The sequence below is a fragment of the Platichthys flesus genome, chromosome 5, assembly GCF_949316205.1.
Source record: "Platichthys flesus chromosome 5, fPlaFle2.1, whole genome shotgun sequence".
Classification (NCBI taxonomy): domain Eukaryota; kingdom Metazoa; phylum Chordata; class Actinopteri; order Pleuronectiformes; family Pleuronectidae; genus Platichthys; species Platichthys flesus.
Genome location: NC_084949.1, coordinates 20826229 through 20898317, shown reverse-complemented (window position 1 = coordinate 20898317; position 72089 = coordinate 20826229). Strand labels below are relative to the sequence as shown.

At 42.4% G+C, this 72089-nt stretch overlaps 1 protein-coding gene across 1 annotated transcript; it reads right to left on the bottom strand.

Annotated features, from left to right (window-relative positions):
* Window positions 1-32067: 32067 nt before the first annotated feature.
* Window positions 32068-63497, bottom strand: hhip (hedgehog interacting protein). Its single transcript, XM_062387536.1, has 13 exons — window positions 62667-63497; window positions 58527-58719; window positions 53496-53640; window positions 51985-52186; window positions 46240-46391; window positions 44750-44923; window positions 44481-44624; window positions 44198-44316; window positions 42962-43085; window positions 42524-42669; window positions 41320-41401; window positions 34819-34967; window positions 32068-34606 (listed from the first exon to the last, which is right to left on the bottom strand). Exons 1-13 carry the CDS (start codon window positions 62952-62954, stop codon window positions 34410-34412), a joined length of 2115 nt encoding a protein of 704 aa, XP_062243520.1. The 5' UTR covers window positions 62955-63497; the 3' UTR covers window positions 32068-34409.
* Between the last annotated feature and the right edge of the window lie 8592 nt (window positions 63498-72089).

Below are 72089 nucleotides of genomic sequence, written 5' to 3'. Positions count from 1 at the left end.
GTTCAAGGACAGAAAGTAGAAACTGCTGGATTTAGCCAACATGTGAGTGTATGTCTGTGTGTGTGTGTGTCTGTGTGTGTATGTGTGTGAGGTATAAATACACTGTAACACAGACGATTGAATGCTACAGACAGGATTAGACTCAGTTGTGGTGTTGAATATTGTGGCTTCTTTCTTCCTATTGTTCAATACAATTTAAGTCTAAATAAATCAGCGTGCTATTTCTGTCTGGACCACAACAGCCCTATAAACGTAAACGTCCGTTGCTGACTGACTGACTGAGACACACCATTGGTCCCTGTGGCCGAGAGATGGAGTTTGCCCATATAGTGTGGCACTTTCAAAATTAATTGAAGAAAAAAATACATATTAAGTCATCGGGGGGGTTGCAGGCAGTGTAACCATCTTAGTGTTCTTGTAGCTGATTAATAGGATGTTTAAAATTCAACAATTTTAAAAAACACATATCAACACAACTTTTTTTGGACCCTGCCAGGTCCCTTCAAAAATACATGTCAGGAGAAAGTCAGAGTGTGCAAGTCAGCAAGAAAATGTGAGTGAGAATGTGTGATGATGAGATTTCTAACACACAGCAGATGCACAACCAGACTAATAAGAATATCTCGGGATGAAAAAGAAGTGCCATACACATGGAAGATGTCAACGATGATATCAACTTGGAAAAGACAAAGAGATTCAAGAGCTTGCTCCTCCTGCTTTGAAAGGCAAACTCCCCAAAACGTCCAGACCCAGGGGTTCATGCGTGCGTCATCAATGGACTGCACACGGATCAGCCACATACAAGGTTCTGACCTAATCTTACTCCTTTACTCATTGAAATCATCGCACAAAAAAAATACCACAGCATGTGTTCAGGGTCTTTGTGGCATTTGAGGAGTTTTAGGAATGTGTTGCTTTGTGTCTGTGAATCTCTGTGATTCCCCCTGAACTTTCTACAGCATCGTCACTACGGCAAACTGCAAGGTCAAGAATGAACCCTGTTACAGTCTAACAGGGGTTTCATTTTAGCGTGTAGATGTCGAATATTGAGGGATATAACGCAAAGGAGTAGGAGTTGTAATATTTCAAGTAGTATGTTGGTGCATCCTATTACCAAAACATTTCCATGCTGTCGGGAACAAAGCCTTTAAAATATTTCCATCAACTGAGGAGCATAACTGAACGCACTAAATTACAAAAGGATACACAAACCTTTCACTTGTCTCATTGTTTCTGAACTCTTAAATCACAAATATATCTCCCCTCATATCACACAATGCCCGTCTCTCTGGTGTAATGTCTTGCATCAGATCAAACCTGCATCCTGCTAACCAGATCATCAAGCAGATGTTCCCTCTGCACGCCCGGGCTGAGGTCATACCTCAGGAGAGGGGGGTGGGGTTGGGGGGGGGGGGGGGGGGGGGTTGGCTGAGGCATTGTAAGTGATAGCCATCATGACATCACCTCTTCCTGGTTTGGCCTCCAGAGACAGATCTGCAGGGGCGAAAAATAGACGGCTCCTCAAACAAAGCCGATGACTGATTGTTAGCGGGGAAATAAAAGAAATTATTACGCCAGCGGAGAAACCTTACGGACGGTCGAGGTCAAATGTCAGAGAGTAAAAAGAAACGAGCTGTGAACGGACGATTATACATGAAAGCCTGAGTGATGCCACAAAGAAAACGTTCCTCTCTATGTCTATTCCAAGTAAAGCTTTATTTATCTTTATCGCTTTTTCAGCCACACCAGTGTCGTGGCTTGAGGGATGCTAATGTTGGTCTGAGGTTGGTCCACTCTGGTCCAGTGTGAGATCTCTCTCTGTGGACGACCATAAAGCCTCGCACTGACGTTCATGGGCCCCGAAGGATGAATCCTAATGATCCCTTGCCTTTTTTCTCTTGCACCATGATGAGGTTGACATTTGAGTGAAATGCCTCAACAGTTACAATTGGATTACCATTAAATTTAGTATAAATACCAATGTCCCCCCCTTCGGATTGACTTTAACTTTGTTTACCTTCAATATTCCTGCAAAACGAATGACAATCTAGCTTCCCAGTCTTGTGCCAAGATAGATAGTGTTTGAATGGGTGAATGGCAATAACCTGTTCTGCAAAGTCATCAAGAAAACCCCTATATAAATATAGAGCTTTTATCATTTTACCATGGTTAAAGCTTGCAAAGCTTGAATGTTCACATCAGCACCTTAACTTGAAAGATTAATCCTTTAAAGCATCTGTATACTTCAGGACTGTCTCATAGAACTGCATGTGTTGCTGTAGAACCTTGTTTTACAGAAACTGAGTGTTGTTCTACTGTGTCTTGCTTGGAGGGTTTGATTGTATTTTTTTTACACGATCATTTGAACATTCACTTAATAAAAAACATATTTGAAAAGGTAAATAAACATATTGTACTGGTCATTTATAGAAAAAGCAAATAGTGAAAATGTTTTTGGGACGGCAACCGGACACTAAGGCTGACATGATACCAAAGGTATGTTGCTACCATGCAACATACGTGGCTATAAAATATGTTTTGTGAGCTGGTTTTTATTTGAGACCAGGAACAGCAGCGAGTCACAGAGCAGAACATGAAGTAAAGCACACACACGATCGACCTGGGAATTCCCTCCCAACATGCACCTGGGGACAGAAACCGTACCCAGCCACTTTGATGATGTCACCAATCATTAATTGATCCCTGTGGTTACAGCACTCATGTGACAAGGTCAGACGTGTGTGTGTGTGTGTGTGTGTGTGTGTGTGTGTGTGTGTGTGTGTGTGTTATGTGTGTGTGTGTGGAGGTTTAATAGGGACTTGAACAGGATCACACTTTTACAGAACATCTGCTGCCTTCGAGACAATGTCACCTCTCAACCATTTCGCTCATGTGTGAGTTGTTTTCTCCATCTCCTGACTCCTCCTCCTCCTCCTCCGTCCTCAGTTTAAAGACTTGGTCCCTGGAGGACATCACCCATCGATTCTTCACTCCTGCTCTTTCCAGTCAGCTGACACACCTTCTTCAACACTGTGAGGATTTGTGGATTAGACATTGTTCGACTAAACACATTTCTATGGCTATATTTTTAGATTGATATAGTCAAACAGTCTTTGGAATTACATTAATATTTGGGCGATTTACTTTAATATTCATATGGAAATACAACAGGACTAAATTGAACATTTTTATCAATCATTTTTAATTTGGTTTAAGTGTGAAAGTTGGATTGTAAATGACCCTGCAGAGAAATAACAATTCATTTTTTTGTGTTATTGTGCAATAACCAAACAACTTCTGAACATTTTGAACAACAACCAAGCGACTTTGGAAAAACAACCGACATGAAGACAAACAAAAACAATTAGAAATCAACAAATACATTAATAAGGAAAGCAACAAATCCAAATAAGGATTACAGTGAGTTTGCTCATAGTAAAACCTGCGGATTGGTAAAGGTAATGTGGTATTTGTGTGCGCTGAGGGAAGTTTTTGTGTGTATTTTGGAGGGGGATACAAGATGTATATTTTATAACATTGTACTAATATATACAAACAGTATCAAAAATAATCGCATGAACCAGAGATACATTTAATACACTTATTGATAATATACAAATAAAAGTGTTTAAAAAAATGAAATAGTCACAATTTAAATTCGCATGACATAATGATTAAATGCAACTCATTCTTTACCATTATTCATTTGTGTCTTTCACAAATCAAACAATGATTATGTGAACAGATGGAACTGAACCCTGATACATACGAGGATGTAAAAGTAGATTCTGAGCATCACCTTGTGATCAAGTCTGGTCATTACAATATTTTGTCTCCAGGCGTCAAGCTTCTCAGAATCCCATGAATCAAGCTTAAATGGTAGATGAAGGAATTTACCCAAATATTCTCCCTTGTCAAGCGGAGGTATCAAATATGCAACTTATATTCTATTGATAATTAAATGAACTCCAAAAATACTGAAAGGAAAAAATGTAAACTATATTTTCTTACAAACTCTGTATACTCTCCTCAGTGGTGTTTATTTTCTCATTATTTAAAATGTCATCATTGTCAAAAATAGTAACCATTTTGCAGAACATGTGAAGAACCTGTAGTTTCCCTCTGTGTTCAACTCCATGCTGCTTCTGTCAGCTCCATCCTCCCCCAGGTCTGAATCATCTCCTCACCCTCAACCAACTTCGTTTTCCTCTGAGGGTGTAAACGGTTATTGTGCACTCTTTTGTTACCTCCTTCTGCTACACACACTCCCCAAAAAATTGGGGACTAAATTGTTAACTTTAGATCCATGTAAATTATTTATTTATATTCATTATTTATAATGTTCAATGTAATGGTCACTTTTAATGAAATGTCTTCTACCATGTTGAATGTGACCCTAGTGTGAATAAATCAAATCACATGAACTAGTTCAAAGTTTAGTTCATAAAAGTAAACATGAATAGTTGACGTTCATAGTTCACCATTTAAATTCTGAACTAGTTCATAGTTCAGTTCATTTCATAGTTTTAAGGTGGAAAGTGAGAATGAAAGACTTAACCTGTTAAAGAAAACCTTATCCATCACTACCCCTTGCCTTTATATATATAATTACACACAGTGTTCTTTCCTCTGTGTGAGCCTTTATATATATATATATATATATATATATATTATATTATATATATATATATATATATGTACAGCTTTACTTAAAAGTTACTTTTATATTTTTGGCTTTTAGATACTGGATGATTTAACATACTCTAAAAACCTATTGTTAGAGAATAACCCAGTTCGGGCGCCTTACAAGAATTACAGTCTGCTGTGATGTCCTGAGGCTGCCCCCTGCTGGCTGCTGGGTTCCTCTGCTGCTCTGGCTTGGTTTGTGCAGCTTGTGATTAACTAAAGTTGTTCATAAAAGAAAATCTTTAATATCCTTCAAGGGCAATTTGATGTACAACCAGCAAACAGTGCACAACAAAAGCAAACCAATATATACCTCTGAATAGAACACAATATAAAAACCCTATAGACTAAGTAGCAGGGGGAAATTTGCATTTAATAAATGAATTGATAAGTCGACCAACAGAAAATTACCTGTCAACTATCTAGATATTCTCTAAACATTTCATTCTACTTTTAATTTGTGTTAATCTGTTGTCTTTCTAATAATTATTAATGTTGCTGACATTTCCTTGATAAACGGGTGGAAGTTTTATTACCTCTGCTAAGGAGGTTATGTATTCATCTCTGATTTTTCAGTCAACAGGTTAATGTAATAAACTACTGGACCAATAACCACACAACTTGGTAGAAGGGAGCTGCATGGATCAGAGATGAACCTATACGGCTCTGTTGAGCTCTACTGAGTGCCAGTCTAGTGAATGAATCTGGAATCCTCTCTCAAAAAACATTCCCCCCCATAGGGTTTGTAGTGTTAAGCTAATGAGGTGTTTTATAAAGATGTGATCGAAAACGTCAGACCAAGTGAATCCACTTTATTTCAGCATGAACAGTAAAAAAAGAAAGGAGTTTCATGTCACTCCACAACAGTTCCTCATAGCAGCATCTTGAATCAAAAAAGATTAAATTATTAGATGCACAATTAAAAAAGCAACGCAAAGTAGAGGAGGAAAAGAAAGAACAATTAAAGATAAAACCCCCCCGATTGTGGACCTCATTTATATTTATTTGTGTCGACATGACATGATATGCTATCAGTACAGGACTCTTTTGATATTTTTTATTATATATTTTTATTGTTTTTTATAGCTTACAAATTTGTCTTCCTGTGTGTGCATCTGTTTACAATCAAAAGGTTCTTGGGGAGGCATGACAGTTTACGTCTGTATGTTGGGGGGGGCGCCAATTTGAAATCTAAAGTGACATCTAGTGGTGGATATGCGTATTGCAGCTGAATACCCCTCACCTCCCCCTCCCCTTACAAACATTGGAGATAACCTGTGGTAACCTTAAGTTGTCATAAAAACTCAAAAGCTATTTTGTCCAGTTTGGGCTCCTGTAAAACACACAACTTAGAGAGGACCCGCTCCTAAAGTACATATAAAGTATTTAAATATAAAAGGCCCATTCTAGGGTAATGAAAACAGGAATTTGTACAACTAAAGGAAACACACTCATTAACATTACTAGGATCATTTTATATACATTTTCTGCCATTATCTCCATTTGTCCTAAATCTTACACACAGTAAACTGTGTTTGTTCAGATTTTCATGAAGCTGCAGAGCGTCAATACTCTGCTCTAGAGCCATAACAGACCAGAGGAAGACACAGGAAGAAGGTTTTTTTTTTATATATTAGAATATTTAATGCCAGAATGAACAAAATATACAGTAAAGTCAGTGGTGAGGGTGCAAATATGCATGAGAGAGGTGTTGGATGTATAAACACACACACACACATTCGCTGCAGAGCTGTTTTGGTTCTGGCCAGAAAAGGTAATTTCTTATAGGATAATAACACCAGTTCCAGGTGCGTCATCAACAAGACTCTGTCCTCAGAATACCTGCTGCATGATGGGAAGAAAAACATAAAAAATGAGCTTCTTATTAACAAAACACATAAAGATGCAACAAGGGACATGTCACACATGGTTTACTATAAAAACAAACTTTATTTTGGATCCTTTAAACGCTCCACTTTTCACACAATCCCATTCCAGACATTTGTTAAGGTTAGATGTATTTTCCTGCAGTTTGAACCTTTGGATTTTTGTATGCACATGTGCCAGTTGTCCATAAGATGTCAGTGTTGCACTGCGGACAGTTCCCATGCTCCAGGCGGCCGTGTCAGAGGCTCCTTGAGGAGTCTCTTGGCAGCACGTGAGTCGAAGCTAAACATTGGTTCTTTTGGATGGAAAATCAAACTCTTCCTTCACGAAACATTCCACATCAAACTATTTAAACTTTTCCGTCAAAATAGACAAACTTATTTTTTTAAACTGAAACATTTTGCCAGTAATTCACGGAGCTAACGTGGATGACAGTGTTGATCTCTGTGGAGCCAAAGTAGACAGAGTGAAGCCTAAAGTAAAACAATATCTTCACCGATGGTTCATAATGTCTCCGCAATGGGACCCAGTGCCAGCAGTGGTTGCAGTGCGGTCGGGTTGAGGTGAGGTTTTGAGGTTGTCGGTTCCTCCTCAAGTTTAGCTTAAGTGGAAACTGAGGTTCGGTTTGGCCCGGCTCGTAAGGCTTTCAGAAATGCATCAGGAAATGGGGAAGTTTCAGTGAGCAACACTTTGTCTCCTTTGCTTTGGCACAAGATCAACATGAGCAATTAACACAGCATCAAATTATGTCTACGTCAAAATCCTGGAAACACATGAATCATGTTGTGCTCCGCTCCTGTTCCTGTCACAACTGTTACATTGGCCTTCAGATCAAGTGCATCAAAACGAACATGCAAACTGAGCGCCTCTGCGGTAATAAAACAAATTCCATCCACTGATGTTTTTAGAAGAACACACAGTTTTTAATTTCTCAATTCCACTGTGAGAACTTAGAGTGAGTCCCTACAGGGGACAGGGTGTGGTGGCGGCGCGGCAGACTGATGGGAAGGTATTACACAGCGGGACTACAGTCGCTCTCTGTGTCGAGGTCTATGTTCCCCGGACGACTGCCCTTGTGAGATCACCGGCCACTGACAGGGAATTGGCCGCACTCTGCTCTCGCTGAGTGATTCCCCTGCGGGACGACCTGCCAAGTGACGCGCCTGCCAGCAAGCCTCTCATACATTCCTCAACATGGTCCCCGCTGCCAGCTCGGCCAGTCTGGGTAGATGCCACCCAGTGCTTCTTCCTTCGCTTGCCCCAGACACCTGAACTAGCACAGGAGTGGAGGAGAAAGAGAGAGAAGTAGCTGGACGGGTGCACGGTGGGAGTGAGATCTCTGTTGGGCAGCCGGCAAACAGCCACTGCAGCTGTTGTGGCCTTTTCCACAACGATTCCACTGTTCCAGCTTCCAGAGGAGCGGTGATTAAGACTGTGCCCACCTCTCCTCCAGCCAGAACCTTCCCTTAAACACTCACATATACGCACACATGCATCTATAGGTATCTATATGCATCCCAGCCTTCCCACCGCAGCAGCTGAGTTGAATTAATTTACATTTGCTGGCTCTGCTGATTGTTTGGGGGCAGGAAAACAGGCTGTAAACACAACGATGATATATTATCATCATCTGATGTTGATGTGACTAATTTAGAAGACAATGGCTAACATTAGAATTCATTTGAAGTCTCCACTGTATTCACCGCCTATAGTCGCTAACTTTGATCAGGTTTAGTATGGAGGTTTCATCAGATCTTTCCTCAGCTGCCTGTGTCTGATCTCAAAGCTGTGAGAGCTGTGATCAAAACAAACCTGCAGGCGATAGAACCAAAACAATGAGCTGAAAGAAGCTAAATGGATCTGTAGAGTCGTAGGGAAGAGCTGTGGGTTCATCACATGACGACACATCCCCACCTCCTCTTACCATCCAGAAATGAAGCTTTTCAGGAAACAAACCCAGAAGGTACCATCTAGACACACACTCGACCAATCACAAGTCAGTCTCAGCTGTCAATCAAGACCTTTCACACACTTGATTTTAGTTCTCATCAGTGGAATGAAAGCTACAATGATAGAAACCGTCCGTTGAGAAAAATATTTGACGTGTACTTACACTTTTCAATTTGGTCCAGGTCCCATCGACTAACATTTGGGAGGCAGGATTTATGACCAGCCACCAGGTGGTGATCTTGACCCTTTGGCATTTCACGTTTAGGGAGGTGACCTGTCGTCCATCTTTATATACATGTCCATGGATCACATAAGCATTTTTATTGTTGTTTAATTTATTAATTCAATCAATTGGTTTGTGTAGAATTTCAGAAAAGTGATGAATGCCCATCAAATCTTCCCCGACATTGGCGAAAAAACTAGCTGTAGCCAGAATGCTTGGCAATTATTGACTGACTGATAGCTAACACAGTTTGTAATTTTTGATCAATTACAAATCAATGAATCGACTTTGTGTTGCACAGAATCAGAAAGAAAACTCCTCTCTCTGCACCTTTGAGGACGCAAACGATGTGAAAAAAACAGAAACATATTGCCTTCCTCAGCGGTTGGGCTCTAATTGCGGCACAAAAGAATAATGAAGTGTGTTGGCCTCTTTGGTCCCAGCTCCCCACTTCCCCTCACCTTCTCCGGAGTGGGCATTCCTGTATAGATTAGCTGGAAATCTTTCCTGTCCTATCGAGGATAATCCCCCCCGAACAAGGCGCCCGGCTCTCATATTAAGAATGATTTAGGCACAGTGGATTCCGGTCGGGTCAAGTCTCCACTTTCATGTTACGACGTGGCTGTTCCAGTTGTTATATGGACCTTGTGGGGAGAATATGAGCAGACAGAAGAGAGGAGAGGAAAATTAGGGCAGCATTTTTTTTTTACTGTTCAAACAGAGTTCAAAGTCATCACGTGGACTTGAAACATGAATTAAGGTCAGTGATACACTGACGCTCAGTCCGTCTGAAAGAAAGAGGAAGTGTGTGTGTGTGTGTCTGGGAGTTCCATTTTTAAGACCTTTGAGGTCTTACGGATATTTCCACATCAGGTTGTTTTCCTTCAGCCTTTGACACACACACAAACACACACACAGACACACACACGCACACACACACACGCACAGGCCCACACACGCACACACATGGTGTTTCCATGACCCCAGAAGACATAACATTGACTTGAATGGATTTTCTGGAGACTTACCTTAACCATGGTGATTACTTGCTCTAACCCTAACCTAAACCTAAACCTTACCTGAAACTAACCTTAACTTGACCTTAACCTAAAATTAAACATAAAAACATGTCTTCACCTTAAAATGTAATGATTACATAATATCATTGGGACCCCATACGAAAGAAATGACCCGATAATGTGACTCTATGAACATATTTAGCTCCCCACAACATGATAATATCTGGAACACATAAACACGCACACACACACACAAACACACACATAAACACACAAAAATCAGGATTTTTATCAGGACTACATAGAGAAATACAAGAAAAAACCCGGGTGCACATGAAGCCTTTCCCCTCCTGGGGTCACGCAGGAGAGCGTGACTCAAATGCATTACTCCACGTAATGTGATTTAAAAGTGACTGAGAGGACACGGCTGCCTTCAAGATAACAGGAAGCTTGAATTATCCCCATGGTTGTAGGTTGGTTAAGCTGCTGTGGTGAGAAACTGAAACAAATGCGCTTCGTTTACTTCCTTTATTTTGCTTTTATTTTTGGATGAGATTCACAAATACAGGGAATGATGTGGCAAAGGAGCCAATCAGCTCAGATTTATTTAGTTGGGCTCATTTTAGCAACATCCAGTCGTGTGTATAAAAAGGAATCTGAGGAGGTTGCTGGAGGCAGCGAGCCGTCACACTCTCTACTCCGCTATCCAGGTTTTGTAGGCAAAGGCAAGCGAGGGAAAATGGCTTCCTAGCAAGATTTATAATCACCCCTGAGTGGGAGTGGTCAGCATTTCTAATTTCAATTCATTCATGGAAACACTGCACTGTTTTCTCCCTTACAGGAGCATAACAAGAGAATTTGCTGTGGAAAAGACTTCTCCGACGGAGCACAGGGGAAACAAGGACTGGCTTATTTCAAGCTAAAGTGAAAAGGACAGTATGGGCAGGACAGGGGTTTTGGTGGTTTTTACAGTTCAGCGGTGGCGTTCTGAAAGCGCGCTCTTTCAGCAACGTGGGTGGCACGGTTGTTCCTAGCATCTCTGCTATTGTGTTGCCATTGGCTCTGTGCACTTGTCAGCATCATTGCTCACTTTCTCAGGATAAATGTTGATTTTGCTTTATGCGGGGAGAGCCGAGGCAGCAGCGCTTTGATTCGTGAAATTGCCGTGGCCTCGGTGCGAGGGCTCGTGTCACTGCAGACGTCCAAATTCCTCTGACATGTTTACTGTTTTCTTTTATGTTGCAGAGGCTATTCTGCGCCAGCGCCACCGCTCCTGTTGCAGCGCCTCCATGTGAAACCCTGTGTGTCGTGTAAACAGAGGGACCAGAAAATAACAAGCACAAGAAAAGGGAAAATGTTCACCCCGGAGTCGTCTTCTTTTTTTTCCCCTCCCTCGATCCCTTCAGTGTGCCCACCACTTGTTGTCCTTTATTTGTAGCGCTAAGTGCTTTGGCATTAAATCTTATTATTTTTTGGTAAATAAACCAGTTTCTGGTCGGATTTACACACAACTTGGTGTGAGGTCCTTTTCAGAAAGGGGCCTGGATCCTTTTATCCAAAATGTTTTCTATTTCTGCTTTTGTAAGACACTTTTGACTGCTTTGAAAAGGGAGAAACCAGGTTTTTCTTGCATTTCTGGGGGTGAGGTCGGGGATTTTTCTCAGCATTGTGGTGAGATTTATTCGAAGAGGCTGCATTTTTGTCTGATTTCCCTCTTTGTTCTCTGTAAGTAGTTCCAGGTCCCCCCTAATGTGCGCTGGGCTCGGTGATTTTGCACATGGGCGTGTGTGTGTGTGCGCGAGCGGGGAGCACAAGTGTGAGTGTGCGTGCGCGAGGCCGAGGCGGGGACTTGGTGTGACACCTGCTGTTGGGATGAATAGGGTCAGTGGCAGGGCCCTTCAGCAGGCAGCAGCTGCTTGTTCTCACTGCAAAGCTCGACTCTCACGGCGCTCTAAAGCCTGCACGACGACCACTGAGGCCCTGACTCTGCGACACATAGTGCCCTCCTTCCACCATCTCCCATCATTACAGTTATTATCTTCAAGTATTGCCATTCCGCCTCTCCCGGGGTCACGATCCTAAGCGTTCGGAAGGAAATGTGAAATTGACCTGGGGAAAAAACATCAAAAACAAACTTCAATTTCCAGGCTTGCCCTCTCTGAACACAGGAAGAGGTTTCCAGACAGCTGCTGACAGACACAGATACTTGGTATTTGGTTGGTCTGACCTGTCTGCGCTCTCTCGCTGTGTGGTAGTGACTTAGTGGGTCTGAAAACATTCCCTGTGGCACAACAGAGGAAGAGGGCAGAGGATCAACAGTGAGGTATGAAAACATCAGTCTGTGTGCTAGCAGCGTTGAACACACGCCTGCAAAAGCTTTCGATACATCTTTTTGTTTTATTCAATTGTTCAAATTCTTTATTTCAAAATCACAGTAAGTGTCTTTTCACCCAAATTCCTAAGGTTAGAGACATGGTTCCTTATCTAGCCACCAGAGGTCAGCCTTTTATTGACAAATTCGAATGCGCTGCGTTTTAACCCTGAAGAAAACTCACACTTTCTGGAATATTAAATAAATTACTAATGATGCACGTGCAGTGTTTGCAGGTTGTTGCAGGCTACAACGTTCGTCCCACCGGCAATGACAGGGTTGAAGTTTCTGTGACAACCGGTGATGCCAGTGTAAAGACCCCTCTGTCATCACAGTGCATTTGGTTCGGGGCTCACAAGCAAAGTACAGAGTACGTCCCTGTTGTTGTGCGTTTGTTAAATGATCGGTTTCTTCAACAGGAGACAAACAGGCAACAAAACGTAGCCTTGCTGAACAGGGAGAGAGATAACAGGTTTACAGGCCCAAATATTCCCAGTTGTCTCATTTTTCAACATCACTTGACCAAAAAGGATTAGCCGGTATGTTCTGAAATTCCTCAACGTTGCGTAAATGGTTTTTAAATGATTCTCTTGAGTTAAATGTCCCTTTGGTCTGAGCCATGGGAGGTTCGAGCGGTGGCTCTAGGACGAAGGAGGTCTTGTCTTCGTCCTTCTGGAGAGTTTGTAGTTGAAGTACATGAGAGCCTTGGACTGCGGGGCTCTCCTGGGCCAGCAGGTGCGTCCGTTGCCAAAGTAGTCCCCCAAACACTGACAGGTGTAGGAACCATCTGTGTTGACACACTGAGCGTGGCGGCTGCACCGGTGAGACCCGGTTAAACATTCGTCCTTATCTGTGCAGGGGAAGAGAGGGAGATAAGAAATGTGAATAGGTGACTAGTGCTTGTGAGATATTTTATCATCCTGTTTATTTGTTTTCGCAGCATGAATTTAAGCCAAAGCTGCTTCATAGTAAAGTCACATTAGATCAGTGTGCTGGAGGGAAAGGGTTTTTTTTCCAGAACCGTCTGTTTCAAACCTGCTGGAGAGATAATGTTGCAACGCTCATCACATGGATGAAAACAGAAAACAGCTCGTGTGTGAGCCCACAGCTGAGTGGGTGAGCTGCGAGCGCTCATCAAATAAACATGGTTTGTGGATCCTCCGCTGCCAAAGCACATCTTCACTTGATCCCCCCTCTCTGCCAATTAACGCAGATGAGGAGAACATGTGGAGCCGTGCTCTGATCCATCCAATCGTTTGCATGGGCTGACATGGAATCGGTCTGAATGTGGCTTTGAAAAATATCTTGCTCATGGGCGTCCCTGTGAGCGAGTCCGGGGTTCGGATAGCACATCATCTTAACATGCGTGGTCGGAGAGCTTCCCCTCAAGTTCAGTGTTTATTGACGCAAATTATGTCAAAATGAAAAAAAACATACATCTTATATTCAAGCACGTCCTCACAGTGTAGATGAGAAACCATCTGCAACAACAAACAGAGGGGGGGGTACTTTTACCTCGACATCGCAGCGAGCCCTTGAGCGTCCCCGTCACAAAACCGTCCTGGCAGACACACGTGTAGCTGCCAAACGTGTTCCTGCATCTCTGCCGCGGTGGACACGCGTCAGTCTCCCGCTGACACTCATCCACATCTGCAACAAAACACAAACACGTGTTCGACACCAGAGACTTGGTTTGTTTGATTTCATTGTGAAGAGGAACTGTACAAACTTTCTGTCCTGGTAAACACACATGACTTTGCATTGACTCACATTTAGTGAACAGCTTAACCAAGATATCCTCTCTAACCTTAACCATGACTAGTTCATGTCTTAACCCAACCACAGCTCTCATCTTACCCCAAACCTTAACCAGGACCTCAGAAATTACATCCTGCCCCATTATGACAGGGCTTTGGTCGCCATGAGGTCTACTGGTCCTGACAAGGTTGCTGTTTATCCTCGAAAAGGTCATACAAATGCGTAGACACACAATCACACACACACACACACACACACACACACACACACACACACACACACACACACACACCTAACCTCTCAAGGACAAGGTGCCCAAATGTTTCTTGTCTCTGCTCAAAACAATAATTACCTTCAAAAAGACTCGAGGGGCACAAATTAGTACTCTGACCCTGCAACCACCTCTTTGTTCTGGAGCTTTGAAAGACACACTGCTGTTCAGAAAACGGGGAGGGACCCAAATGCACAAATGTTTTTCTTGAGGTGTCGTGTCCCTCAGGACCTACACACTGTACATGTATTAGTAATGAACAGAAACAGCTCTCGAAATAATCTCACACCAGTTTTCTGAAATCTGTTTAACCACCACCTATGTGAATTATCCTTATTTATTATTATTTGAACAGAATAGTCTCTGATAGATGAGGGCATCTTGTTTTCGAGACAAAGACAAAAGTGTAGATAACTGCATGAGTGTCCCCACTGTGTGAGAATGTCTCTTTAACAGCCGTGAGAGAGGCTGAGGAAGGATCAGTTCATTACAGGACAGGAGGCGCCGGCTGCTGCCGAGGTATCGAGAGGGACTTCTGTCATAAAGGAGAGAGTACAGGGTCCTGTTGTTTGTACATCAGGTAATTAAAGGCTTTTTGTTTTGTAGGTGGACAGTCCCACTGCGGTTGTGCCATCAGAGAGTCAGCTGCAGGTAGAGGACATGTGTATGCAAATGAAGACATCTAGAAAACACATCCCAAAAGAGGAGGTGGGAATACAACCTGGAAGAATCCGCTTCCAAGGCTAAGAAATGTGAGAAGTTACACATCTAAACACGTGAGGCGTCTATCTACAGTAGCTGTGAGTGGTTCTCCGTGCTAATGAGCTGAGGGGCTGTTTTCAGAAGAGGCTCTACCTTCACAGGTCTTGTTGTCAGCGGCCAGGTGGAGGCCGGGGGGACACAGGCAGCGCGGCTCTCCCCCCCTCTCCATCTGGAAAGCAAACTGGCAGCGTGGAGAGGAACATGCGGCCGCTCCTGGAAGACAAACAGGGAAACACTGGCTGAGGATCCAACCGAGAAACGGGCCACTGGATCTCACACACACAACATACACACACACGCACACACACACACACACACACACACACACACATACACACACAAACACAGACACAAACACAGACACACACACAAACACAAGTACAGGCTCTGCAGCAGTGGGAGCGGTTATGAAGCCGTGAACAAAAATGGTGACCAAAAATCTGTATCTTACATAAGACACATATTACAATGCTGCACTTGAAATACCATCTCACCACAAAGCTATGTTATGATATCCCTTTCTATAATATAAACTGTGAATATCTAAACATTTACATGAGCTAAGCAAGGTGTGGAAACTCGGTGCCAAGTCCTCCGATACTTTAATCTCCAATTATGGTATAAAGATGGCGGATGGGCTTTCGTGGAGAAAATTATGCAACGTCAGAAAAATCATCCGTCAGCTCAGAGATGTCCTTCATGTGGGTTTTTTAAATACCGGCCTGTTAGTTTTAAATGTTCTGTTTAAAGAGGAAATGACTCACTGGTGCAGGTGGATCCATCTGGGCCGAGCGTGAATCCGGGTTCGCAGTAACAGCGGTAGCTACCGTGTGTGTTCATGCAGCGCTGGGAACACGGCCTCTCCGGCAAACCGCATTCGTTCACATCTGGAGTCAATAGGAAACATTGTTCAAGCAGCGTATAGAAGTCCTGGTGCTAAATGGTGCAGCGCAACACAGGTAATGGTGGAGAAATTAAAACCATAGGTCCGATAATGGTTTTACTCTACCTTCATCACACAGGGGGCCTTTGTAGCCGCTGGAGCACAAACACTTGTCTGGTCCCACACATTCTCCATGTATGCACGACTTCTCGCACAAAGCTGTGGATGACAACGGACAAATATAAACACCCAAAATATTGATAATAGATGTCAGAATTAAAGGGCCACATATGTTGGCCAACAGTTGCCTTTTTAAATGCTGATGAATAGAGGGTTCTCCAGCTAAAAATACCCTGGTGTGCCGCCATCTTGCACTTTTTACATCATTAAACAAGATTTAAATATTTGATTAAAAACAAACATACAGGAAAAACAAACATATACATATCATCGCTCTGATTAGCATCAACTAAAATGATTTCAGATGTATTTTAACTTGGTTCCATGTCTCATCTACCAACATAGAGGTGGCATGGATTATGACCTATACTGTAGCCAGCCACTAGGAGGCGATCATGATAATTATGCTTTACTTTTGGGGAACTGTTATGTCGTCCATCTTTATTATGGAAAAAAAAACTAAAAAAGCTTAAATATGTTAAAAACACTCTGTGGAGCTTTGAGGGGGGGGGGCAGCTGACATCGTTCTCATTACATTTAGTTACTTGATGCTTTGGCAATATAACAAAATTGTAGATGTAATAAATTAAGTATTGCATTTAAAAATCTACTGGGCAAGGAAACAGCAGAATTGACTTGTGAATTGAATTGTTTTAGTGTCTCACATTAAAATGTTTATAGATTATTAGTGATGCAAATGTAACATGCAGTTTTTAATGTACTTGTTTGCTGTAGAAGTAAAAAGACCCTGATACTATACTTAAGTGTAGTTTTTAGGTACATTTACTTAGTTTTCTCCGCTGATACTGATAAAGAGGAAAAAGTGCATGGACATGAGGGTAAAAAAACATATATGAAGGAACTTGCCAAGAACTGTGTGCTTTACATTCATTTCCTTTGTTGTTTTGCTGAGATGCTGCCCTGATAACCTGTGAACTCTGGGTCTGTGTCATTGTAGCCGTCACTAATCGGCAGAGCGACTTACGCTGACAAATGCCGTTAACATTCCTCCATCCCACACAACAGGAAGTAGTTTGACCATAGCTGCAGAGTCCCGGACGGGCGCGACCCCCGCTGTGCTCCAGCACATCCTCCACTGACCTGTGGACACTGGGACAGAAGGTTATCAGATCATTAAGCATCGTCTCGCCCTCAGGGGTTCACATTCCCAACTCAGACTCTTGGACAAAGACTTTATATTTCATTCCCAATCGTCTGAAGACACTTTTTGGTCTTTACAGTTTCTCCTGGAAGCAGTTGTGTAAGTCTGAAAAAGGAAAAGCGATAAATCAAAAGCAAATTGTACAATGGATCAATATGGTGGATGCACACATACTGTAAGATAGCTGTCAGATTACTTACTCTGACCTCATTAGTGGGGTTTCATTGAAGGCATAATATAATGTGCATACATTTTACACTCACTGTGCAAAATAACACAAAAACATGATAGTTCACTTAAATCGTTTGTATTTGTTTCTAGCAATTTAGTGCAAATTAAATATATTTCTTAGTTTTGGGGTATTTCTGCTTTATTCCTCTGAGACAGTCGACAGTAAAAGGTTCACCTCCTGTAGGACATTTGCACTTATATCCAGACTTTTGTTATCTTTCTTAACTATTGAAATATTTAACTTCTCCCTGATCGAAACCTTGAAATCTTCTTCTTCTTCAAAAACCTTTTTGGACATTTTTCATCCTTTATTGACAAACATAAAAATGTTGATTTCCTTTTGTTGGGGGAAGACACTCAGCTAAAGTCCGGGTGGGCATTGAACCTTCGACCGCTGCAGGAGGATTCAAGCATCTGTATGTGGAGCGCTTGAACATTTACTCATTCTAACTTTTCTCACTGCTTAAAGTCAAACTTCTTCTTGTGCTGCCATTTCAACTGCAATCTCAATTATGTTGATGTTGAATAGATCAGATTTCCAATTTTTTTCAGAGGTTTTGTTTATTCCAGTCTTTCACATCTTTGATTACACATATTCTAACCACGTATAACAGGATGTTGGCAGATCTGCACACTGGAAACCACTGTTATGAAACACCTTCCTCACTCCCTTATTGAATTTCTCCGAAAACAGAAAGAAATTCTGAGCAGTAATAATTCCTGCATCATTAAAATCTGCTGTCATAAACAAAAGTGCAATAAACTACATGGCATTCAAAAGCACTGAACAAGCTTCACTCATAGCTGCTGTTAAATCTCCTCACACCCACACGGCTATAAGAGCCTATTAAATGATTCGACCCAGGCCAAGTAGGTTTATTTCACACGTGTGTGTCCGAGAGAGAAATCCACAAACCGACATCATCCTCACGCAATATATATCTCCTGGAAAACTAAAGGAGTCCATATTGTTTGAATAACTTTAAAAAACTGTTAAAAGTAAAAAATTCTTCTTTCTTACCTTGCCACAGAGATGCTGATGAAATGCACCATCACCACAAAGACCGGCCGGCTTATCTCAACCATCTTCTTCCACCACGTTTTAACCTTTTAAGGACATAATCGCTTCCTCTTTGCTCCGACACCTTCGCTCTGTCTCAGAGCCGCTCGGTTCGTGATGTGCGTGTGTGTTTAAAAGGTAATTTTGGACGGGTTTGTGTCGGTGTGAGTGTTTGAGGTGTGTGTGTTCCGGGGGGGGGGGGGGGGGTCACATGGTGTAATTGTAAGGTGCTGAGAGAAGGAGGAGTGACAGCTCACCTGTGTGCAAAACAAAGGGGGGACAAAGGGGGGGGGGCACAAAATGAGAAGGACTTCAGAGGAATATGTGTTGGAGAATGCAAAGAAAACACCAGTTAAATAACTGGGTGGTGAAACAGTGATCCGCTCAAGGTCCACTTCTGCGTCACCAACAGGAACCAACAAATAGTTACTGTCATGTCTTCTGCTGTTAATGGACACCTGGATGCAGAGAAACAGGAGATGATAAAACTTTACTGAATAGTCAGAGAACATGGAAACACGAACTAAGCTGCTTTTAGACCTGCAGGTCCGGGACATTTTGCGGAGAGGCTGTATGTGAGAACATAAATCGGAGCAGAAGACACCGATAAAGATGCCAACTTGTAAAGACAAAGAGATTTGACAGCTTTTGGTAATAAAGACATACATGCTGTCGTCTGCTTGCTCCACCCAGGTGCCCTCGCCTCAATGTTGTGAATTCATCTGACCCGGAGAATCTCCTGGTATGATCCTCATATGTGAAAAGCAAAGGCATCCACATTTTTGGGACATTTTTCCAAAGTTCAATCTGGCAATCAATCACTCTTCCTTTTGTTTGCTGCTTATTACATGAAAATAAGTTTTATTAAAACAATAAAGGAATACTTAGAGTCCAAGACGGTCACAGAGGATGACTAAGTGTTTTATAAAGACTGGGGCCGAGATCTCAGGGTCGGAAATAAGCGCTGGCAGCCTCAGAGGTCGGGCCTTTGAAGCCGTAACCATTACCAGCTCTGATCAGAGTGCAATCAGTTGTATTAAGCTCAAAGGCGCAGTCCTTGTCTGGACGCCTGGTGGTCCACTCACCACACACACACACACACATACACACACACACACACACACACACACACAGACAGGGCCATGTTGCGTCTGTGTAATGAATGAACATCAGCTGTTAAGAACTTGATGTCATGCTTTCGCTTCCCTGCAGCTCCACTGAAGGATCTGATTAGACCTCTACACACCAGGGCCAATGTTATTTTGCCTGTTTAACCAGTTTACAGCAAAACCAGACTCTTCTGCTCTCAATTGACGCCGAAAATTGTGCGACCTCAAAACAACAAGTGGCAGATCTCTGGCAGCTTCTCCCAAAAGCCACTCAGCTAATTATGAGATTACTTTTTGGGGGTAGGTGGCCCCGGGGTGCCTCTCCGCTGCAGGGGAGACCACAGCTGAGAGGCGCTCACAAATTTTAGATTCAACCGATCAAAACGTGACTGCATGAGGTGATGGACGACAAGAGCTGGTGTCTGTTAAAGGTGATGTGTGTGTGTGTGTGTGTGTGTGTGTGTGTGTGTGTGTGTAAAACTTGTGTGTCTCAGTTCAGTTTCAACTCTGTTTCTCTCCGACACCACACGCACACAGACACACACTCTGGTCCTCCGCCCAAACCTCTGTCTTGACTGTTTTTTGTCAAATGTGTCACCACCACACATCAGTAAGCGAGGTGGAAAGAAACCATAAAATAGCTCTGCATGCTCTGCCTTGAATTAGAGCCAAACCTCACTCCATATCTGTCATAAACGATACAATTAAACTTAATCCCGCCTGCCAAAGGGGAAAGGAGCGAGGGAAACGGAGTGGCAAGTGCAGGGGCTGCTGATCTGAGAGCTGCGCTGTGGGCTCTCCACCGTCTGCCAGCATGGACGTGGTGGGAGAGGACTGAGATTTCAAATGTGTGTCCGTGCCAAATCTGCAGATCTCCCTTGCGACCACATTAGAGGTGTAACGCACTGGTGGTCTTTGATTCCTCAAATTGAAAAGGGATGCCCCACAAAGAGATCCGATGTCGTTTCAAGGGGCCTTCCCCCCACCCACCCCCACCTGCTCAAAGAATATTACATATCGTTCATAAATGATGAGGTTGGAGTGAATCCCCCCCCCCCGCCTCCCACACACACAATGTGAATATACGATTCCTGGAACAGTGTTGGTGGTCAGTCACACACGGCACATATAGGCAGCCCCCTTCTGCTCTTATTAAATTGTACTTGTTCCTATGGGATGCTGGCAGGCGGCTGCACTACGTTCAGAGAATTCAGATGCATTTGCAAATTTTGCTTGAGGTAACCGAGCAGTAAAAGAAAAATACCCACCGGCGCACTGGAAAGTCAAATTAAATTTAATGTTATAACTGCTCACCGTCGTCTCAGAGTTAAACACTGACACTAATGACTTTATTTGGACTTGAAATGTCAAGAGGCCGCTAAATGTTAAAATGGCAGTAACTCTTTGCCCCCTTTCCCTTTAATGCTTTATATGTTGTAGTCACTGAAATATGGACACTTTCCAAGGAAGATACAAGTTTAAATCCACCTGGGCAGTTCCAGGTTAGGTCTGTCTGAAACGGTGAAAGTGACCTGCAGTGATTGGGTCAAGCCAAATAAAGATCAGCTGCATTTACCCAGTTCAGAAAACAAAGAGCTTTTCACCTGTTCATTCAGAGTTCAGGGGAACAACGCAGAACCAGGAACTGGAGACTCAATCATCGTAAACGTGTTGTTGTCGTGATCATCGACTTCTCTTGCGCTGAGAAGTCCCAGCTGCTGCTGCTGCTGAGCGTGTGGCGGAAATACAACAAATCTGGCACTGAGCTTCCTCAGGCCCTGAACCTGATGAGAGGAACAGTTCCACATACAGACAGAAGGACAAACAGACCTTTATGGAGATGGTAGGTAGAGGTGAAACATTATAAACTTAAAATGTATTAATTTATAAGTAAATGGGAATGCAGTGTATCCTTATAGAATTGCATTGACAAGTTTGAGATTTACCACCACTTCATATAAAACAGTCGGTAGGTTCTCTATTCCCACTGGAGCCGGACTGGCAGAGACCTGAGATAAACAAGGACACTGGTAGAAAAGGCTTTTTGCTTTTTGACTTTTCATATCCCTCTCACATGACAAACAAACTGCAGATAATGTAAACTACTTCCTTGTCTTTATCCATGTATGCACTTGTAAGCGATGTCCACACATGGAAAAGTGCAGAAGTACATCTGGTTTTAATACACATTCATGAATGTACATTATGAATGTGCAGCATGTAAGAATGAATATGTAAAGGTCATACTGGTGTGTGGGTGTTTCCTTTCACTCCTTTTTTTGTGAAATGCACGAAACAGATATTACTCAACATATTTTTTAACATTAAGAGGTGTGGTGTACATTATGGTAATGAATAAATGAATAACCATGATCTCTGGTGTATGTCCTTTTGGGGATATGAGTCCTGTAACATTCCTATCAGAGCCCATCTAAGGAGAGTTTGTCCTCTTTCCTATTAATGGCTGAAATTCAGCTGGAGGAAGGTAGTTCTAAATGAACTGGAGAGAATGGAGCTAAATAACTAGTCATATACACATTCTTCTTGGTTAAAAGCCACACATCAGTCACATCATAATGTAAATGAGGATGAGGAGGATGATGAATTAAGACAAATGGAAATCAGGGTTATGTAGCAGCTGCTAATGGGTCATGCACTCTGGCGTTAATGACCATATTCCACGTGCACGTTAAAAACAGGCTCGTTAAGTTTCATGTGGTGCATGATGTCACAGAACGGTATAGAATGGATTGAAAAAGCACAAATCTAATCTAAATGAACTAGATCTGTTGTTTCTATTATACCGAAAACATAAAGACCAATTTGTTTTAGGGCTGTAGCTCCATAGGCCCCCATTCATTCTGGACCACCCAGAGAGCGCCCCCTACACAACCTGGAAGTCGTGAGAGTGGAATATCTTTGTACTTAGAGAAAGAGAAATTCTCTGGCCGTGGCGATCGTGGGTGGATGGTGTTTCTCAGATTTGGGTGTAGCTGTGTAGAGACTTTCATCATCACCGAGCAACTATCGTTTTTTTTGCTTAATGTTTTTCACAGGTGACCACAGAATGATGGACAGTCTGGGGTCAGAGTTCTGAGGGGGTCTGCAGAAGGGGGTCGTCCAGGTGTGAGGGGTGAGCTGCTGGAGGTCAGGTGTGAGGGGTGAGAGGGTGGAGGTCGTGGGGTGAGGTCAGTGGACGGGACACCTGCGAGGGCCTGATGAGGACAGCAGTGATGCGGAACGAGGACGATGTAACAGATTTGAGGGCAGAAAATCGGGTGGACACCTCACGCCATCCATCACCATGTTGCTGATCACCTGCATGGCTGCAGATGGACCATCTGAAATCATCTGCTTCAGTCTGATCCAGGCGGTGAGGGTTCATGTAAAACCACAAGTCGACTCCTTATTGGATTAACAGGAGAAGCCATAATATTACATTCATTTACATTCCCTCATTGAAATGAACAAAACTCATCTGTGACTGCAGTCTCTGCAAAGTAGCTCTGTGAGTAGTTCAGGGTTATTGAACACAACTGGGGGCAAGTTTCTACATTTTCCTTTTCAATGGTTCAATGTACTGGGAAGAAAAAACTACATTTGTTCATTTCATGGACATTAATGTGACAAAATGTCTTCATGTTATTTATATGCTCCAACAGGTCATTATAATAATAACCAACACAGCTCTGAGTGACTAATTAAGAGCAAAATGAATAATTAAGAGCAAGATTCACTGGTTTGGATTTAGGACATTTTGAACATTTGAAGAATTAAGGTCAAACACTTATGCTAAACTTTTAATTTAACCTGGACAAAGGTGCGGTATTGCAGGGGGCGGCGCCATCAGCACACCTGGGACCAGGGGGAGAGAGCATCCTTGGGAAGGAGGGATCACTTCCTGTTTCCTGCCACAGGAAAAAGGCTCAGTTACCCTAACCCCTGACTTAGATAGATAGATAGATGGATACTTTATTAATCCCGAGGGAAATTCAGATCATCCAGTAGCTTGTACACTTAACACATCCCTGACATATAAACATAAAGCACATACATCACATACATCACATATATCACATACGGAGAGCATATACACAGATACAGGTATGGAATGCAATGATGTGATTGTTTCAGTGTCCAGTATTTAAAGTGATTTTGTGCTGGAGTGGATAGAACAACAAAATATAAACTGTATCTATATTATAAAAACAGCAGAAATATATATATATATATATATATATATATATATATATATAGGAATATCAATCAATCAATCAATCAATCAATCAATCAATCAATCAACTAAAATTTACCTGTATAGCCCATAATCACAAGTTACAATTCTTCTCATGGGCTATAACAGGGCGTTATAGGGCGTTACTTCAACCCCAACTTCAAGCCTAACGTCAACCCTAACCCTGAGAGTTCACACTGATTGTTATTTGAAGACTAAATCCAATAAATAATTATCATAGTTGCATCATTAAAAAAAGGTAAACCCCTTTTACAACACAATTCATTCAACACAAGACTGGATTTAACTCTTGAAATTGATTGACAGCTCTTTTTATAATAGAGACTACACAACAATGCCTGAGTAATTCACAACAGTCACAGCAGTAACATTAACCACCACACATGTATAACAGAGAATGTTTGTCTTACACGATGAGATATTATGGTTATGAACTGTATGATTATATCATTTCTGTAATCACAAAATTCCCTCCTTCCTTCCTTCCTTCCTTCCATCCCTCCTTCCCAGTTTGTTTGCGTAACAACCTCTTCCTGTCACCACTTTGTCATGCCTGTTAGGTTATAGCTAAACTGGGAGTACACAGAGTACGGAGAGGCAGTGCAGCCATTAGACACAGAGCTTTGCAGAGATTAAGATGCAAACCAACCACCACAGGCTGTGTCGGTACCAAACCGAGGATTAGGTCTTTGTGAAGCGGCGAAGGCAGCAGCACCAAACAACGCTTCACCGTGCAAAGGCACCCGAGCATCGTCCAGGAACATTACACGCCATATGTGTTTGTACCTACTGATGAGTGGCCAATATTTACACAGAAGGAATGAGCAATATTTCTAATTCAGTTCAATATTTCACTGAGGGGGGAAAAAAACTAACTTTTTAAGCAGGAATCTTCCATTTTCAATCTTCCATTCTCCATTATTTACGGCTAATTTGGTAGAGTGCACTGTGGCGCTGGGGTTGGAGTTATGAGGCTGCATTTGTGTGATTGTGTGGGTTTGACTGCACTGAGCTTTTTTTCAGTTTACCACGACGTTCTTGGCTTTTTGTTTCACAGTAAACGTGGATTTATTAGACAATTCTTTTTATTTTGAATGTTAACTCATTAAAAAGTTTTCTCAAACCCTAAAGTTAGACATTTGCTTGTCTTGCAGAAACAGTTTAGTGGTGTTCGAGGCTGTACTGTACTGGTGCCTTGAGCTTACTACTGGAGTCGGCCTGTTCACATGTTAATGATATTAAGCAGACATATTGTTCACATCTTAGTTTAGCATGTTAGCGCGCTGATATTTACTAATAAGTCCAAAAATAAAATATGATGTATTATACATCTGGGGCTTTTTGCATTTAGTAAATACCTGAACCTGATAAAGGCAATGCGTTCAATAGTTTCACTAAAAAACAGAATTATTAAACTCATTTTTGTGCTAGAGTCTGAGAAGGATTGTGTCAAGAGAAATCAAAATATAGACGAAACCCATACAGAAGGAAGACAGCGAGACTCCTGGCAGATAGCTCCCATCTTCTTCTCAGCCAGTTTGAGACTTTGAGCTCTGGGAGGCGCTATATAGTCCCTTTAGCAAGTAGAAATGTCAAGTGCCATAAATAACCTTAACTAAATATCTTTAACATTGTATGTATCATATGACCCTGCCCATGTGTTTGTTTTCACTAACTTTTTGTTTCGTTTTTCTCGTGTTTGGTGAACATTCAGGTGATAGCACAGGTAGGAGAGAGAATTGACCGTAGAAGGCTGTGAATCTTGATTTTGATATTTTAAGTTGAAGGAGTTGTTCAAGAGTGCAGATTGTTGTTTGATGCTGGATGATCTACGTACACTTGTGTTAATGGATGTTTCCTCCCTTTGGTGTGTTTGTGTGTATGCCGGCACTTGTGCAAACGGTCAACCTCTCGTGTGATAAACCGTTTGGCCCACACAGCGCAGCAGAACAGGGGCCGTGCCTGCACCGATAACAAGGCCACTGTAGGGCAGGAACATTCTGAGGGAAAGTTGGTGTTTCTGGAGCAGATATGTCTGAGAACATGGTCGACGATTAATATTGGCTACTGCGAAAGGGGCTGAAAATTGCTGTGGCACAATTTTTTATTGGAATTTACTAAACTTATTAGATTACATTTTATCTGCCGCCGTGGTCAGGTGCCCGTTACATGGGTGGGCACTTTGAATCAACGTGCAGCCCTTTTCTAGTTTTTCCCATTCAACATAGTTAATACAAACACACACACGCACTGTTTGACCCCGGTGTTAGCTCGAGTGTTAGCGGCGAAGGCTGCGGCGGATGTCCCTCTGTTGACTCTGAGTGATGTAAGCTCGAGATGAGCTTTGCAGATTAAGAGTGAAGGCAAACAAAGGGCCCTGCCAAGATGAGCCACAGTGTATACAGATTAATATAACAATACAGCCACACGAGCGCTGCCGTAAACCATTTGCATAACTCTTTTTAAAGTGTTTTGGAAAATTTTCTTGCTTTGCTTTGAGGAGACCCCCCCCCCCCCCACACACACACACACACACACACACACACACAGATGGAAACTTATACCTAGGTGGTCCATTCCCGCCGGCATCAGTTGTTTACCTAGCCCTGCTGAGGATCACACACACCGGGGAGTAGACAGCGAGCGACGCACATTTGTATAGATCGAACACACAGAAGTGTACGATACAATGTTATCACATGCGATGATGGACCTTCCTGCCACTGTTCATATACACTCACGGGTACATTTACTTTTGCTTTTAACTCACGTGTGTTTTGTTTTTAAACACATTTTTGGGTAGCACGACAACTGATCAAGAATTTCTTATGTTAGGAGGTAACATACAATCATTAACATAGCAGCAGTCAACAAATATGTAAATCAAATGGCATTTTATCTATCTATCTATCTAACTATCTATCTACCTATCTAACTATCTATCTACCTATCTATCTATCTATCTATCTATCTATCTATCTATCTATCTATCTATCTATCTATCTATCTATCTATCTATCTATCTATCTATCTATCTATCTATCTATCTATCTATCTATCTATCTATCTACCTAACTATCTATCTATCTATCTATCTATCTATCTATCTATCTATCTATCTATCTATCTATCTATCTATCTATCTATCTATCTAAAATTACGTATCATCATCACTGAATGTGTAGGATGAGATACACACAGAAATCAGTTGTGTGGTCTGTAGTCTGTCAGGTGTTGTGGTTATTGGATGAATGATGGACGAGCGTTTTTACTGGGTTGCGAGAAAATGTGCAGGGAAGAACCGAGTAAGATGCCGTCGTTGTTGTCGGTGAGGAGGAGGAGAAGTTGACGGACAAACTTTTCGGATGGTTGGTTTTGGTTGAGGCTGTGACGTCCCGGGTCAAAGTTCACCAAGGTTGAACTCCACTCAAAAATCCACTGCGGATTTATGTGTTTTATTTGTTTTTTATTTCGGGCCCTCGCTCGAACAGGAGACAAGGTTCACCACTGATATATTTGCATATGTGTGACCATGTCCTCAGTCTCTCCTCACGAAAAAAGCACAGAACACAACTCAACCAGCAAGAAATAGATCATGAAACCTTCAGAAACCCATTTACTGACACACACACACTAACCACTAACACACACACCTGAGGGTTCTCCTTTAGATATTCGGATTATTCACCATTTTCCACAAATGTTCCCTGTTACAGTTTGTTCCCTCCGAAGACCTCACACTCACCTCTTATTTTTTTAAACCAGCCCTCATCCCCATCAGTCTTACCTGTCGCCCAACACTCTGCTGCTCTCAGCCCTCCGTGGGGGTTTAGCATGTGTTAACATGACAGATTGAGCCCCAGTGGGAACCTTAATTGCATCATTTCATGGATGCGAGTCAGTGCTGTGGTCCGGGAGAGTAAACAAGCTCTGAATCCAGGAGCCGAAAAATTGAGGAAGGAAGGGGGGGGGGGGGGGGGGGGATGATGGAATGAAGAGTGGATGGAGGGATGAAGAGGAGGACAAGGATGAATTGCAGAGCTGATTTAAAGAGGAGAAGAGGAACTGCTTAAGGAAGGGGGGGGGAGATACAGCAATACAGAGGTATGAACTGAGGAGGCGTGAAGGCACCCACCCGAACCTGCTCCCAGGTGGTCGCCGTGTGCGGTTTGTTGTGTTATGTGATAAGCCGAGAGGTTAGTGAGGCGGTGGAGGAGGGAGCGGCGGTACTGCTCGCAGAGTGTGTCTTCATTAGTAAGTGATCGGGGGGGGGGGGGGGGGAATATGAGATTTCAGCTGCCTCAGTCGTGCGTTTCAACAGCAGCAGTGAGTAAACCCAGAGTAAACACATGAGGTCACACAATACACCGAGCAATTAGGACCGTGACAAAACCAGATATACAGCCGGGGGATTGGCATGCACACCCACACACACGCACAGATATGTACACACAGACACACACTTGCACTTCAATCTCCAGCCTAACTCCGAACCCTTTATGGGTTTGAACCTTTTAATGGTGTTTTTTTACTCGGCAGGTTCTTAAAATCTTTAGTGAACCCACCTGGGACTTTGAAGGATCTTAAGAAAGTATTTTAATACATTAACTTCTTACGCCTGTGACCCCCACGCAACTCTCATTTAGAGTTTTGTGTTTTTAACCTAACCTAACCCCAACCCCAACGCCTATGCCATCACAACTAAATGAATAACCCTTACCTAATTCTAACCCCCAACCCTAAACCTAAAGCCCTTCTTAACCCTCAACTTGCCCTTTGAAAAGGTGAGTACAGACCAAAATGTCCTCTCTCTCCTTTGGGTCAATATTCAAAAATGTCCCTGCAACGATATAAGTAGACACATATACACACATGCACTAACCCTTACGCCTAGGAAAAATAGGCATTTAGGGTTAGGTTTAGTGTTAGCGTTATGGTAACATAGTCAGCACACATTTTTGGCCTAATACATTTCCCAGCCTCTGATACTGACCATCACAGCTGAAGGTTTAACAGTGACTCTTACCTTAACCCAGACCAGACTTAGACTTAATTCTAACCTTAAACAGAAGTCTTAACCGGACCAGCCCTGAAAGTGAGGACCGGCCAAAATGCCACCACTCTGTCAGATATATATATATATATATATATATATATATATATACACACACATACACAAACACACAAAACACACACACACACACACACACACACACACCAACTTGTACTTCCATCTTTGTGAGGAGCCTCATTGATGTAATGCACTCCCTCATCTCGTACCCAAACCCTAAAACCAAGTCTTAATCCTCAAACAGCCCTTTGAAGGGCTCACAAAGATACAAGTACAAGTACACACACAACCACACACACTAAAGCAACCACCACAAATGTTTACACAGTCCAGATCCGATATTCTCACATCAATCAATATGTAGGAGCGTGGGGGGGCCCAGTGTATACTCGGCATCACAGGAGAGCGTTGCCAGTGTGGACAAACACAGAAGTTAATGCACCAGATTAATCAAAGTTGCTCCCCAGCCACGATCCAACCCTGACAAGACATCATGACCTCATGTGTTAACCCATGACATCAAATGCACGGCGCACAGTTAACAGTGATTTCCACTGAGTTGTGGTATTGTGGTGAAGCCGTAATGTACAGTTAGATCACAGTGGAAACAGTGGTTCATGGTGCAGGGAGAGTCAGACGAGACCTGAAGGGATGTCACAGTCGCCGCGAACATCAGCAGACGTTTCCAGAGAGCCGCCGATGGTCGACATGGGAGGTATCAGAGGAATCAAATCATTTGAGTCAACAGTTAGAATAATGGGTCATAATGTGGGTCTGATGAAGGAGGAGGGCCACACAATGGGAGGATGGGGGGTGGTTGTGGGAGGGGGGGTGTTAAAGAAAACACACTGAAACACGGTGGTCCGCATTTGAAATACAATAATTCTACCAGCTTTATCAAAGATCCAGCCGTTTTTATGCAAATCGGAAATATTGATTACATTTTATCTTTATAAATAGAATTGCAGTATTAACATGTTACTGTATTAGTCCCATTAATATCCATTATTCTGGGCAGATTGTGGACAACTGTGCTATCACAAAAACAACTTTAGATGGTGCGTGTAACATGCATCAGTTACATTTTCTACATGAAAAATAAGTAATTTAAATACATTTTCTATCTTTTTATTTTTAATATAGAAAATTGAACTGATAAGCATTAGACAGACCTTAGATAAAATAATCTGCAGCTGGCTAACAGGTAAGGAAAAGTCAAATATTTAAAAGAGAGAAGAGTTATAATAATAATAAATGACAGAATAGAAGTCGTTACAAATAATATTAGAATCATGAATTTAGAATACAAACAAAAATTTAATAATAAGTTTAGGACGTACAAATTACAAACCAGACAGAAGGAACACAGCTGAGATGAATGAATTGTTCACTTTGTTCTGGATGAGAATAAGAAGAATGACGTCTCCTCTGAATCACGAGGCTATTGTTTTGTTTTTTTCTCTGCTCTCCTCCTGTTACCCTATAAGTATTGCTTGTGCTGCCTCTCTCACTCATGTATACAATATTATAGCATGCACTTCCAGCCATCTCAGTCCTACAAATATTTGGTATACAGGCTCCTCATGTTTATTCGAAGTACTGGGTTACACTGTTTGGGAGAGATAGCCAGACAAGGGCCCTTTGGGAAGGAAAAAGAAAACTATTCCAAATGAAAAGTAATGATTCATGCCACAGATAGTGTATAAACTCAAATATACGCTGGACCTCGCTGCACTATTGGACAGTTCCACTTTATGCAATTTTGATTGGATCGGAACAGTGCATAGACAACTTAGTATTGCATTACTCTAAATATGGCAGTATGTGTGTGTGTGTGTGTATGTGTGTGTGTGTGTGAGAGAGAGAGAGTGAGAGAGCTGAGTGAGGTGGGTGGTCTCCACTCACTATCATTATACAACACAAAGCCTCATTGGTATTTTGAGAAGGAAATTAATATTGCCATCAGCAGTGGCTCTTGCGTGTGTGTGTGTGTGTGTGTGTGCGCGCCTCCAAGCATGAACGTGTTTGCGTACTTCCGCAAAACAAAGTGGAGAGTTTCCACTTGGGAGGAGGAATTCTTTTAGCATTTTAAACTTTGAGCGATGCCATGACGCTGCATGACGACATAGCAGCCATCACCGGGCTGTCAATCTGCAGGCAGCTTTTTTCCATTCAGGCTGCAGTACAGGGAGAAGTCCTGGCACTGCGGCCACATTGGCCCTCGTTTAACTTCAACATTTTCTCAACATCCTTCTCTTTACTCCTTTTACCTGGCTGGAGGGGAAACAAACATCAGTGGAAATGTTGCAGCTGACTTACTGGTCATCCGACAGTTCCCTGCATAGAGCCACGTTGTCCATATAAAGATCTTCCTCCCCAAATAGCCAAAATATTCCGGATGCTAGGGTCACGTCATTTGGAGCCAGAGGTCCCTCTGACACACACACGCTCGACCAATCATGCGTCAGCCGAGGTGTCAATCATGATGTTTCATCCGTTTATTATAGCATAATTAAAACCAAACTTAATTGTTACATCAGCACCACAGAATGATGAGAGATAACTAAAGTCTAAACCTAAATCACAGATAGCATCTTCGAGAAAAATGTATGAGACGTGCATTTATATGACCTATACTGCAACCAGCCAACAGGGGGCAATCTTTTTACTTTTTTACAACTTTTGAGGAGCTGACGCAGGTCCATGTTAATATAATGCCTGATTATCATAACTTCAAAAAGCAGGGAAATTTTTTTGTTTCAAAGTGTTAGGACTGAGTGGTAACAACGCTTTGTTATTTTTCTAATTTCCAACATGAAACAGCATGTTATTAAATTAAAAACATAATGAAAATAAACAAATTGTTTAATTAACTAAGCCTTTTAGTCTAAGCTGAACTGAACATCCGCAATGTAAAATTTGTCCTAAAACTTTTTATAATTTTATTTTCTATAGAAAATTAAGTCTTCAACAATAAATTAACATGAAGTAAAAGTAAAAAAGTCAAATATTTTATTGGTTGCGAAGTTTGTTCCTGGAAATTTGCGAGAAAAAATCTTTAGGAAATTAAGGACTAAATAAAACTATGAATATATATAGCAACACTGTTAAAGCCCAAACAAAAAGAGACAAACGTTTTTCAGACATGCTATAAATTTTAATAGACATATTGATATTTCTGAAGAGAAACAAAGTTATCCCTAGTTTTATTTACAATACAGGAATAAAAAAATGGTCACATACAGTACAATGTAAAAACAACATAGAGAACTTAAATAATTATTTTATTTGTGTAACTACTTAAATAATGAAAATGGTTATTCTATTCACACCACGCCGTCTCAGCAGCTACAATGCAACTTTCACATTAAGTGCTAAAAAAAAAGGATAATTTTCCATTTTACAGCATGAATTCCATTTTGACTCATTTCGACCAGGTAGAGTTTTATTTCAGCAAACAAAAGTGAGGCGGGAGATGAACAACAGATACATCTTTTATGGACAATGAGCGTCAATTAATAATCATACTTGGAAACAGTTTTTCAAATAAAAGTCGGGGAGGAAGCAGAAGCTAAAGTATTTGCCTTCAAACCAATAAATACAATATTTGATGGTTCTGTGAAGTATATTTTTAAAGGAATTTGAAATGGCAAAGGATCAAATGTAAAGTTGGTTATAAGATCTGTAATTAGTCTCCAGGTAAACATGGGCATGCATGTGTTTCTGCTGCATGTAAATAGCTCTACATGAATTTAATTAACACATTGATGTGGGTCCAGACAATCCCAGCCTGTGTTTAACTGTTTTCTGAGGGAAATGTTCAGTCTTGCCATTTTTGTCAGGGTTATCTCCATTAGACAGACCCTCAGGTAAATCTGCTCTGCACAGATAAGATCTGACTCCGACTCCGAGCTGCTTCCACAGTGACTTGGTGGCCCGACAGCATCTTTGAACATCTCACAACAAAGACACGTTTCTGACAGTCGTAATAAAATCATGTGTCAGGGGGAAAGAATTAGATGGACTCAGCCAACTGCTGTGAAGTACTCGAGGCAGGCACAGACATGCATTACTTTCCTATTGGAATAAAACAGATGTAGAAAGAATTGTATCCTCACGTGTCTTTCTTATTGAAAAGCTGCATATGTATAAGTACAACATGAAATGACATGAACTGACAAGCTTAGTGTAAAACTGCTTTCTATAAACACCATTCTCTCCCATATATTATTACGCTTAAAAAAATAAACCCTCCTCTATGATAACAATAGTAATGCTATAGTTTTTTTTTGCAATGCTAAGTAGTACTTAGGTAAGCTCTATTGGAAATATACATCACTGCGCTACCTCTTCCCTTTGTAGTTTTGAGTCCGGGTTCAGTTTCAGTGTGGGACACCATGGAAGGAGTTTGTTGAACCATACCTGTTCTAGTGTGTGTGTGTGTGTGTGTGTGTGTGTGTGTGTGTCTGTTTGTGTGTGTGTGCGTGTGTGTGAAACTACTCTCATTGCTTGTTTAATAAATGTTTAAATTCATTTTGAATAATAAAGTTAATAAAACAAAAATGAATACAGTGCATGGGAGCTAATGACTCCATTCAGATTGTATGAAACTGGCGTTGACACAGTACAATGTTCTCACTCAGTCGTTCCGATTCCTGCATTAGGTAACAGTCCTCTGTTGTAGATCTATTCTGTACATTGATAGCAAAAGAGTGTTGCCAAACAAAGTATACACACAGTATACTGTTATAGCTTTTTACGACAATGTGCCCGCAAACTAAATACAACATCAAAAGTGAGACAACATGGTTTTATCCCTCTTGTGTTAGTGCCTTTAGAATAGTTGAGCACGGTGGGCTCTGAGGCATGACTCTCAGAGACTTCTCAGCGTTTTACAGCTGAAGCTGGGGTTCCTTACAAGTCTGTGTTTTGTGTGTACACATCTATTTTGCAGGCTTTTGAAGAGACCAAGAACACAAATTGGATCTTGAGCCACACCACTCTTCCTGAACAATCTACTGTCTCCACTGAAATGCCTCAAACTCCATTTTTTTGGGGGGCTCTTGAGTAAGGCAAAAGACGGCCCCTGAAAAAATCCAAAGTCCTGGGTTAAAATGGTCTTATTCCTGTGGAGGTTATTTTTCCTGTGGAGGCGGCCGTGTGCGGACGTTTGCTGAACGAGAGAGGAAATATATTAGTGGAACTTCCATTACTTGGCCATGCTTGTCAATCATCTCGCTGCTGTCTGCAGGTCTGTCTAGCATATGAACACGGCTTGGATGCCAGGCCTGGTGCTCAAGAGCTAGTAGCTTATAGGCGAAAAGAGGAAGAGTTTGGTTTGGTGATGTGGATGAAAAGAAGTCTGACCGGGATCCTGTGTGTATTTGTATGTTATGTATACATGCCTTTGTGGGTGTGAGGGAGGATAAGAGGCCATATTAATGACACCTCCTTAGAGTCTGCTGGTGGTGGTAGGTAGATTTGTGTCAACTTGAGGATGACGGCAGGGAGCAGCCCCCCTCTGCGCACCCCTATACGATATAGCTGGTCAGATCTAGGAGGTACGAGGTCATGTCAATGATGTGGTCCAGTATACCGTCTTTCTCTTGGTCGTTGGGCATACCCCGCTCACTCTTCTCACACTGGGCGCCGGAGTAGCCGCTCTTACACAGGCACTTGTTGGGCTCCATACACACTCCTCCATTACGGCAGGCTGGCTCACATTTGGCTACATCACATGGAGGGAGAAGAGGAAAACAGAGGTGATTAAAAGGCAAATAGGAAAAGTTGAGAAGAGACACCCAAAAGGTCAAGTTTCTGATGATTTAGAGGAAATACTTTGGCAGACCTTCTGTGCATGTTGTGTATTACTAAACCTCATTTACACATTTGGAAAATAACTTGTGGATTTGTCCAGAAAATACACTTCAAGGTACTCACCAACTCGGCAGAACGGTCCCTCCCAGCCTGGGCTGCAGCAGCACTTGCCAGTCGGAGTGCAGTGTCCGTTCTTACAGTGTCTGGAACAAGCTGTCATCAGCAGCTCTGGAGGCTCCACCTGACGCTGGCACTCCTTAGGTGCGTGAGGCCTGCAACAGTGGTTAAAAAGAAGGAGGGGACATCAGTGGCCTGGTAATAAATAACACATGCTGGATGAGGGCTTATTTTCATATTACTGCTGAACAATATTGTTCAGAAGATCCCAACTCCAGTAACTATTCCCCAAACGCTGTAGTGGATCGTTCTAGTTGGCTCATATGTGCAGGGATAGCCATGTCAGGTGACAAGCATAAGTCTGTAAGATTGGGACCTAGTAGACGTTTTCTTAGATGTGTTCTGCAGAGACTATGGGGTCAACAGGCGGGAATAAGAGATAAAACTTGGTGTCATCTGCATAGTAGTGATACAAGAAGCCATGCGAGTGGTTAATTAGACCTCAGGAAGTTTTGCACATTGGAAAGAGAAGGGGCCCTCGCATCCAGCCTTGGGGTACCCCTATAGATGAGGGGATGGAATAAGGTAATTTATACTTGTCAAAAAACATTGCACTTTGCCCAAGATGCCCATACTGGAGAATACAGACACCAGGTTACTGAAAGGTATCAAAAGCTGCCGATAGGTCCATCAAGATAAGAGGTGAGGAGTGTGCTGCCACAGTAGCTGTCCTTAGGACTTCTGACACATATCCGCTGTTTCAGTGGAGTGGGTGCTCTAAAAGAAAGAACATTTTCTGAGACCTGCCTGACAACTGATACCCTTAGATAAGAAGTACCAGGACCAGTTGATCGTTCACAGCTTGAGCAGTGTCGAGTGAAGGCCGAGTGTTTCAGAGAACTGGCCACTGAAGCTCGATCAGTTCAGTCAAGAATGAGGCAAAGATACTAGTTGAGACGTTCTTGTATGAAGTAGGATTCAGTAAAACTTTAAAGGTGTAAAATAAAGGAGGGGAGGTGAAAAAAAGAGGTTATAATCTCAGATGATATGCAAGGATTCACCTTAAGCTTTATGGACAACAATTTTCTAAGAATGTATGTGTTATTTTAAAGTGTTATAAATGGGATAGCAATTTTAAATGACAAATAACACTAAGACATACACGTTTTTAAATCGTTGCAGCAAGTTAAGATGTGTTTATATCTTTCTAATGTGTATATTTTCTTCCTAGATCTGATAAATTCATAACATGTCAATTGTGAATTTACTGTTTAAGATGAATCAAAACACTGCAGCTGGGGTAATACCCGTATTTTTATTTCACTCACGTTTTCCTAATTTCGCCCTTCTTGAAGAACAAAACACAGCGTAAGGTCAACAAAGGGCTGCCACAGATATAAACATGATTTGGAAAATGCACACTCACACACACATCTCCACGCCATGTGCGTAAAGTCTGAACACCACAGAGACATATTGTGATCGTTCCATATTAAGACAAACATGCAGACACGCACGGCAGCAAATGGGCTGAAACTGAATCATTTCATATCACGCTCTACAAATCTGGAACTAATACCGCGGCTGCGTAATCAAGTTCAAATTTGAAGCGTGTGTTACCGCCTGTTGCCCATCGGCCACACACACATTTGTCTGTGTGTGAGTGTGTGTGTGTGTGTGTGTTTTTGCGGACGAGAGAGAAGAGGAAATATAGATTTGTATAGTGAAAGATTCTGTTGTACTGAGATAAACAGCTAAAGAGGCACTATTTGCTTAACACGAAATCTTTCTCACAGGCACGATATAGGGAGTCCTGTAGACTGATACTGGTATGATGACTGAGAGGCACTGGGCAGTGATGTTAATTACTGTATGTATGTAATCCCAGTTCATGGGAGAATGGGCCTCAACGCTCCCCTATGCAGAACAAATGGTCAATCAGCATTAGAAACCAAAACCAGGTGGAGGTTACATTCTCCAACCAGGGCTGAAATCAGCACCGTCTTTCATTAACTGTATTATGTGTGTGTGAGAATCACTCCTAGATGCTCTCACTCTCACCTGGTCTGACCTTTACTAGTACAGTAGATATATTTGTGTGTTCTACCTACTGTACAGATTTGACTTTGTGGAAAGATACAGATTCCAGCTTCCACCTCCAGAATCTGTCAATGAGTGTAACTACAACGTTGTGTAATGACCACTGCATTTATTTAACTGAGTGAGTGTTCACTTCCCCGTTTGATAAATGTGTTGCGAGGGCTCTGACAGACTCACTGACTGATTGCGGTGACATGACTGTGACTGTGTGCGTTAAAGTTGCTTTAATTTTGGAGGATGGCGGGTGGGTGGTGTGGGGGGTGTCGATTCCCATGCTCCCATCAGCACCCAACTCCAGACTCCATCCACACTGGCTTTTGTTGTTGCAGGCTGCATGTAGTTAAAAAAGAGCGAAGGAGGGAAGCAAACAGAAAGAGAGGGAGAGAGAGAAAGAGTAAGAGTCCCTGGAGGATTGGGGGGGTCTGTAGCTAACACTGTTAATAGTAGGCAGGGGTCAGCAGCGCTACTAAACAGTTTGTACGACTGCCAGGGTGGCTGTGAAAACAGCACCTGCTGGTAGCGCCACTTGACAAAGGCAGCTGGGTCAACAGCCACTGTGGGAATTCATCAACTTTGGGAGGGGTGGTGTATGTGTGAGAGCGAGGGAGTGGGAGAAGGGCGACGGTGCTCACACACGAGGTGGCTACACTGACAGAGAGCGAGATGACGAGGAGAACAAAAAATGTGATAAATTCATTGCAAATCCAGACTTAATTAAAATGAAAATAGAGCGGAGAGCAAGTAAAGTGTGTGAGTTCAGGAATGACTGCAGAGCTGAGACAGAGAAATAGAGAAGCTCTTACGGATAAAGAACTGAAATCCGTCCTGGTCATAGCTAAACATTAACAGATCTTAACACACATTCTGGTCTGTGCCGTCGGAGCAGTGTGGGTGCTCCACCTCAAATTTGTTCCTGATATGTTTGATTATTATGTGTGTGCGCGCGTGTGTGCGTGTGTTTAGCTTGTTGGCTCGCAGGGGCTATTTGATTGACACGAGGTATATGTGAGAAAAGGGCTGTGGAGTGGTGTACATTGTGCACACCAACAATGGCTTAATCAAACGGCCCAGTGTGGTCTCTTTTGCTGTTTTGTCATCTGACTCCATTGTTTGGGGGCTTCTTTTGTAGCTTCATTCCCTGTTTTAATTGTGCAGGAAATTTACTGTGTATTGTAGGAGCCAGGGCCATTGAGTGGGACTGGCAAGCAGCTTTGTCAAGGGGAGGACCACAGCAGAGATGTAGGAAGATTTAGGAGGGATCGGAAAATAAAGAAAAGGCTTCTTTTTTCTTTCTGCGGCCTGCTGGGAGCTAGCATACCACACGCTCACAGATGTGCATGTTCGCGTGTACCCACCACCCACACAGTAAGATACAGAGAGGCACACATACAGATAAATATATCCACAAACGAGCACCCGCAGTCTCCTTCTCCTGCAGATCCAATGACTTGTGACTTCCATGCCTAATGCAGTTTATGAAAAAAATTTAAAAAAGATCCCTGGAACTTATATGAAGTTCAGAGTCTTCTTAAGGCCTCTGCTCGATGTAATTGAATAGGTCCAGCCAGCAGCTGACAAAACCTGGATGTGTGAAAAGTCCATCGTGATAAAGCTTCTCCTCTCTTGAGAGGGGCTTTAGCAAACAGAAAAGCAAATTGCATTTCACACCAGAAATCAGCAGGAGGTTTGGGCTTTATACATATTAACATTAAGCTACTGCCAAGGACCAACAGTCAGAGCAAGACAGATTCTGTCCATGCATGGATGGAGGGCAACATGTGCCTTTAGCTTTATATTATAAACATGTAACTTTATTACGTGGCTCCCATGGTGTATTATTTATCCACAGAGGGACTGAAATTGATCCCTGTCTTGTGCTGCATCATCATGTCATTGTTTGTTAGTATGTTTCTTCTCTCAAAAAGAAAAAAATCTTTCTTGCATTATTTGTTTCTGGCATAAATATAATGCTCTCACTGTATACATAATCATGTTATTAAATGCAGACTCAGTGGGAATGAATAGCGTCCAAACTTGCCAATGAATGCCTGCCTGCAATATTTGAATTTTTACTGAGTTTGAGGGCTACTGCTTCGTTCAAGTACTGTTGCTGGCTCATGGAGGAAGAAGAGGAAACAAAACAAACAAAATCTATATATTAACATATTTTACCTATGATATTAAGACTATTTTTAATCCTTTTTATGTTGTATTTACTTTGAACAAACGTCTTTTGCATTAAATAAAACAAAGGCAGCTCATTCTTCACATTGTAATTGGTAATTCAGAATCTAAACTTTTTAGTCTTATTCTGAACCCTTAAAAACATCTTCAGGTCATCGCATGGAGATAATACGAGTTGAGATACTTCTATCCCACTGCTGTACCACACCCGGGATCTGTCTCGCTTTCCCTTCTTGCTCCTACACCCTCACACCACAACCATTCAGCGTGTTTCAAAATGCATGGTGGCCTATTTATTATTGGAGGGGTACTCCAACTGACAAACAAATACCTAGAAATGAAGTCATCTGGTCAGGACATGTTTACACAAACACTGCTGAGGGATTTTATGGCTGATGTTTCCCTGTTCGCCTCGACCGCTCTCCCCCACAGTTCCTCCTTCCCCCCCCTCTTCTATGTTCCCAAACACAGTTGATCAAAACACAGCGCTCGATGCTATGCTTGACCACAAAAACCACCATACTCTAAAACAAACCTCTTTCTGAGAAAGGTTGTAGGGTCCAGATGTCCCGGCAGTCTGGAAGAGAAAGAAGGGGAGGACCACCAGACTTGATAACGTGCTGAGGTCAGACACGTTAGCTACCCCATTTACTCTCCCCTGTCACCCCCTCTCCATCCTCCCTGTAACCAGATCCTAATAACGAAGCCAGAATGTATTAGGAGTCAAGAATCCAACACCACAGGGTCCACACAGACTAAACAAGTCCAGCTGATGGTGGAAAGAATTGTTCTCCGGGAGAAATGCATCCAACGGCCATGCCAGAAAACATAAATTTGGAGGGAGCCACCAGGGCCCCTTTGAAACATCTGTGGTGTAATTAATTGTGTTAATGCCTGGGTGGCACTGTCGTCACCCAGGAATAATCAGTTGTGGATTTGTTTCTGTTATTATTCGGAGGTATGCAAATTCGCTCTCTCCGAGTCTGTTTCTCTTTCGTTATCTGCCTCTCTTAATCAAATCTGATCCGGCCTGAAGAAATATTATTCATTAGGGACTTTTCCTGTGCATCTAGTGAGTTCATAGTTGGGCACGACCCACACAACGACCTGAGCAGATGGTCCTAGCCCTGCGGTATCTCACTCTGTCAACTTCCCACCATAGTTCTGATAAGAAGATATGAATATTGGGGGGGTGCAGCATTAAATCTAAGAGGCGATTGGTTTCAATTACAAAGTCTGCCTATGTTTGCAGTGATTTCTTTATTGCCAGTCATATATCAGACAGAAAAGCTTATACATCCCTCCTGTGTCATGTGGGATGAATTCATGCCCCGTCTGCATATTTCAGGTCCTGAGTGACAAATGTTTTCTGCATGTACTCAGCTTTGCACAAACAGTTTACAGATCCATCATTATGGGAATAATTTCTAATAGTGTGATGCATGTGGTATATATTGTGACACAGACACACACACACATTTGAATTATGAAGTTGCACTCCTGCACACATTCCAGTGGTTTAACATCAACTAATTAAGCACAAGACTGCACGGAAATGGTCTGGATCACACAACTCAGAGACTAACACCATTCACACGATGACAAATAAGATGTGCACTGCGTTATAAGTATGAACATGTGCTTAAAGTGGCGGTCTCTTTGCTTGACAACAGGTGCCTTTATATTTCTCTTACTCTCAGCAGAATTAACCCTGCTGTCAAATGCTCTGAAAATAAACAGCAGCCAATAGTAACCAAAATGAACATTGGCAGCATTTGTTTTGGCCAAAGCAGGTGGTGATGTGATGACTTGTGTGAAGGGCAGAGAGGTTCTGGTCTGGTGATGTGTGTAAGGGAGGGGGCATGTGTGAGAAGTGAAGACTTCAAGATAATATGTTACTGTTCTGAAAAGTTATTATTGATCGATCCATGGCTCCTTGATCCTCGTCAGATCTCCATATACTCTATAGCTGCTTTCAGACCTGCACTGAACTCTGGAGGGTCTCCAGAGATAATTATCAAGAGGATTCACTGTGAGTGAGTGGGAACATGGACAACACTAAGCAAAACAAAACTAAAAGTGATACAAATATATAAATGCAAGGATGAAAAAGAGATGTCATACACATAGAAGACGCTGACGAAGATGTGAACTTGAAAAGACAAAGAGACTTTTAAGAAATTTATATGGAAAAAAACTAAATTAGTATTTCTTTGACTGTACCTTTTGGGATCCACCAACTTGAAGAGTTTCCCACTATGTGACTGTGCCATGTTTTTACTGCTTGCCAGGATGTAGACTTCGCCTAAAAAAGAAGAACAGACGAGTCACAAAATCCATCTGCATGATTTGCATAGCATTCTTTGTAACGTGCTGAATAATTCCTGGTGATTAACCTCAAGCTTAAGGTCACAAATAAGTGCATAACACTTCAACATCAATTTAGTTAACGTACAAGAATGAGAAAAAAAGGACTCAGGATACAAAGATGTGAGGAGAACCGTAAGAAGCGAGTGTAGCTGAAGCTTCTGCAATGCCGCACTTGCCAAATGACTTGAAAAAATAGTTTAATGGGACAATTGGATACTCATGACTGGGAACCAGGCATATAATTTAATGAGGAACAAGCCTGCGAGGAAAATTCCATAAGAGGACAAATTGTAAACACGTGTCTGTGGGGCCCATACTTTGAGACACACTCCTTCTCATCCCCTCCACCATCCTTCCACCGGTCGCAAATCATGATCAATTGCAGAAATAATACTAAAAAATAATAACTCGTGGCAGACACTGTGATTAAACAGTTCTGATGGCTGTGTCGGTGATCCAGGTCGGGTTTTCATTGTAATCAGAAACACCAGGGCTGACAGTTAATAATTCTTTCAGTGTCTGGTGGGGGTTAAACTGACTGAAAATGTTGTTTATCATATTGACCCGCTCACCTCAGCTCACCCCATCTTATTTTATCGCTGCAGCCTCCAGGTTAACTGTAACACATCTCTCCTCCCCCGCGAAACACTGCCTTGTAGGTGGCCCGATACAAGAAGGGGGTCTTTGCAGTATTATTGCTATCTTATGGAAATGACAATTAATCCCTAAGGACGTTTATACTATTTAATAACCTGTTGGGAATGTGCCACAGAGGTAAAGTCAATCAGGTACTGGTCTCCCTGTTGTTCTGAATGTCTTCTTGTTGGTTGGGTGTTCTACGATCATGTTTCTATCACAAACAATTAATCAATACTCAACAAATTCTAAACCAGGATTTTACATGATTTTGACATCCACTGTTTTGTAATTTGAAGTCAAAAACGAAGATAAAAGAAAGATAGAAAATGCATAGAGAGCAAAACTGAGATTACAGGAAGAGATTGAAAACAAAACATTTTTTATAACTGTGTAAATTTCTTATCACTGCAGCACTGACCCAGTTCGTCCTCTCCGAAACCAAAGATGTGTCCCACGAGCATCGAGCCACAGGAGCCTGCGGAGCCCACACACAGAGCTTTTTCCTGCCACTGTTCACCACTTGCTGATGTTGACAACACAGACTTCTGGAGGATCCGCAAGTTACTGTGGGAAACCAAAACGCACAGGGTCGGGTCATTTACTACAGCCATTGTATTGTCAGTAAATCTCATGCACACATACTGTATCAAACCTTGAACACCAGAGGCCATGAGCCTCATCTCGTGCTTGAGTTCAATAGCCACTAGATTAAGCTAGTACAATATATCAAATACAAAATGGAACCAGCTTTCTACCATAAAGTACACATTGAGGTCTATGAAGATTTCCCAACATACAACATCATGTTACATTATTAATCAGTGCAGTTTCAATAGTCAACCCTTTTCTTACTTACCCATTTTTATCTCCAAACACATAACTGCCGTACAGTCTTCTTGACTGGCAGCCCCTGTAGATGAAGCCTCCCACAGGTGGTGCCCCCCCACTGGACTGCAGGTCATAGACAGAGGGCTCATTTTCTAAAAGAAAGGGATGTAAAGGTCTGATTTAGCCGCTTGTCATCATCCCTCTGCTTTTCGTGAATGCACACATTACCAGACTCGTCATAGAATATCCCATCCCTCTGAGATAGAATGTATTTATTATAAAGTTCATCAAGCAAAATCATAATATTATGATTTTCTTAAATGCTTGTAACAATTTATGTCTAGAGTGCGGTTTTCCTAATTAGAGACACTCACTTCTGTAAGAAAAAAGTGTAAATCTTGTTTTAAGTTGCACAGGAATTCACAAGCGTGATATTGAGGCCACGTGGCACGTTTTTTATTACAATAGTCTTGGCAGGGGGAAATATGAATGGAGGTTCGCTGCTTTTAAAACTTTATGATCCGAGGCTTGGGGCTCTCATTCCCCAACTGAAATCCCTTTGGAGTTTGGGTGACTGGCTAAATCAAGGACATTGCCAAGTGAGAGGTTGGTCTGTGACAAGATCCAGAACACTGAATGGGAGTGAGAGATCAAGGTTGAGAGATGCATTTGTGATGCCAAATCAACTCTCATTGTGGAAAAGATAACCAACAAACCCAGTGTGATTTGGAACAAATCGCAACAATTTGTTTTCTTTGTAGGCGAGGCATTGTCAAGGCACTGGTGTTATTGATTAATCTCTCAATGTGGGATGAATTGGGCCGCTCTCAGCTGCGTTTTCAACAATGTGAAACCAAAATCTAGACAGTGACTGTTGTAGACAGCTTTAAATCTTACTTGTGGACAAATCCTCACATTCCCTTGGCAAATCTGATCTCCACAAGGGGGGAATTGTACGAGATCACATCATTTTCACATTTAAACTTTACTGTCTCTGCACTCTACCCAGCGCATCTTGTGAACTCGCTGCCAAAACACCATGTTCTCACAAAACGAGAGACATTTGTAAAGACATGTCATTTTGAGCTGAATAAATGCAAAAAGTTACCCAAGAGGTTAATAGATCACCATTTCTTTCGCAAGACATAATGACGGCAAACAAAACTCAGAAGATTGCACTCAGATGTTTTTATCATGAATTGCATTAACATCGCAAAAAATAATTCACTCCGACTCCAAACTTGTCAATACAATGATAACTCACCATAATCTTTCCCCTTCATGATCTCCAGAATTCTTCCTGATGTTGTGTTTTTGCCACTGGCATCTGTACAGAGGATTAGGACAGTGCCGTTTTCTGTCTGAAGACGATCCACTGCACACCTACAGTACAGAATATAGGAAATCAATACAGGGACAACACCAGCTAACTACAATGTAGGACATTTACATAAGAGCATACATGGCTGTAGCTGAGGTTTGAAGAGAGCATCTTTTTTCCCAGGAGCATCTGTTAAAGAATTCAATCGTTTAAGTGTTTCACTCACCTGCCTGGGTCATGTAATCCATGGGCAAAGATTTCAGGTGGCTGGTTGGTGCTGTTGAAATACGGGTTGTCCCGCGGTATTGAATATGGTGACGTACAAGAGTCCGTGTCCACATCTACCCTGAGTACGGACCCTGTGAAATCACTGTATTCAAACACACAAAAAAAAAAAAACCTTCACGATGGTTCAAGCTAGAAAAGGATTCAATCTTGGGATTTTAGAAAAAACACTCCAGCATTCATACATGATCGTTTGAGTTGTGGTCTCACCTTAGTCCATCCATTTCCTCCATGTCATCTAGGGTGATCATGCCATCTCCAAGGATGATGTGCAAGAGACCATCAGGGCCGAACAGCAGTTGGCCTCCTAGGTGCTTCCTATGCAGTTCTGCTACTTCCATTAGCACACGGACTGTCCTGGTGTCCACTTGGTTTGGGTTTTTCCTGAGGAAAACATAACACATCATTGTCAATTGTTCTGTCGTCACGCTAAAACAAGTATGTGTCAGTTAACTCAAAACTGCAGCTCAATTGGGAGAAAGGTCACTGAAGAAATGTGATGGTGTAAAATATGTAGGACTAGAAATGTTTTCTCACATGAGCACACACTAGAAAATAATTGGTGTTGGTGGGAAAAGGCTGACATCACACCCCGAAAGAAAATCCAACTTTTAACAAGAGACATTAAGTCTGAATCTAATGCGATACCTCATTAAGGAAAAAGGTGGAGTGTGTTGGTGAAACTCTGAAGATGTTAGCGGTTTCAAAATGTTGCACAATTCTTTGAGCAAAGTGTGGATTTGGCTTCACAATATCAGCAGCAAATATTACATGATGTGTTGTGTTGGTTACTCCTGCAATTTAAAAAAAGCTGTTTGCCAAAGAAAATAAGAAAATGTAACTACCATCAAGTACTTTAACTGTAATTTCTCTATTGGAACCTCAAATTAAGGACTGCAGTCACAAAGACTGCGCACCAAGACTATAATTTAAGATTAGACCATTAAGTCAAACATACAATTGTGATTATGAAAATTAAAATGCAACACTTAAACACGTTCGTGAGAAAAGATTGTTTTCAAAATCACGGGTCATTGTGAAGGGTGTGTGAAGCATCAAGACGGCGAAAGGCAAAACACTACTGTCATTAGGCTGCGTGTTGCAAAACAACGGCAATCACGTATTTCAGCACAGCAGTGAGAGTCAGCTCGCTGGGACGTTTGACCTACATTCTAAATCCCCATAAGACGGAAATTGTTTTCATTGCATCTTTAGAAAAAAATACTCTGTGTATTGCTGAAGCTTTTCTATTTACTGTGATTAACCTGGTTCCTAGTAAAAACTGTGTCTAATGAATGTTGTTGGTTTAAACAACATTCCCTCGAGGATTCTCTGATCAGAGGGATTTCTCTTTATCTTGCTTGCATGAGGGTTTTTACCTATTTAATCATTTCACTATCCAGGAATGAGACTATTGATGAAAAAATATTGAAAAGAGTGTGAGAAGTTTCCCTCTCCTTCACTTTCTCGGATCGATGCAATCTGAACACATTGTAAAATGCATTCAAATGTATGTATCATAGTTCTGTAATATAGATGCATATTATCATTTTTTGTAGAAAAAGTGCACTTTGCATGTGCTGTTTATAATAATTCACAGTCATTACAAAGTAAGTTGGTGAAGACAGTGAAGCAGTGGAAGTTTTTGGGCCCTTTCAGACATTTGAGCAATACATACACACACACACTTCTCCCATTACCTTGAAACGGTGTATTCAACCACACGGAGAATGTGGTCGTGTGGTCCGATGGCCCAGCGCTCTTGGTTGGTGGTGTAGGAGACGTAGAGTTTGCCATTCTTCTTGTAATTGGGGTGGAATACCAGGCTTAGCAGGCCCCTTTCATCTCCGCCCTGCAGTCAGATGAGAAACACAAAAGATCCAGGAGTTAATTATGTCCCTCCACGGCTTCTGCTCGCCTGTGTGTGGGGTTGGAGTCGCCCCCCTCGGTCATCTTCATCATCACCAAGACCACTAACATGCAATCCCTCACACACCCACCACCCCCCTACCCACTTTAATTCTTCAACCTCTCTAATCCCTTTTTTTATTTATCCATCACATTCCCTTTCACACCCCTGCTATTCTCTCATTCTTTCTTTTTCTACCCTCGCCTGTTTCACTTCACACCTTCACCAGCCTCCTTGAATATACCATTACCAACCATTATAAAGCATTTGACTCTGGGTAGAGCTGCACCTCCTCTACAAACCCCCCGCCTTCACCCCGTCTTCCCTCCAGCCTGGTTATGTGCGCTTGTCCTCAGGGTCGGGGGCCCCTGTGACGCCCGGGCCCTCCCGGTGGCCTCCATTGTGCAGTGATTTGTGTGTGTAATCTTTGGGGGATATCCGTGAATGCTACGCTGAGTGGCTGAAAGAATTTATTAGCTCACTCACAGTTCATAGAGAGCACAAAAGTGCAGAGTACTTCAGTCCATGCTTTTTGCTCCCCTGTCCCCTCGCTCTTTCCCGGATCCCGGATTTACACAGAATCCACGCAGAATTCAAGGCTTGGGTGGGGGTGGGGGAATGGAGTAAAAGAGGAAAAAATAAAACCTAAACAAGGAAGAAGCTGCCAACTCCCACTGTCTTGGCAACATGTTTAGAAAACATCTAAATTGCTTGTGTAATATGTAAACCTTTGTCTCACCCCGGAGGCAGCTACATCACTTGTCACCACCCTGGTGGTCCTCCCATCATAGTTAGCTGTAATAATCAGCTATTGCATTTCATTCCCTAGGCAAGAAAGCCATGCCGGCCCTTTATTTATGTTGTACTCCGCCTCACTATTTCTTCTTGACAAATAATAAACCGAATACCAGGCTCAGGTGTGAAGAATGTTTACAAAGTGGTTCCCGTATACGAGTGTGTTATTCCAGATCCACTCGATTCTTTTTTACTTTCACAAAAGTAGTAAAACAACAAAAGTGAGCATCTCGTAAAATAACTTGTCCTGTAGGTATTCCTTCTCAAAAGAGTCAAACAAATCTTGGTCTGAAATAGAGTGGCAGGCGGTGGATAATTGTTGTCCACAGCACAGGGCAAGGAACATAGATTGGTGCATCTGATATTGTAGTTGTGCGTTGGTCCTGTCAAACAACAGCAAAGACACAGGCCCCATGCGAATGCAAAAGAGATGACTCTTTGCAAAGGAATGCACTTGAAGTACCAATGAGCAACAACAGGGGCCCACATGATAAGCCACAGGGGTTCTATAAATCTGAATTTAAAATGAAATGTTGTGAAAGTTGACAAATAAATCTCCAGCCCAAAAGGCAGAGAATTTATGAGCGCTACTTAATGTCAGATCATTGAAGTCAAATAAAAAAAGGAGTTATGTGGGAGTGAATGCAGAGCACTCTACAGCTGCACGTTAGTTGGGAGCAAAGGTGAACACGAACTTTCATCATGGAAAGAGAAATCCTGCACCTCACCTGCAAAATGCTGGATCCACATGTTGGATTCAAGGGAATGCAGTGACCCACAACCACAAAATAAAGTCACCACAGGGAGTGGGTCAAAAACCACAAATCCAAAGAGGCTTAGATGCAGAGCCAAAGGGGGGGGGGGGGGACCACCAGGATACACAGCAGTTAAATGAGCTGAAATATTAGCTGCCTTGCTAATGACCAGCTCCTTCAGGGGAAGGCGCACAGCAGAACTGGCACCATAAGAAACAAACGCTGCATCAGAGAGCTTTACACTGCAGAGCTAATCCAAGGAGATACCCTGATTAAAAAAGACAAAGTGCCAAACTGATTATGGTAAAACTGCTGCCAAAGCTGCAGTAGGTAAGATTAGCTTGGCACAGCCCAGAGACTAATAAACAAGCTTGTTTAGAGAATGCACAAACTACAGGTTTCACATATTGTCGGCTGAGAAGTTAATTTAAAGGATGCACTTACATAATAATAATACTTACATAGTGATAATTCATGGATTTCATTTAAGTTATTAATAAAATATGCATCATTAACTAGATTTCATGAACAGTATATATGCATTAAGATCAGGGAACATGTTGAGGTTAGTTGCTATATTTAAGCTTCAGCTCATCTCTCTCAGACTTTTATGTGGGCTTTATTTATAATGTTATGTTAATGTCTCTGGTTATAGTGCCCGCCATATTCAAACTATATAGGTCACTTTACTGAGTTAACTTAAATAACATCCCCTCCATTTCCCCCTTAAAACTTCTTTTTTTATGACCACCATCCTTCTCTCACAGCCGGGCGAGGGTTTTCTGATTGAATCTCTCATGAGGTTTTATCTCTTCATTTTTCACAAACACCTGCCTCTGCATTCCTCTTTTCCCTCCAATTCTGCTCTCTGTGGGGCTCCGGCTTTGGCACTGTCAAAGAGTTGGCGTCACTCCACAGAGAAAGCTGGGAGAGTGAGGTTCAGGGGATGAGGAGCCGTTGTTATCTCGCATCTCACGGTGCGTTACATGAAATGCTGACCCTGTGTGAGTGGCAGCGGCAGTGACACACAACTACGCTGTGATTCTCAATTCTGCGGGGGCAGCTGTCTTTTGAGTCTTGGTGACGCCGCATGTGTCGGCCCGTGCATTGTTACCCTGAACCTTTTGATCCTTCCTCACTGGCTCGTGGGCATTACTCCATCAAAAGACATTCCACACAAGTTGATTGGAGCACAACAATGTCTACGCCCTTCACTCAAAGACCATCTGAAGCGAGTAAGCTCTCACAATTAAACATCCATGAGAGCCCTCCACCTGTTAATACAGAAATCCTACGGCAAAAACGCGGGTATATCCCATATTACAAATATTGCTCTAACCAATAATGTGATATAATCCATTGTCTGAACTGATCGATTCGCAATAACAATATTTTTTGCAATATCTAGTGACTGTATAATGTCATGCTATCTATCACATCGATCATAAACTGATTCAACTCAATATGTGGAAAAAAAATAATAAAATGCGAAATATATTATAATGAGCTAGATAGTTACAGACTGAAAGTTGAGACATGTAAATTATTAAACAGTGATTGGTAATATCAATTATTAACACCATATTATCTGAATTGATCAGTATGATATCAATTCAATAGTCATTTTAACTGCATGGTTATCATCAGTACCTACATATCCAAACACCCCCGATCTGAGGCATAGAAAGTTCCTAGAGAGACGTTAGCACTTCCGATGTCATGAGCAGACTTCTGTCTGAAGATAATGATGAGATCAACACGAGTGTGACCCCACCCCAGCTTCTCCGCAGAGTAAATAGTGAAGATGAGCGAGGCTACTTATTTTTAGTCTGGATGGGAGCAGCCCTGAGTCCCTGATGACTTTGACAGTGCAGAGCAGCAGACTGAGAGAATAACAGGCTTCGAGTTATTTCTTTTAGCAACTGATATGTTTTGGAGCCCCCCCCACTCACTACTGTTACACAGGCTGATACATGTTAGTGCTACCAGATGTCTTCATGTTTAAAAGCTACTGTCCCTATCACATAGACCCTTGAGCTTCTTTACCGAAGCTGTACAGGCCAGGATGCTGTCAGCAGAGGAGGCAGCTTGGCGTATAAAAAAACACCATACGCCATAGAATATAGAGGTTTAGGGAAAGGTATGGTGTGTTGTGTTTATGTTAGTAATGTTTTTAATGTTAGTATTGTTAGTATTGTATGTTGGAAGCTTTGAAGTTAGCTGCATGCTAGTTCTGGAAGCATTGAAATATTAATATCTTGGTTGTTAACTTTCTATTCATGTGGTGACAGAGGTGTACTGTTTAGTCTATGAGTTGTAATTGACTTTACGTTATTTTATATATTGTATTGCTTTTTTTTATAGAAAAGCAAACTGACTGACAAGTGAAGTGTGAACTGCTTATCGCTGCACCTGAAAGTGTGAAAAATAGTACGTTTCTTTTAAAGTTTTCGCTCAAATAAATTCACATTATCCTTGTAAAAAAAGGTTTATATTGGGTGTAAATGTGTGTTACATAAAAGTATTGGTTATTAAATCTTGACAACAAGATAATGACATAGATATTATGTGTATAAACTGTGACTGTGTGCATGTGTGGTGGTGGTGGTGTGCTGGGGACTGGAATAAAGAGATTGAATTTCAGGAGAACACCCAGAGCGCAGCTTGGAGCCCACAACACCGCAGCGCGGCATTGTTTCTGTGCAGTTCAGCTTAATTGGCACCGGGGGAATGCGTGGAATGGGGGGACAGAAGAGCAGGAGGAAACACAGAACATTTCAATCAAAGCATGTGCAGGGGGCCGATGATAGACCTGCTATCTGCCCTGTCTCCTGGGTGCCTGGGTTCCTCTCTCTGTATAAAGGCAGCTCCATCCTGTTGATGCTGCCAGTAAACACCTCAGCCCTCCCCTGGTTCCGTCTACCCCGTGTGGCTGGGAGCCCGTTCTGGCAGCCAACATCTCAGAATGGGACCCCTGGGGCCTGCAGGGGATTGAGCCACGTCTAATTGTCGTGATGACTTTATCCAAAACCCTATTGGATTGAATGATGATAAGAAAGCTGAGCTGAGTAGGGAGAGCAGTATCCTGCGAGGAGCAGCTGCATACTCAAATGCTGTGCTCTGTTTGACTCCTTGTAAGCAAAGGGTCTTGTCATTGGAGGAGCAGGAGGCATGCGTGATAGATAAACTTCCTGTCTGGAAGTGTGCCTCCTAAACGTCCCAGCTTCCCCATCTTCTGTTGCAATCGAAAACAATTAGTGAACAATTTTCAAAATTCTTAATCTGAGATTCAGTGATGATTATGGATACAAAAATAAATATCAACTTCAAATTACAGCAGAGGTATCTTTGCAAGGGAGATATCCAGAGAGATTTCTTTCCAGCAAAAAAATATATCCCAAAAATCGTACAAATACTTTTTTGGAAATGAAGTCAATCCCTTCAAATAATGTTTAACGGCCATTCAGGGGTATTGAGTTAGGCAGAACTAATTGAAGTATTAAGTAAGTCAACATGGATATTAGAACCCTTAAAGGAACAATATGGGAGAGATTAAGAAAGCCGTTAACCCATCTTGTGATAATTAGCAGAAAATTTGCAGTGAGCTCAATGTGTGCCATACATACAGTTAAATAGCAGATAATAGCATAATGATTAGGTGCGTTCCGATTTGATGAATGGCTGCTAGTTTGGTGCAATTACATAATTGAATGCTAATAGTGAGCAGGCACCGCTTTCAAGAGATTTGTCTTGGCCGGAGATGTTCCTCACACGTTTACATAGGTGCAAACAGTTGCGCTGTAAAGACGAGCTTTCAGGCTCTACAAAATTACTCCCCTACTTCAGAAATATTTCGCAAAAAAAATTCATACTTCCATCAGCCAGATTCCTTCCATTTTCTCTTTTTCTCGTTTTACATCTGGGCTCAAATCAAATCCATATTATCAGACTCCAACTGTATCTCCTTCAGGTAGCGTCAGTCCTACCTTCAGGCCGTTCTGCACCAGCTTGTGGATGTCCAGGAAGGGCTCTTTGATTAGGTCAAGGTCATGGTTGAGTATCCTGACAGTTCCCTCCCTCTCCAGGACAAAGAGCCGCTGAGATCCGTCCCCACAGTGCACCACGGACACCGGCTGCCGCAGACCGCTCAACACCTCCTGGGCACAGTAGCAGTTGTGTTTGTGTTTCCTGGGTAACAAGGAAGATACAGAAGATCAGAGGCTGATCGGCGATGGAGACAAGGGTAGAGTTGGAGTAATTGTAGGGAAGCTTAAAAAAGAACCAGCAATATGTTTACATTCGTAATCCTTTTCTATTGGATCTAATTAAACTTTGGAATTATACATCTATCACTCTGCTGTCTAGGGCAGTAGATATATACAGTATTAAAAGCTCTACTACATTCCTTTTCCATCTCGAGGCTTGGTTTTGACATAAGAAGTCAGATGTTGCATTGCTATTTTCAAGATTTTAGATGGCTGAGGATGACATATGTTTTAAGATGTTTTTTTTATAAATAGTGCATTCTTAACCAGCAAACACCTTAAAAGTTCAGTAAAACTTCAATTTGTCATCCTAATTTCAACCAGTGTCCCTCAAGTGTAAAGACCAAAGTGCTCTGTGAATATATGATAATAACAATTATGATGAACATTTGAGCTCTGCGCCCAAATAAACAGGGCATGTTTGTGCCTGTGTTAATGGGAAGCAGATTATTTATTGTGCAGGTGGTTGCCAGTTATAGAAAATACCATGAACGAGAACAACAATAGTAAAAACTAAGAGCAAGCATTTCTCGTTTTAGACTAGCGACGATGTGGAACTATAGTATCAACACAGGAATGCGAACATGGGGGGACAGCGTCATTGTTTCAAAAACAACTTTATCTCCATCTTTCTGCCTGACCATATTACAATGCATTTCCAAATATCTCCATTTTAGGTGCTCAAAAATGTAGAATAGTGTGGAAGACAGGGATATACATACAACCGGTGATGCATTTTTAAATTAAGTTAGTTGTTTGGATGTAGCCTCAGAGTTTAAGGTGCAAAAGCATCAAATGAACCCACAACTATTAGAAGTCATATGACTTCATGTTGGTTGCTGCTATCCCGGGGCAAATGCTGCAGTTTGGTCTTCTTGCCTTAGGGAAAACAGAGATGAAAGACAGCCCTATCCCCACGCCAACCCTACCCCCCATGGACAAAAGGTCAAATCCGCCCTGTGATGTACAGAGCTTTGCAGTGAGGAAGGCAAACAAAATGATGCAGGATAAGCATTTTCATTATGTGAGCAAAGCTGAACAAAGGCAGTCAAGACAAACTTTAGGATAAGACGAGTAATTCTGACGCAAAGTATGTACCCACGTCAAAATCGACCACTGAACCCAAACATGTGACAGAGGCTGCGCCTGTTACTACAAAAACATAAAAACCAGGGCTGAACGTCATGAATTTGAACTTTCTTCTCAATCCTCAAAAAAATGAAACCACAAACCTGCTGATATCTTCTAGTTTCTCGTCTCCCAAGTAGTTGGAATCTTGCCCTTGTGGTTGCTTTCGTTGAAAATCTGGAAAGCATAGACTGGCATCTCTCCTCCCATAGTATTGGCAGAACTCATCCACATCGGCTTGAAACAGTTCTAGCAAACAGAAACAGACAAAGGCTTACTGTACATTCTGCATTGTTACATGGTTTCCCAATCTAGGCCACAGAACAGAGCCACAGAAAATCGAATGAATACTCTCACAACGTTGTTTTTAATGGTACTTTATTTTGTAACTCGTGTCTGCATTGTGTGTGTGTGCTTGCATGAGTATGAGAGAGAACGAAAGAGTAAACGCAAGACAGAGGAAGAGAGAAAGGATGTGATGTGTTTGTGTGTTGGGGAGGGTTGAAGTTGTGCTTGACGAGCCAAACCAAATTCTGGCTAGACTGGGCTGAAATGAACAAGTGAAGAGAAAGTGGGCCAAACCAAATGCATCACACATTTTAGACGGTGAACTATGCCTCCACCAGAGAGCGAAAATGAAAAAACAATCTCAAATCTAGTTGAATTTCTCTGAGGAAAAAAACACTTTCATTAAAATCTGTTCTGCAACCGAGAAGTAAGAGATGAGGCTCCTGGAGGATCACTTCATTTATCAATAGGAACTTAAAATGGTTCGTTTGGAGTGATAGTTTACACTGTGTGCCTATGTTTGATGCATTTTAATGGCAAATGGAAAGTAAAGACACACCGGTGGCTTTACAACACATCAGGTTTCATCTGAAGGTGGAAATCTAGGCTGCATTACATGATAAAGAATTTGAAACGAACCCAGTATGATATCAGGCTCATTGATCTTTTGAGAGAGTTGACATGTTGGTATCTTGTTGGTTACTGATGCTTTATCCAGAAAAAACTATAGATTGTAGACCTTTACCAAAGTATTAGCTCCACGTGGAGTACAACAGGATTCTGACAGATATGAGATACAAACGAGAGCATTCTAATAAATTGCTTTCAGACGTGCACTGAACTCTCAACATTTTCCTGGCTGTTCGTGAGAATACTACTGAGTCAGTTGCTCCAGACATTTTCGAGAACTTTCACAGCATGCAAGGATCACAATGGAGGCCAACCTGGAAGAATACAAATATCTCAGGTTGGAAAAGAGGGTCCATACAGGGAGATGACCCTGAAAGATATGTCAACTTGGAAAGATTGAGATTCCGGAACTCCAGAAATTGTCCAGACTAAATTTTCTGGACTTTTTCTAGAGTTCATGTCATAAACGGCTTAAGATTACTATTGGATGTCCCATTCAAAATCTCGACAATAGAATTCCACTTTTTATTCGAACCAATATATCTCCTTCCACATTTTCATTATGAGGAAATGGGGCAAACCACTAAAAAGACTTTCCTGTATTTTCTGCAACTAATGACAGTATAAACAGAAAAACCAAACCCAGGCGTTGATGCCCAGACATGCCAACTAAAATCAACAAAGGCCTGTCCTTTCAGCTAGTAAAGTCACATTCTCAAATCCAGCTGGTTTCGAAGGTTCTGCTCACACAGTCTGAACACACAACGAACGCAAGCTCAATCAAATTATCAACAAAAACTAAACTACATTCAGAATGAGGAAAGGAGGTAAATGAAAATCATTGACACTAAGACTAAATACATTTCTCACAGTGGAAAGTGATGGTATTAATAACGTTAAGACTACATTTAAAACAGTACAATTTGTGGTATACACTGTGTCACATGTAAAAAGTTCCTTCCACATTAGTTATTGATGTTTTAATTTATAATCCCAAGTTTATTCAACTAACTGGAGCTAAAACCCTTTTCCTTATTTCCTCAATTCTTCAACATCCAAACCTGTTCCTGTTCTACGACCATTTCAACCAACTCTGACTGTTTTGCATTACTGAGCAACACATGGGCACAGCATGGGAAATGAAGTAATCAACCTGTTAAATATGGCATGTAATTCTGAATAAACAAAAGTGTTTTCAGGGTGAAAGATATTCTTTGTTTCCGCTGCCAAACAAAGGCACGATGTCTCCAAATACTGACTGGTTGTATTTTACTAATTCAGCATGTGAAGTCAAGGTAAAAGTGCCATCACATCATTCCTCATTTCCCGTTGGCCTGTTAGTTTACTCAAAATGTTTCATTGCCAAGGCAAAAAGTAATCTGCATAAACATGAGAGTTGTACACGGCTACGCCTCCAGCCAGTGCAGTCACAACATTATTCCCGGCAGAAAGCAAAGTGTGCAGAGGTTCTCAGAGGCCCCCTGTGACCTAAAAACAATCCTGACAATATTGTTTCCTTTAGTCGGTCCCTCGGAGGACAGAGGAGAGCAAATACACCAGTGATAAAAACACAAACAGGGCTCTCCCTGTGCCTACTTTCATCTCCCTCTCCTGCCACACACCGACCGCAAGGGCTGACCGCACCAAATACTGGAGGTGATAGGATATCCCCTCAAACATCTAAACACAACATGGAGATCAAACACACAGAGAAACACACACATCCCTGGCTTTACCACCCACCCTCTTGTGTCTGCAGTTATCTTAACCATGCTGGTTGGGGACCTCGGGTGCAGGGTGGTGGGCCGGGGGTGAGAGAAGAGGGGAGGAGGATATAAGAAAAAAGGAGTGCAGGGAAGGTGGGGGGCCTCATGGAGAGAAGTGAGAGTCAAGGCAGTAAATGTCTTTACGGAGAAATAGGTGCTAAGCACATGGCCTAATCAAGGGCCCGGAGGAAGTTTCATGGGAGCGGGATGACAGTTATGGATGCTGTAAAGGCTACTGTTTCATTTTAAAACCTGTGGCCTGCGGCTTTGAATTCACAAAGGTTAAGGACATGTCATAACGTCTCTCATGTCTGTGGTCACATTCAATGTTACTACTCCGCATGATAAGATCCAGATCCACAATTTCCAAAATGTTTTCGTTAAATGCTGAAAAAAATGTCTGTTTATGCAAATGTCCAAAAGGAAAAGAAAAATAAGAAAGGAATGGAAGTGATTGGAGAAGAAAAGATATGCAAAAAAGAAAGGGAGAGTAGAAGAGGATAGAAAGGGCGGTGTAGAGAGAGAGAGAAAGAGAGAGAGAGAAAGAGGGAGAGAGAGAGAGCAAGAGAGAGAGAGAGAGAGAGAGAGAGAGAGAGAGAGAGAGAAACAGAACTGTGTCCATATTCCTGGCTCCCCAGTGTTGAAGTTATACTTCCATCTGGTTATCTTCCAAGGCAACCTGGGTGGCCCACCCTAAGTACTTGACATCTTGATGCACTTCAGCAGTTTTACATACACACAACCTTTGTAGAAAAATAAATGTGTCATTCGTCACCACATATGCTGATCTGTGGAGGGCTGAGGGGGGGGGGGGGGGTGTGTGCGGAGAGGAGCACAACAGCAAACAGAGGGAGGGGGATCCTTCTCATGGATTCCTCTCTTGAGCTTTTTTTGGTTTGACTCTCTGAGCCCATATGTCTGTCAGCTTATGAGACAGTAATGTCACCCCAGACACGTCTTCTTCTTCCTTCCTTTCTGTGATCTACGGGACCCCGCCACCCTCAGTGTAGAGCAAGTGTACGCGATATGCCGGCAGGCCATTAGGCCGAGACTTGGATGGACTCGGATTGGAATGTGTGTGTTTGATATTTGACTTGAGCTCCAGCGCACCATGTGGGTGGGTTGCAGACAAGTGTGTTTGAAACTGTTCTCTGTTTGCAGATCTCGGCAGATCTAATCAGCTTGTGGCGACAGAGATTGGAGGAAGACTTGGCTGGAGGAGAAGAGACACTCAAAAAGTGTTTGATCATGTTTGGTATGCACTCTGAAGGCACAGGTACCAGTGATCTTGCGTCCCTTCAAAGGGAATTCTTCAGAAGACCAGATGCTTTCAGGAGGCAGAAGGGCTCCTATCATTTAACAGAAACATATCCACGAGGAAAACGGTTACATCAATGATTTTTTTTTCTTCCCTGTTCTGTGGATCTGTCATGTCTTATTAGAGCTCTTAGTCAGAGACAGCAGGGGCCCAGAGAAGCCAAATTTCCACCAATATTTAAATTAATGTGATTTTAATACCTCAATGAAAACACAGCGGTGGCCTAAAAGCACGAGACACATGTTTTTAAGTGACGGTTTATGTCTGAGGAAGGTGAATGTTAGGTAGTCATGTCTGGACCGCAGCTAGGGTGAGTATGAATCCCAAATACAGAATCAAGTCCAGGAGTTGAGTCTGCAGAGAACAGGTCATAAATAGTCCAGTCAAATTGTCTGGTACACCGGTCATACTGGACTTGCGCATTTTACTTGTTTACTCCCATGTCTACCTTTGATACTTTAATATTTTCTTTTCAATTGTAGAAAAATAACTCAAAAGTGAAGAAGTTCTTTAAAAAATGTAATCTCGGTAAATTTATGCAGCAAAAAATGCATTTCCCTAATCTAAACAGGAAAAAATGTTCCTGCACTTAATGCCAAAAACAGAATACTAGAATACTAGAAAATCACAAATCTCGTTCTGCTATTTGCTGAATCAAACAATGCTGGATCAGCATACAGTTATTTGGTGTCTGTATAGGCAGAGAGAGGTAATTTCACTGATGCATTAGAGTGCAACAGTAAAGCAAAGAGAAGGCAGCGGGCAAGCAAACGGGTGAGACAAGCTCAGCAACAAATGGAGGTGAGGTCAGATGAGGTAAGATTTGAATAAATAAATATTCACCGACCAGACTACTGACGCACCATTTCTTGCATATGTCCAAAAATCTGCCACTTCTACATGTGCAGAATGAGTCTCAATGAGAAAGGAGGCCTGATATGAATTTAATTTATCCCAATCAGAAGTGTCCGTTTCGTTTCAAAATGTAGGAGGAACTGAAGAGAGCATGTATAACGTATGCCTGCTTTCACAACCTGTATTCATGTGTATATATTTGCTTGTGTATCACCAGGTAACCGCACAGGAGCTGTAATTAAAGTCACATTCACAATCATTATTATCTGCGTAATTACCTGGTATGTGCCCCCTGCAGGTGTAGTAGAACTCGCGGCAGAAGTCCTGGCAGAGCCGCGGCAGGTCTGGCTCCCTGTGTGGCATCTTATCCATGTCCGAGGAGTGGAACAACACCTGGGCATTGGGGGAGCAGCGAGCGCACTTGATCTCCTCCAGGAGACGTCCACATTCTGTGTTGTTGGTGGAGAAAATCTGGAAACCACACGCAAACAAGGGCGAATGCATGATTAAAATGGTTGGCTGTAAACTTTTACCTCTGAATACACATTAGCCAGTCAAGCCAACATTTGGAAAATATTGACATCATTTACATTACACCATGTGGCAAGGAAAGTTCAGATCGCAGAGTGCATGTTCAAATGTTCATCATCAGAAAATCCAGATGACTTGAGATGCTTTTTAAGATTTTCAAGAACTTTAACCACTGATCCTAGTGAGCCCAAATGAACTTTTATGGGCAAGTAAAAGTTTGTAATTGACTTTTTCAATGTGTATGTATACAAGCCCCATGCAATGTGTAACATTAATGCTTTTAATTAAATGTTTAGACGCTAGTCACAATAAAAAACAGATGCCTGAGCAGTTTCCATCCCTCGCCACATTTTTCCATTTAACAAATTAGCCAAACCTGCCCCCAGGTACCACACAGACAGGGATCAGGGATTTCTAACCAACAGAATTAGTCTTGAGATACAACAGCACATTCAGATAGAAACTGTATGTTTACAACACCCTGCTCCCATATGTCACATGCAGAGTGAGACAGTCTCTGGCTGGCAACAAGGTGTGAAGCAACCAGTTGTTACTGCTTCCTGCTGCCTGAAGCATTACTTCACACATCACGTTGTATGTTATCATGGAGTTTGTCTATATTCTTCTCTATCTTAGCAAGCAGTTAAGTTTGGACAGTGACTGTACCGTCTGAAGTTGTACTGAACAGTTTGTTCAGACAGCAAATTTATTTTTCATTGCATCATCAGTAGAATTTAGAAATAAGAGGGAGATGGTCTGAATGAAAGTCTGCAGCATCTCTTCATTACAAGTATCAACACACCACAATTCTCACTGCAGAGGAACTCCAAATGCACACAAACTGAATTATATCAAAACCCTGCAACTGGAGAATTTAAATTTATCCAACTTTTATTTTACTATGAGATTCTAACAACATAATATCAGACCTGCAACATCCACTGCTATATCATCTGATATCAATTTGTAAACACTGAGGTTGGAACACCCTGTGTGTTTGGAGAAACAGACGGGGAAATCGCACTCGCTCGTTTAGCTGCCTACTCACCAAAGTTCACAAACAGTAAAAGTCAAATTGTCGACTCCCATGTCTGACAGATCTCAGGGCATGAAATGAATGAAGGCAAATAAGAGCCTCAAAGGCTGAGTTGGGGTCATTACGCAAAGGTACACAAAGAGTTAATCCAAAAGAAATTAGCAGAATTATTTACATAACAAATTAGCTGTAATATAACACAATGTAATCTGTTTTAGGTCAAGAGGCGTGCTGCTTGGGCAGTCAGGCAGGGAGGCAGGCAGGCAGGCAGGCAGGCAGGCAGGCTGGTAGTGCTTTGGCTCTGTGTGAGGTCCATGTGTAAACACCAATTTAGAGATAGACAGACACATCATTCCCACTCTGGTATCAACAAATTAGCAGTCTGTCGAAGTCAATTACACCAGCGGACCCAAGGCCAACATATGGACGCCTTACACTTCACTCTGATTGCAGAACAAACTGCAACTGGGGAAAGAGTTTCTGGTTAAGTTGCACAGAGCTGTGTTTACCCAACAGGTGGCAGAAACCTCTGGCTAAAAACCCTGAGGGTCAACCTGAAAATATCCTGACATGCCAGTGTATCCCTTGCCTTTAGTGACAATCCCTTGTCACTAAAGGCAGAGTAGAGAACCAACTGAAGAGAGACAAAGAAGTGTATCATAGTTTCCAAAATAATCTCCAAATTGAATCATATTATTGCTCTACATTTCATCAATCTGTTGACAAAAAAGGGGAGCTCCCAGCTCTGGCGTTGACCCTGTGTGTGTGTATTGTGTTTCTCAGTCTCCCTGCCCTCGACACTCATGCCATGTAGTGTTGTGGGCATGCCTGCCCTCCTGCTCTAAATTGCCCATTGATTCCGTGTGCCATGGGCTGGCACAAGGTCTGCGGAGAGTAGCATTTGTGTTCTCTCAGCCATGCCCTGTGTCCATATGTTGCTGGGACGGGCTCCAATGTTGCCATCATCCAAACCAGGAACAAGTAGACCTTTGTTTGTTGTCTTTTGCTGAATCTCGGCGAGTGTGTTCCTCAAAAGCAGGGAGGAAAATGGCAATGAGGCTCAGCTGTCGCAATTTTGCTGAGGACACGCTAAAGCGCATCAAGAACGGAGACGTGGAGCCTAAATGGCGTAAGATACATTTAAATGTCAGCACCTTACATTTCGTTAAAGTTGTCTTAAAGCTAAGCAGCAATGGCTTCATATGGAAGAATGCAGGGATTGTGTTTTTTTCTTAGATAAGCATCTGCATAATGGATTTTGCCAAATTGCCGGAACAAACATATTAATAGAGAATGCCACACTTGGTAAAAATCACAAGTCTTTGATTTGCGAGAAATCTGTGATGCTCTGCAGGCCTCATATGGTCAGAGAGACTTGGGGAAAGAGAGAGAGAGAGGGGGGGGGGGGATAGAGAGGGAGAGAGGGGGGAGACACTAAGCTTCAACAAAGCACTCCTCCTCAGGGGAATAGGTGTAAGTTAGTTGGCAGGAGGATATAGTGAGGCACACACACACACACACCCTCTCAAAGGCATTAACACTTGGACAGGGCCGATGACTGGGGGGGAGAGTGATGTTCTCCAGCTTCTCCCATTAGCGAAACCAACTAACACAATGGTGTTGTTGTTATTCTTTTGCCATAATCAGAAAGGGCTCCGTGTGTGGGCAGTGTAGTGGGGAGGAGGAGAAGTCGAGTTCGTCCTATTCACTCCTCTTTCTCCCTCCCTCCCTCCCCTCCGGTTTTTTTATTTGCATGACTTGAGCAAATTAAATGATGCAATATGGCTTTTTGTCGCGAACACAAAGTGAGATACCACCCAGCCACTGAATGATTCGAGGGGCTGGTTTACATGAGAATGGCCCCGGTGAGGATCCAACGGAATCCGCGACAAAAGTTGGCGACTGCAGCTTTTTTCCTCCCACGGAAACCAAAGAGGTTGTTTTTTTTAAAACACGACATTTGTAACACACTTGTGCACCCCCCCCCCCCCGGTGAAGAGGGTCAGGTGAATAATAAAAGAAACACAGACGCGAGGCTAGCTAAAGAGCCGCTAGCTAACGTTTGGTCAAGCTTTTTTTTTTCACGCTTTAACGCGACAAACAAAACAAAACTTAATCTGCACCGTGAACCACCGACAAAACCACCGACAACGTGGACGCTGTCAGCTCCCGGCTCCGGAGCAACAGACGGAGAGGGAGGGAGGGTTGGGGGTGGTAAAAACAAGAAGCACAGACGGGGATTCCTACCTTTGAAACGGGCCAACGCTTTAGCTAGCGGCCGTTTCTCCTGTCAGTCGTAGCGTAGTGGAGCTACGTGAATCGGTGAGTGATTACCATGGTAACGCCGTAGCGCATTGGACACGCTGGATTAGAGTTGCACCAAGATGTGTTTAAAGACACCGAAAAAAACTGAATATACATATATATAAATATAAATAATGATATTTAAATATTTTAAAGCGGATTAGCAAATCAAAAAAATAAGTTTCAACCTCTATAGATAAAATCCACTGGGGAAAATGTATGACACTAGAAACATCAGCGTGTATGTCACAGGCAACCCATTTATCCCAGATGTGTGATGGCCCTTTAAGTCCTCGTGGAAACTTTAAAAAGAGACTTTTCACCGGGACAATCAAAAGGCAACACGGCCCAGGGCGATCCCCCCACCCCACAACCCCACACCCCACATGACCATCCCCGTATTCAGCTTCACCAAGAGGCAGCGTGACAATACACGAGGGGCTGTAAACGCACCACATGAGGCGTTTGGGGGGCAGTAAAAGTAAAAAGCCCCCCCAGCCAGCTTCCACTCTGGAGGAATAATCCACCGCGGCGGACGTGGACCTACCCGGGCATCCCTGCGGTGCAGGATCTGGTACGCGGCTCTCCTGGTGGGACAGCAGGACACTCGTGGGTACAACCTGTGGCAGACTTCTCCGCTGCCGCCGCCGCCGCCGCTGCCGCTACCGTCGAGCAACACCTTCCTCTCCCTCTTCTTCAGCCGCTTGGGCGAGCTCCCGTCGTAGCAGCGTCTCCTCCTCGGGCTGATCTCTCCCCGCTCGCCGAATTTGGCGTCCCCACATTCCCACACGTTGACCGCGATGGCCAGGACGAGCACGAATTGCAAATGCTTCATAGTTTTTTTTATATAAAAGGAGATATCATATAATCAAGCCCAAAAAAATGTTTACAAAAAATACACTCCTCTCTCCAAAAGAGTGAGCTTAACCTGCAATGTAATGTATATATATTTATATATTTATATATAGTTTAAATCTGGGTTCTAGTTCTGCGAGCTGCACGAGCCAATGTCTAAGGAAATAACAAAATGAGCAGGTGTCCGAATTTGGATTCACTGCGGTGGACAAATCATCAGGAAAAAAATAAGTGTTGCTTCTGCTTCTGAAGCACAACTCGAGCAATTAAAAGCACAAAATAAAAGCAAAACAATGACACAATTTATCCTGATGGACGCAGAAAAAAAAGAAGAAGAAGAAGAAGTCAAACCCCCCCCAAGAAAAACAGCGTGTTCTGCAAAGAGAAGCCGTGTGGTTCCTGTCAGATGTAATTCCTCAAGAGCGCAGCGCGGCGGTTTGGTGCAAAACGAAAAAAAAACACACGCACGTAAGAAAAATAAAAGTTGTGTGTCACTAAAGTCCTCGGAGCGCTCACATGTTTCCCCGTGCTCGTGCCTCCTTCTTTTTAACCAGCGCGCGAGAAGAGGAGCGAGCGCAGTGACGTAGGGCCCCGCGGGTGCGCGCATGCGGCGGTCGCGGCCCCGCGTCCACGCCGAGGTGAAGCGGTTACCTGGCAGAGCGAAGGAGAGAGAGAGAGAGAGAGAGAGAGAGAGAGAGAGAGAGAGAGAGAGAGAAAGAAAGAAAGAAAGAGAGAATTAGATTCAAAATAAATGATCTTCCGTTATTTATTCATAAGATTATATAATGCAAATATAATGACTCATTTTAATTAGCAAATGATATCACCAGCCCTGAAAGTAACGGTTGCCTTGAGAACATTTATTATCTGATGATGCTTTTGTTCTGTTTTTAGAATATGTGTTAGGTGAATAAGGCTATAATGAGGCTATTATAAGCAATAACTATAAATATAAAATGCTTTTTCATAAATACTTTAATCACTGACACACTTCTCCATTAGGTTACAAACTGCTTCTTCTTCTTCGCAATGTTGTAAATACTGTTATTTTTATTGATGCCTTCAGTTACACAAAGCATCACTTGCACTCCTGTCCATCCTAGGAGAGGGATCCTCACATGTGTCTCTCTCCGGGGTTTCTACGTTTGTCACCCCTGTTAAAAGGGTTTTGTTTTTGTTTTGTTTTTGTTTATCTCGTTCAGTGTAAAGAACAGACGGGTTGACACCTTCACAAGCCCTACATGACAAGTTATGATTTGTGAATATGGGCTATACAAATAAAATGTATGCCACCGCCAACAGTCCCCACTTAGATTCAAGTTGCACCAAATTTCCCACACTGATAGGTATCATTCCCCTAAATATGCCTGATTTATTTCATGGGAAAATCTGTGAAAATGTCAAAAGTAGTTTTTGCATAATTTAGCTTACAAACAAAATAACGGACAGGGGTGAAAACATAACTTCCTTGGCGGAAAAAAATGATCCATGCATTTGTCTCTGTTATGTCATATTGGAAGAAGCAATGGATATGTAACACCATGGGGGATGTTGTGTTATAACTGTACCCTGGGTAACGCTGTCCTAAAATGTAAACTCTGGTATGTCTGCAGAGAACGATGAGTTATGTTAAAGTGGAAACCACAAGAACTGATGCCCATTCATTTGTTGCCCCACAGCTGTACGACACTGTAAGGCATCCTGATTTGACTAAACCAAACATGGGACGGATGATCTGTCATTCCTCTCTTCGGAAAAGTCACATGATAACGATCCAAAAGGGAATGTCCGAGCATGGCAATTACTGTTAGAAACAACAGCCCCCCCCCCCCCCCCCCTTCTCTTCTTTTTGGAGAATCTAAAATCGGTTACATTAGCGGCACCTGTTCTTACTTGGGGGTCTCCAGCGCTCCCGCCGAGCCCCCAGCTCAGCTTATCTACAGGAATCTGGAGCGGGTGGAATCCAGGAGGGGTTGGTTTGATTGTGGGCAATTATGGAAATGACTGTGTGTGTGCTATGAAGCCATGGCAGACACCCCCCCCCCCCCCCCCCTGCATTCTTTACGTTACCCAACTGGAGACATTTCAGGACCAAGTATAGCCAAAGTCCTTCTGCTGTATTCACGACATAACTGAAGGGAAGGAGCAGGACCATGTGCAGCAGCAGTAATCTGCCACCACCACCACCACCACTACCACCACCACCACCGCTACCGGCACCAACATGCGCTCCGAGCGGAGAGAAAGACTATGAACTGCGAACACCGTGAAAACATGTGGGATGCAGCTGTGGAGTGGAGGGGAGTACATCTGCGGGGAGAGATAGACCATTAGAGGGAATCACAGTTCGACAGACCTAAGCTGACATAGTCCTGTTGAGGCTCCGAGCACACACACACACACACACAAACACACACACACACACATACACACACACACACACACACACACACACACACACACACACACACACACACACACATAAATAAATAAGTACACATCCATATAAAAAGGCTTCTCTTGCAATACTCTTCACATTAGTGCTTTGTATTTACGGTTTTATTTTGCCTTTCAGGTGTGACGGGTGAATTCTGAAGATTTCATTGTTCTCCTTTACGACCATGCCCGCAACTCCATATTGATCTAAACAAGAGATTAGCGTCGTGATTCCCAGAAAAGAAACCATCTGCTCTGCCCTCTTCCTTTCTGCAGGGTCAGTGGGGGAATTTCTCTGCGTTCAGCCTCTGACCCTCGGAGAGGATATCCCAGAGGATGATGGTTAAGTTTTTGTGCGACCACATAAGGATCAACAACATGAGTCTGGAGGTCTGCGGGCCCTCATTGCCGCCTCCTCTGTTTCCCACTTGGAGGAAGAAGTTTACTCTGTGCTCTCCAACCATCCTGTTTCTGCATTGTTTGCTCCGTAACTCGGCATCGTAATCACGAGCATACACAGCGAGAGCGATGACAGAACCCCGTTTGTGCTTTTTCAATTTTTCCATTACAGGCAGGCAAAACCACGACCTCACACCTCAGAGCTGATGGTGTAGCTGGAGCCGGAATAATCTGTGTAGCTGCAAAAAAATATTTTGAATTATTGTTTGTAATGATCCATAAACAGTGTAGCCATCAACGCAGAATAGTATAAGCCTCATGACTTTAGTGTAGCGCCACCATGAGGTTCACAGTTGTAGCTTTTGACTGATATACCTCAATAACTAACTGCATTGACATTTGCACCTACAGGTCCTCTCAGGTTGTGTTGTAACACAAGGCTTCTCTGAAACCATCAGGACAGAATCTAACTGGTTTACGACTAAATACCTGCAAACCCAATGCAGCTGGATTTAAACATGATACAAGGGGGTGACTGATGTGTTTTTGATTAATTATTGAGCGTCTGATATCACCATGATATCACCCCCCCCCCCCCCCCCCAACACCAGACGCATGTGTCATCAGGCCTTTTAGTGCTTTACTATTCCCACAACACCCATGTTCACATTCTTTTATAACCTACACCAGGGAGCTTATTTTTTTCATTCTGTTCATATGTCTGTCTGAAAGCAGGAATACTCAAAAACTGCAGAGCCCTTTTCCGATTTAGCACATTTCCAAAAAGCTGTTGAACAATGAAGACAAAAAACACAAGAAAAATAAATATCAAAAATAAATCAATTATAAATTTTACGATTCAAAATCTAAAATGGAAGGGATCAGTTTACTTGTGATACAGATCGATGGTGATCTACACAGATTTATCGAAGTGTACCGCTGTCGTGTACAACATAGTCCGAGCAAAGAGGGGCCTAAAGTTATAATTAGGGGTTTAAAATCAAAAACTTTTGACAAACTGGGATAGAAAAGGCTTATCTAAAAATACAACTGTTGTGAATTACACAGAGTTGGAGGCATACTTCAGTGAATGATTATCGGGCTAAAGCCTCCAAAGTCATCCAACACTTTAGCTCTCCGGTGCTGAAATCACATACATTACACCATTCCTCTCGAATCCATCGCTAACATGAAATCATTACCGTCAGCTCTCTGCTAACAGCCGCTCAACCATGTGTGTACTTTTCTTTCATGGCATCCATCCCTCACCTTGCAGCACACAGCAGCATTGTGTTGCTCTCACACCTTCTTTAATGGCCTAGCTTTGGCAATTGCGCGCCCAAAGGCATAGAGGGCTCGGAAAGTGTTCACAATGTCATTAATAGTCCTGACAACAGCTTAATGAGCCTCTGCCATCTGTTTATGAAAGCTTCGGGGAAAAGCCGAAGAGAAACCAGCAAATCAGATCCAGTAGCGATTTCCAGCTGTACGAGTGCGCCTGATTTCCACTTGAGGAGATATAAACACATGAGGACATTTTAAGTGTAGTGACTTATGCAGCGTCATCTACAGTGAGTCAGTGACTGAGCCTGGGCTGTCTGCCCGGTATCAACAGCCTTTAAATCACTGGCTTCAACCATGGGACCACACTACCTCGCCTTTCGCTTCCTCGCCCCTCCCTCCCCCTGTACCACCCCGGAGTGTCCTTAGGCCTTGTTTGGCTAAAGTATACACATGGCATGAGTAACTGAAGCCACCCAGGGCTCCCTGGCGTAGTGGCACGAGACATGTACCGGGTTGCACAAGTCGAGAAGACAAAGTGTCCCGTAACTGTTTACGCCATACTCAATGCCTGATGCATACAAATACACACAATACAATGACACAGCTCCGGGGAGATAAATAGAGCAACGCTGGCTCGTACCGCTCCCGACTGGAGAGGCATGAACGTGATCGCTTGCTCTCTCTGGACCGAGATGCCCTTCCAGATGTTTTTCGGCGCAGCAACTCTTTAAAGCCCGACTTAGAAGTGGTTGTTGCGTCTCTCAAGGGTCTCAAATCTCTCACTTCACTTTGATCAAGTCTGTTTCTGCTCTCAAAGCAGCAAGTAGACGAGGTTTGAAGTGACCATAGCTCTGTCCTCTTAGTACTTGGCTAATTGCCTCGGCAGACGGCTTTGAAAAGGGCCTATTTCCACTTCCTCCCCGCTGCAGTTTCTTTGGTCCTTTCTGAACCCTCTAATAGAGAATAGCATAATCCCCTAAGGGCATATGAGAGGTTAATGGGCAGATTGATGACTCTTTGTGGTCACTTGTTTGTAAATGTTTCCATCAGGGTTAAACAGATCCAAGTGCCCATGTTAGGCACCATACATATGTGTGCAAATTGCAGATTCATTACACTGTGCTGCAAATGAATTTGGTGGGATGGGGTTGAGGGCGCGAGGGCGGCGGTGAGTGAAGTCTGGTGTGGGCAGCAATGATGGTGGTCCCTGACTGTCGATGCTCGCCCTCCCTTCATCCCCTCCCTTTACTCCCTCACTCCCAGCATCCCGCCATCCTCAGCCCATCTGTTCCTGCCCGGCCTCTCGGGCTCTCCATCATTTACCATCAGGTAGGCCTGAGCTGCTGAGCGCTCCTCTCATCTCGTGGCATCGGAACAGGCCAGGCAGCGGAGTGTGTGAGTGTGTGTGTGTGTTTGTGTGTGTGTGTTTGAGAGCGTGCACCTGCAAGACAGCTTTTTAAAATGTACTGTCTAAAACGTTTGATAAATGAGGGCCCTCTTGATGTCATTAGCTGGCTATCAACGTGCCTCTGAGCAGCTTGACTGTAGTGAAAATATTTTGCGTAAAGAAATACCACAAGTGCATGTTGTACTCGTATGATTCTTTCAAATACAGACCTCTTAATAGAACAGGTGGTATCAAATTGCACAGAATTTGTTTGTCAATAGATTATTTTGACACTGTTTCTAATCTAAGCAGTAGCACTATGCCTCCTGCCCTTTTTTAAGAACCATGCCTGTAAGTTTAATCTCTTGCTTATTCTATAAGGATATGGAAAGCTTCAAGTCTCTCTCTAAACGTTCACATTTCATTTAAAGAAGCTTGCCTCTGGTGTAGCTTTACCACCACACACTGTATATTGAACTTTTATCATTAAAACAATAGAGGGTGCAGACAGAGTGGCCTGATTAATCAATCCCACCCTTATTTAGAAGAAGCAAATGGAAAGTATTTTTACTTCCAATATTTGGAAAAGTAGCGCTCAAGGTGGTCCTCAGAGTGCGTTTGGAGGGATGGTTGGTTTCATAAAGCAGCTCTATGCAACTCTATAATGTCCTCTCAAAAGTGGACACTGTGGTTTGCTTCAGGGCTTGTGGTCACTTGGGAAATCCCAGCCCCACTCTTTGCAATGGAATCGTTTTACAACAGAAAAGGAACGAGACCAGTGGAACAGACGCTCCATGAGGCAATAAGGTGTGGAATCAGTTTGAGCTTTTTCCCCCCCTTTCATGTCCCTTTCAAAGGTAACTGTTAGGGAGCCCACTGTGTTTTATTGTCCCGGGGAATTGTTCTGAGGTTTCATTTGAGAGTAATATTTCCTCGTCTGGCCGTTATTCTTCTATATCAAAAAGCCGAAGTAAAAACGTCCCCTTTGTCTGGGATCTGATTACCAAGCATGAGTCATTTTTATAATATGCCAGCCTCTCCTGTCAGGATGTTTTTGTTCTAATCCCTTTCAGTTATTCCAAGCTAGAAAACACTGCCCAGTTATTACAGTATACATTTTCATATTGCCTCCCTGAATGTCATTTCAAACTGTGGTCTCTTTTGTGTTCTGGGTTCATACTAGCCACGGAAGGTATTCGGTGTTAGACTTTGATGCACCAGCTTGAAAACGGCAGCGTGCCAGATTTGCTACCGCTTTTGTTCGACCCCCTCTCACTTTAAACCCAGTGTGACATCAAAATGTTTCATTATTTGTGTCCAGCTGCATTTCCAGCTCGCCGCTTCTTTTATTCTTTGTGTATCACCTAACATATAAATAGCTACAAAGTGTCTGAGTCGGCGAACTGCATGTTTATCAGATGTGTTTCGCCTCCTCGTGGCCTTAAGGTTTTCATTAGCAGCGGAGTGAGTGTTATTGTGTCAGATGGTGGTCTTGTGTTGGCCCCGGTGACGGCAGGTTTGAGTCAGCCATGACATTTTCATACAGACAACAAAACAGGCTGGTGAGAATAATCTGGGTCGACTGGGAAAGTATCAGAATGGTTTAATAACCTGTTTCATGTCAATCTGTATATGTCACATGCATGTTCATCAATTAGGATTTATTGTTTGATTTTGTTGTCATTGTACAAATGTAATTTGTATTTATAATATTGTAGAAAAACAGGTTCTGAAGTGAAAAGCAGAACATTTTTACATGGTATGTGACTGTGTATCCGTTTTTAGGCCATGGTCTGAATCAAGGTTAAGTCGTCTTTTTATTGTTTACATTTGATCGGTTTGTGTTGGTTTCACATTATAATTCTGTGCACAGAAGAAAAGCTTTTTTATGATATACAGTACGTGCATCCTATCATCAACCTATGTCTACCTATCGTGACATTGATTGGTTTGCAGACAGGCCTGATTCTGACGTCAATTCATTTGTTTAATTCACTAACATTTTGGGATAAAATGCATTTACAAAAAATGTCTTTTAATTTCCGAGAAAATTAATGAACTGGCTCACTTCCTAAATCTGTTGCCACTGTTATATGCTTGTCATTCAAGCATATCATCAGAGGTGAAGACTGAAAGACTCCTGTGAGCTGCTTGAAATCTGAATTCTCCTCGGGATTGATAAAGTATCCATCTATCTATCTATCTTGTGCTTCTGTTTCTATCCACAGAAGTGTTTTCACACTTCAAACTAACCAAAACCAAGGTTCAGTTTGAGGGAGAAGATTCTAACGCATGACTAACCTTTAATTGAAATAACCGATGTAAACACACTGACTGACTGTGTATTGATCAATAGATCAATCTGTGCTGCCTTTCCTGCATTTGTAAGATGTGTCACTGTCACAATGTTGGTTGATAATGTTTGTTAGTTGATATTGTTTTGTCGCTGTAATAATGTTGGTTGGCTGGAGAGGAATTGGGACAAGGCCTTAGACTCAAAAGATCTTCTCTTTGGACCTGAAGAATTCCCATTTAAATCGTTTATATTTTAGCAGGAGTTTAGCTTTGTTATGATTTTAAACACTCTGCCAGGGAAACCAGAAATCCCTCAAAAAAAATCTATTGATCAACAGAGTGAGCAGTTGCTTCCCAGGCCTCAGGCTTCTCTCAGCAGGGTTCATCGTGGACGAATGGGGTCACTGCCCTGTCTGCCACTGTTTGTCCTGTCCCCCCTTCCTGTTCCTCAAGCTCTCCGTCACATTGATACACTCTCATCCGGTCTGAAACCCGCACATATGCTGCGACCGCTCTGTACAACGACATAAGACACGCAAACAGACATAGGCCTATTACCACTGAGCACCCGAAAACATAAACACGAGCTCATTAACTTCATCCTCCCCTCACAGCCAAAGCAGACAACAAATTAACAAAAGTCAGTGACCATAAACACAGGCTGCATGTTTGTACTTTCTTGTGGGAAAGATCATTTTGTAAATAATTGAAGAAACAAAGAATAAATCAGGACAGTGTAAAGCCTCAAGTTTATCTTCCACTAATTGCAAAGATACATAGCAGAACTTTTCTCTGGGTTCAGTCCCCACTACATTCCAGATGCTGATAGCAGCGTTGGACCACCAAGGGTTTTAAGTATACTTATATGACCTGAGATGCACAAAGACTCTGATAAAAATGTTTCCCTCTGCTGCTTATCCATCCTCTCCTTGTCAGAGAGATGCGAGGCAGCGTCTTTTATCCAACAAGTCTATAAGCAAAGACACTTATCGAATTTTGAAAATAAAAGTTACGGTATCAGCTCTCTATTTGACAGAACACACTGTCAACAGTTTTCAGAGGCACTGGGACTCCACTTCGTCCCAATGATGAATTACTTTATTTATTAATGCCAGTAACAGCTCCAGGGAGAGCGATGTTGGTCTGGTGAGGTAAGGGAGACCATAACCTTGTTTTAGAGAGCAAATATTTCTGCCCAAAAGTCCCATTGAATTCAATCAAGCTGCACCAAATTCCATACACTCATAGATATCAGTGATTATTTCAATCAAGATCCATCAATTATTCCCTGTGAAAATTGTCAAAGAACAAATG

Excerpts from the sequence above, each read along its gene's own strand:
- hhip (XM_062387536.1), bottom strand. The coding sequence starts at position 62,954 with ATGAAGCATTTGCAATTCGTGCTCGTCCTGGCCATCGCGGTCAACGTG. Across the intron at positions 52,187-53,495 it reads AAACTAGAAGATATCAGCAG|GAAACACAAACACAACTGCT; the intron begins GTTTGTGGTTTC and ends CTTGTTACCCAG. Across the intron at positions 34,968-41,319 it reads AAGTTGGTGGATCCCAAAAG|GCCTCACGCACCTAAGGAGT; the intron begins GTACAGTCAAAG and ends CCACTGTTGCAG.